Source organism: Paroedura picta, chromosome 3 (assembly GCF_049243985.1).
Source record: "Paroedura picta isolate Pp20150507F chromosome 3, Ppicta_v3.0, whole genome shotgun sequence".
NCBI lineage: Eukaryota > Metazoa > Chordata > Lepidosauria > Squamata > Gekkonidae > Paroedura > Paroedura picta.
In genome coordinates this window covers 32,084,543-32,156,631 of record NC_135371.1, presented here as the reverse complement: position 1 = coordinate 32,156,631, position 72,089 = coordinate 32,084,543, and the positions used below count along the sequence as shown (strand labels likewise).

At 43.4% G+C, this 72,089-nt stretch overlaps 1 protein-coding gene and 1 long non-coding RNA gene across 4 annotated transcripts; one reads left to right on the top strand and one right to left on the bottom strand.

Annotated features, from left to right (window-relative positions):
• Positions 1–15,245: 15,245 nt before the first annotated feature.
• LRRN1 (leucine rich repeat neuronal 1) lies at positions 15,246–50,569 on the bottom strand. 3 transcript variants are annotated; one of them, XM_077325233.1, is made up of 2 exons: positions 50,139–50,569; positions 15,246–18,359 (listed from the first exon to the last, which is right to left on the bottom strand). In XM_077325233.1, exon 2 carries the CDS (start codon positions 18,125–18,127, stop codon positions 15,977–15,979), a length of 2,151 nt encoding a protein of 716 aa, XP_077181348.1. In that variant the 5' UTR covers positions 18,128–18,359; positions 50,139–50,569; the 3' UTR covers positions 15,246–15,976. The 3 variants fall into 3 exon arrangements, with proteins under 3 accessions (XP_077181348.1, XP_077181349.1, XP_077181350.1); XM_077325234.1 differs by lacking the exon at positions 50,139–50,569 and adding an exon at positions 49,437–49,456; XM_077325235.1 differs by lacking the exon at positions 50,139–50,569 and adding an exon at positions 47,724–47,742.
• On the top strand, positions 39,348–49,429 carry LOC143831788 (uncharacterized). The gene is made up of 3 exons (XR_013228968.1): positions 39,348–39,542; positions 46,210–46,247; positions 48,067–49,429. It is a non-coding gene; the product is annotated as an uncharacterized LOC143831788 (long non-coding RNA).
• Positions 50,570–72,089: the final 21,520 nt, after the last annotated feature.

Genomic DNA, 72,089 nt, shown 5'->3' with positions numbered 1-72,089 from the left:
CACCCCTAACTGACAAATGGGCCCTCATTATTTCCTTCTCTCCAACTGGCTCTATTGCCCTTCATCAGGTGAGGGTGTGCTTTAATGGGAGGGGATGTGGCCATTCTCAGGGTTGTTCTGGCTTAACAGCATGCCCTGAGAATCCCCCAGGAGTTATTTCTGTAATCCTAGCAATATATCTTTAACTGCTGCAATTATGAAAATTGCTTTGAAGGTCACATATTATGTTCTCTACAAATGGCTTCCCAGGAACAATCAAGGTGTTTGCCAAGATAAAAGTTTAGATGCCCAAATCCTTTGGGGAATATAAAAAGAATCTTGCATTGAGTACTACAGTGGGAATGTGACACCCACCTGGTAAAATCAGATCATTCCCCAATTTAATTGCCTTTGGTTGTTATACCCCAACTGGCACGCAACTGAGCTGTTTGGTACAGTATTTACAATTCCAAAATGAGGTCTCAACATTAAAGAAATCCTGTTGTCTTTTCTTTAAAGTTGACAACTGGGTTTAGTAACTTCTGAACGGGCACCTCTTCTACTAGAGTCTTCTAGGATTCGGCCATTTTTTGCTACAATATTAATGTTGAACAGCACCAGGCTAAAATTGCTATTAGTGACAACAGCAACAGGACTAGCCCTCTATATGTGCAAATCTGTCCTCTGAAGTACTCAGTGTTTGATCAATTGTGAGCCTTTGTCCTTTGTTGGCTGAGTTTTCGGCAACTGGACAATGTGATATATTACTGTGAAGCACCGTGTGGGTAACTGGGCAATGTGATATATTAATGAAAGCTAAAATAATTTGCAGGATGTTTATTCCCCCCACCCCCGCATCTGTAGCTACTTCTGTAGGGTAGCCAGAGAATTGTAGGCAACTTATGATAAATTGTGCTGTACTGCAGCTTCACTGTGCAGCAATATGAATTTATGTCCTTTAGTGAACAATAAACTTTAATGCTTATTCATTAGATAACAGTTACATCTAAAGACAACAGAAAATTGGACGAACTAAAGCACGGTTTGAGTATCCACATTCTTGGGGGAGGAATCCACTTAGTTGCGCTTTTATAGGGCTTACAGAGCTGATAGAACCTTGTTAATAGGCTGTAAAGTGTCCTGTACTGCTGTATACCAAAAGCAATGTGATCTGTGACTTGCTAGATCTGATGGTTTATTAAGAAGCGACTCCTCACAGTGTTTGTAATTGGGATAGGGACTTAGCATTTTACCTATCTCCACATACTGACTAATGACCCATTACAGATCCCAGTTCTTATAGAAAAACCTAAACAGATTTCCAGAGACCAATCATATAGATGAATTAGTCTGGTATTCTGGTTATTTCTCATATTATTGTGTTTTTTTCCCCTAGTTCTGGCCAGTGTTGTGCTGTCCTCCCCAAGTAGTTGCTTTTTCCATTGCCAGAGTCATAAGAGTAAGGTAAAGATGTACAGATCTGTGACTTGCCCATGAGAACAAAGGTTGAAGGAAGTCACTACATAAGAAAAGGTGAGATCAGACACTGAGGAGTCAGAAGTGGACTACAGGTCACTGGAGCTGAGGTCGCCTAGTAGGCTAACACAGGAGGTGGGCTTGGTCATCCTGATATGTTCCTCCATGCCTGGGGCTCCCAGTGGATTTGAAACATTGTTGGTGGGTATCGCTGTCCCCGAGCCACCAGAGGTGATGCACACCCAGTCTGCTGAGGTCTTTCCAATGGAGGTGTCTCACACAAGAGCTCCAGCTGGGTGGGGAAGCAGCCCCAGAACAGCCTATGCACTGCAAATGGACCACCACCTGGCCCTGACCTGCACCTAACAGCCAAGTGACAGTATCCCAAAAGCAACCAGGAGTGCAGTGGTGTGGATGCCTGGGTCTGCTGACAAATCATGTGCTGGACCACGGATGCAATATTGTGGTGTAATGCAGGGGTAGTCAACCTGTGGTCCTCCAGATGTCCATGGACTACAATTCCCATGAGACCCTGCCAGTCTTTGCTGGCAGGGGCTCATGGAAATTGTAGTCCATGGACATCTGGAGGACCACAGGTTGACTACCCCTGGTGTAATGGATGCTAAATTTTGGTGTAACTGTTACAGTAGAAGAATGGGAACATTCATGGTGTAAGAATGTGAAATTGACAAAATGTCAAACATTACCTGAAAATTGATGTTTTTTAGATGGCACTTGACGCCTAAAGTTATTAGTAAAACGACTAAGCAAACTGATGGAAAAATATTGAAAATGTCAGGATGCTGTTGGATCCTTCTTTCATATGTGGTGGATCTGTAAACTGTTTAAGAAATGTTGGATAAAAGTGCATGATAAATAGCAAAGCATGTTTAAATGCAAATTTGCATCGGATCCCAAAATAAATATTGTTAAGCATTCTACCTGCAGGTATATCAAAATAGGGTACAGAACCTTCCCCTCCACACACACACACACACACACACACACACACACACACACAACAACAACAACAACAACAACAGCAGCAGCAGCAAGACTTATCATCACTTCTGGCTGGAAGCAACAGCTTCGTATGGGCTCATGGTGCATGAAACTCAGCAAAGTAGCAAATGGCTAAACTAACAGACTTGGTCAACCATAGACCGCCAGAAGAATTTCAAATACACTGGGACCAATATCTAAAGTATCTTTGAATCTATCTCTGTAACTTTTTGTAATCTTTTGAAAAATAAAAATAAAACCTTTTTAATAAGCTTGTGCTTGTCCCCATAGAAAGCTATACCAAAAGAAAAGAAAAAAAGGAGCAGTTCTTAGAGCAGTGTCATGCTTTCAGACTTCATAGGACCCAGACTTTATAGTAATAAAGTTTTTGGTTTTTGAAAAGGGCCTGGAAGCTATAGATGAAGTTTAAAAAAATAATATTTTGGCTTGATGTTTGTATCATGTGAAGATTTTATTTAAATGTAATCAATGAATTCATTAATCAGTTAAAAGGCCTGATTCTTTAATGACTTGATAGCCCTAATAATCCACATTCATACCGGAAACAAATTTCCTATGTTTTAATCCACATTATCTTGATTACAGAGTGCCTCTTGAAAAGAACATGTACCAACAAGTAGTTCCGAGCGAATGTGCTCATGTGACAATGTTGTAAGCTAAATCAAATATCCTTCTGCATTTCTCCTCTGGAACCTTGAAACCTTAAAAGTAGTTTGGTGTAGTGGTTAGGAGTGCAGACTTCTAATCTGGCATGCTGGGTTCAATTCTGCACTCCCTCACGTGCAGCCAGCTGGGTGACCTTGGGCTTGCCATGGCGCTGATAAAACTGTTCTGATTGAGCAGTGATATCAGGGCTCTCTCAGCCTCACCCACCTCGCAGAGTGTCTGTTGTGGGGAGAGGAAAGGGAAGGCAACTGTAAGCCGCTTTGAGCCTCCTTCAGGTAGAGAAAAGTGGCATATAAGAACCAACTCTTCTTCTAGTGCTATTGAAAACAATTTATACTCTTTAAGCAGATTGTGAGAAAGCTATACAAGTTAACTTTTAATTGTGGAATTTTAAAATAAAGCATTGCATCCTAAATTGATTTTAACTATTTATTCTGTTCCTTTCAGCCATGGCTTTCCAGGGGACTTGCAACATATATATATATATATATTAATGTATCAAAATAAAAACAAAAAAAAGACAAAAGTGTGCCCCAGACTTTAAGTTCAAACCATTAAAGTCCCTTGAAAATTTGAAAAAACACAATTTTCACTTGAAAGGTATTAGTGTAGGCACGAAATAGCCATGGGGAGAGTTGTATAATTGGGGAACTACCATGGAAAAAATCTGGGGTACCAGGGAGGCACCCAAAGACAGACCTGGAGAGAAGATCTTAACAATCAGATAGGTTCATGTGGGATCTGTGTCTGTCTGAATTTTTACTCTATTGCATATCATAAAGTAACTTATTCATTTTAAAACTAATCCTCAGTATCACAAAATGGATATGATTATCTGTAACAATTAGCATAATAAAGACAGTAAGGGGTCCTAGGAGGAGTTGGGCCTCACCATTTACTGGCCAATCAGGTTGCTTGTACGGCTCCTGCAGGCTGATTGGCTGTCCGCCCAGCAGCCAACCAATCAACGTTCATGTCCTGCCCCTGACCGTATCCTCACAGTTTTTTTTAGTTAGTCAGACTTCATCGCCCAGTGCCCCCCCTTCAGGCCTGCTGGGAAGGAGCCTCTAACCGACTGAGGCAAGGGAGGCGTTTCCAGGAGCAATGCAGAGGAGTCTGTGGGTATGGACATGCATCCCTTTGGGGGGGGGGGGACTTTCCCCTTCTGCCTAACAGTTGGCTGACAGGGAGGCCACAGAAAAGTCCCTTCTCACTTAAAATACTGCTTTGTCCGGCCTCACTGCTGGAGGGAAGAAATAGCCAAGCCATGTGTATTTCTTCTCTGTGACTCTCTGTACATTTGAGGCCTACCTTGCAGGGTTGTTGTGCAGATTAAACTGGATGCTGTTGCACAGATTCTTTTGCTGCCTGTTTCATCTGCACAACAACCCTATGCTGTAGGCCTCAAGTGTTTCAACTCCACAAAAACCTGCGTGGGAGGTTACTTCTGCACAGCAACCCTGTTCAACCTCCAAAGCAGACCCTTCTGCCTGGAGAGCTGATCTTTATAGTCTGGAGGTGAGCTGTAATTCCGGGAAATCTCCAGTACCCACTTGGAGTTTGCCTACCGTTGGTTTGGAAATATTCCTGGAGGTTTGGAGAAGGGTTTTAAAATGGCACAGTGCCTCAGAGTCCACCCTCCAAAGTAGTTAGTTTTGCCTGCAGAGCTAATAATTATAATCTAGAGATCAGCAGTATTACTGGAGATGATGGTAGAAGCTTGCAGGCTGAGGTTGGGGTGGAGTGGTGCGGGTGTATCCCTCCTGGGCTATGGACTTCGGCCAACCCTTACCAGCAACTGCTTGTATTTCGGGGTGCAAACCTACAGGCAGACAGACCAGCATGGACCCTGTAAGTCTGGAAAGTGCAGGAAGATCTAAATAAAGAATATTTACAGCCTGAAACTGTGTATGATGAACAAGTAAATGGCTGGAGAGACAGAAACTGAAGTGACTTTTCTCAAACTTGGCCTGGTATTTGCCAGGAGGGTCCTACGAAATCAGTGGCATAAGTGGCCCAGAATTTCAAGTGGAGTTAGCTTTACAGGAAAGTAGACAGTGAAAATTTGGGGGGAAAGTAGGTGATCCGCTTCTATTAGGCAATTACATGGCCTTGTGGACAACAACAGGGACGTTGCCAGCTGAAGGCCTCAGGCATCACCAGCCAAGCAACAGACTGTGCTAGCTAAGGGGTGTCTGTGGCCACATGCATTCAATTTGAAGGGTTACATTGTGAGGGGGGAGAGATTTCCCTTCAGCCTAACTGCCTGGAGATGAGCTTTACTTCCAGGGGATTCTCAGACCCCACCTGGAGGCTGGCATCCTTAAACCTCAGTGGGATACAATGCTATAAGCAGCCATTTTTGCCTGGGTAACTGTTCTATATAGTCTGGAGATGAGCAGCAATTTTAGGAGATCTCCAGTGCCCACCTGAAGGTTGGCTGTTCCTAGTCTCAACATATTCCTTGAGGTTTGGAAGTGGGGCCTCATGTGTTTAATGCCCCCGCAGCCACCTAGCACCCCTGACCTATTTTAGGGCAAGAAAACATTGCAGAGAGGAGGTAACATTGCCAGATTGGTGTAGTTCATGTTCTGGAATTCCACACTACCTAGGTGTGCATAAACCTGACTAGGGTCAAGACTGCTGTGCACAGAGAGATCTCCTCTTAGGGTTGCCAGCTTCCAAGTGAGGCACTAAACCCACACCATACCATGAGCTAGTGCCTGCTGCATTCCAGAATGCAATGGGCTTTACTACTAGTTTTTATATAAATACCCTAAAATTTGTAAAACATCTTAATAAAACAATGCTCCCACCAATAAAATTGCCCCGAACTATTCTCAATAAATTGTTTCTTTCACAGTCTCATAACTCTGTTTTTTAAAAAAATAATGAAATCCTGGTCGTCAACTGTTTAGAACTTTATAAGTCCAAATGAACATTTTGAATGGTGCCCAGAACTGACTTTGCAGCCCATTAAGTTCTTTAAGTACTGACACAATTTATTCGATCCTGTCTCTTCCAGTTAACAGCCTCGTGTAAGTGCTCTGGACAAAGATAAGATTTCCAAGATATTTCACGGACTGCCCCACATGGACTGCAAGGCAGCATTTTAGGCTGATTTCTTTTCCAGAGCATGGATAACTGCAGCCGGATGGCATTTTTAGGAAGGACTACAGATGACAACCCAACTGAACTTGGTTAATGGCACTTCATTAAAAGTGAACATTAGCTTGTTGGCTCATGAAACCTTCGGTGTTTTAAAAGGCCACCTTCAGGCAAAAACATGCTTCCATTTATTCTGTTAGAGAACTGTCCTGTCCCAAATCTTGTAGAAAGGTCTCTTATTGCATTTCCTTTCAATACTGTCTTTGGAATCGCCATTCCCTTAACATCACCACTGAAGTCAGCTGGAAATGTTACATGTGTAAGAGAGTCAAATGCAAGTGGCTGTTTGGAGTGCTTTTAAAAATTTAATATGCTGTCATTATGACTCCCATGGTAAGCCCTAATGTTAGACTGTCTGGTGCTGTCACCAGAACATTTTCTCCAGTTCACAGGTGTCTCGATAGAGTTTCTGTTCAGCTGCCAGCTAGAAAAAGAAATGTCACGATGAACAGGAGCTGTAGTAAAAGTATGTCTCCTGAAATCAGTTCAGTGGCTAGTGCACTCCGCCATAGTCAATGGGAAGTGAGGGCCGCTCAATTTCAGAAGGCTTTAGCATCTCTTCTGAAACTCAGATGTTTCCTATGCTTACTTGCTCATTAAGGGTGAGGTTCCACATTAATTTCTGGTAGAAAAGTGCCACCATCTAGGGAATTTTTTTGTTGTCATCCTCTCTCACTGAGACTTATTTTTAATCGAGTTGGTAATGCAAAGCTTCTTAAAAATGAGCCCACAAGAAGTATTAGGACAAGAACAGGACAAGAGTAGGAATGCCATCTGAAGGATTGAGATATGCTGTTGCAATGGGGTGGAAGTATGTATGAGTTCCCTAAGGGGATGTCCTGATCCAACGCTGAAGCCACATGTGTGGTGCGCTGCAGACTGGATTTGGCATAGCAAGTAAACAACAAGCACAAGTTTGGTGAGAACTGGATTGATGTGGTCTGAGTCATGGCCTCATCAAAGATGCTCCCCCCAGTGCTTTCTGGGGGAAATAACAGGCTCAGGTTCAGGAGTGTATAGAATGAATCCTGTGAAAGCTAGGGACACCAAGTTCTCAGGGAATCTTTGGCCCATATTCTTCTACCTGCCTTCTATGTTTGGCGAACTTTGGCTTTCCAGTGTTCAAGTTACAGTCCCCCAGAAAAGGTGCTCCAGGAAAGTGTTTTCTAGGGAAATGACAGGTGCAGATTCAGGAGTGTGTAGAATGAATCCTGTGCAACTAAAAAAAAATCAACCAACAAGGATTCTTGTCCCTTATGTGGAACAGCTACAAAAGGGGTGAGAATCCTTGTCCCCTCCCCACTCCCTTTCCCTACCTGCATGAGTGGATCCTGGGTGTGGCAGCAGGTGCAGCCTCAGCAGCTGAGGCCTGCACTGAGGGGTGCTTGCAGCTGTGGCCCCCACTTCTCCCGGTCTCCAGAGTGCGGGAGCAGCCTTGGAAGTCTAGTGAGGGTGGTGCCAGCCCAATGAGCCAGGGCACTGAGGCGTGCTTGCTGCACCAGCCCTGCAAGTCTTCTGAGGCAGCAGTGGTGGCACCAGAGAAACAAGCGGACCTCAGTGCTAGGCCTCACTGCTCTGGCATCACCACCGATGCTGCAGGCCATCTACTGATGTGCTCCCTAAGATGGGATAATAGATGTCACGTCCATCTATTTTTTCATTTGAGGGAGCGCAGCAGTAGACGTTCCACATTAATAATAATAACATTATATAGTCCATCCTTCCTGGTTGGCTCAGGGCGGGTACTAGTGACATTAAAGAGCCAGTTTGGTGTAGTGGTTAGGAGTGCGGACTTCTAATCTGGCATGCCGGGTTCGATTCTGCGCTCCCCCACATGCAACCAGCTGGGTGACCTTGGGCTCGCCACGGCACTGATAAAGCTGTTCTGACCGAGCAGTGATATCAGGGCTCTCTCAGCCTCACCCACCCCACAGGGTGTCTGTTGTGGGGAGAGGAATGGGAAGGCGACTGTAAGCCGCTTTGAGCCTCCTTCGGGTAGGGAAAAGCGGCATATAAGAACCAACTCTTCTTCTTCTTCTTCTTAAAGTCACAAAAGCTACCCCTGGATCCTCCTTTCCATGCCCTCCAAGGGAAGGAGGGAGAGGGAGAACTCCTCCTGCAGGTGCCTTTGCTCGGCCGCCAGCCGGTCCAGCAGTGCCTCCAGCACAGCACAGTCTCCCGGCAGGTGCTCCGGGTGGCAGCGCAACTTGGCAGGTTAAGAGGCAGAGCTGAACTGAGAAACCCTGGGAAAAAAAACAATTTATATACAATCATGGACAATGGATCTTCATGCCATTGGTCAGTTTTGGTTTAATTTCTGTGAAAGAACACTTGCATAATTTTATGGTTGGGGGTCACCACAACATGAGGAACTGTATCAAAGGGTCGTGGCATTAGGAAGGTTGAGAACCACTGGTCTAGAGCTTTAAAAAAATGCATTCTATAGTTATCGCATTTGGCTGGATTTCTCAGATAGAAGTCATAGTCATGGTTGATATTTGGCAACTCCAATGGGACACACAGGCTTGACTGTACTGACATACAGTGTGCCTGTTCTTATTTCCAAAGATAGCCTCTCTTTTCTGATACCTATTCGCAGGGAGATGGTTATCTAATGATAGTTTTTGGAGAGATGTTGTGGATGCCTTTTATTCTTAATATTCATGTTTGAAGTACACGGGCACACTTCTTCAAGACATTTTTACCCTGCACTCAGCTGCCTGAGCTTTCAGGCCCAGCTCTTCACCAGACACATCATAAAATGAAGCTTTGCTGCTTTTTTAAAAAGTTAACTTTAGTAAACTAACACACTATAATCAGAGTCTAGAAGCAAGGCTACTGCAAGATACATGACTGTGAGATAAGAAATGGCCCAGAAAAGCTGACAGTATTGTGCAATAGCTGAGTAATATACTTAGGCACTGAGCCAGGGTGAGAGAATGGGGATGTCAAAATACACAAGATTGCCCCTATTTTTATCACTGAAGTGCTGGAGTGTATATAACAGGTGAATATATACAAAAATATATACAAAAAATAAATACACAAGATAACTAGAGTGCAGGCCTTCTTTCTCTTTTGCGACATTGTTCCTGTTTTCTGTGCAGATTGACCATCTGAAGAATGTGTCATGTGAACCTGCAGATAAGATCCATACCCTATTTCCTCTCAGCTCCACAGTCTTAAGTCTGTTTTACCTTTCCCTCAGTTGTTAACGGAAATTAAATGCTGCTCTTCAATAAAGTTACAGCTTCCCTCAGGAGTGCTTCAAATTGCTTCCAAGGCTGTTAAAAACAGAGTTGTGCCTCAGCACTGTGGAGGTCGCTTTGGTTCAGAAAAAGGGTGTAAAATGGAAGGCTTGGGCAGAAAATGAGACTTTGATGTGGCAAATTATAGTCTGGAGCAGGGGTAGTCAAACTGCGGCCCTCCAGATGTCCGTGGACTACAATTCCCAGGAGCCCCTGCCAGCATTCGCTGGCAGGGGCTCCTGGGAATTGTAGTCCACGGACATCTGGAGGGCCGCAATTTGACTACCCCTGGTCTGGAGCAAGAAGGAAAGGCATCAGAAATTGCAATTTAGACAAGTTAATTAACAGCCAGAATATAGTTTTAAAAGAATTTCAGTTTTTTGGAACTTTTCTTTAAGACCATAATATTTATGGAACAGAGCCTACATTCTGAGCAGTGACCTATCTTTATAATTAATACCTGTGCTTTGAGGGTTCTATTTCCAGCATATCTGCAACTCAGCGGCTGCTGTTTTGAACACTTGGAAAGTGGTTCAATAGTATCTATAGATGTGGTGATTAATATTTACTGGAACAGTCATAGGGCATGGTGTTTGTACACAAGAAACTTTAAGTAAGCAACTTTTCAACAGAGGCATTCCATGTCTAAAAAAAGGGTGAGTCCTAAAGCAAGGAACACACCCATCTAAATATGGCTTTTGACTCAGCCTATCCCATCCCACAGAGGCTGTTGGGATGGATGAAAGAATGATGTACGCTGCTTTGGGCCCCCACTGGGGAGAAAGATGGGAAATGAATGAATTAAATATGTACCCCTGAGTTGGGCCCATGTCAGTCCATCCAGACAGATATTTTTTTCTTCTCAGATTACACAACAAGGAATGTGCAGGCCTACGAGGTAGAACATGTGGGAACACCGGAAGCAAGGAGTGAACAGGCATGGGTTTACATCTGGGTCTGTTATTGTTTCCTGCCCCACTTTACTGAAATAGTAGCTTAAAGTTGCAACCTGCTGCAAGTCATTCCATGGAGTCAGAAGTTTTGAAATCACTCCCCTTCTGTGGATAGTTACAACTCATGCGAAGTGGTGCTAGATAATGGGCTATACACACTGCAACCACCAGATTAGACTGTTATAAAATTCTTGATATTATCATTTACGAAGCTGTATTATACTCAGAACAACAGTCATCTGTCTACTGCAATACTGTCTATTCTCCTTGGCAGTGGTCCTCCTGAGTCTCAGGCAGGGGTAGTCAAATTGCGGCCCTCCAGATGTCCAATTCCCATGAGCCCCTGTCAACGTTTGCTGGCATGGGGCTCATGGGAACTGTAGTCCATGGACATCTGGTGAGCTACAGTTTGACTACCCCTGATGGCAAGTTCTTTCCCAACTCCAGCTGAGATCCTTTTGTTTTGGAGATTTGTGGGAACTTCTGCATACCAAACATGTGGTCTGCCTTCAAAGTTCCTCCCAAAGGCTAGACCAGTGCTTCTCTCCTCCCCCCCCCCCCAATTTCATGGTCAAGTGGGCATTTTATCCCAGGATGCTCCAGTCCCAGTTTGACATTCAAGCCAATCCACCTGCATCAGTTCTGCATACGGAACTCTTCCTATAGCATGGTGACTTGCCTGACTCACACAATGAGCTCCTGCAATAACTATTAGTCATGCGGATAGATTCAGGTAGGTAGGTGTGTTGATCTGAAGCAGCAGAACAAAGTTTGAGTCCAGCGACCAACTTTAAGACCAACAAAGTTTTATTCAAGGTATAGGCTTTCCTATGCAGGCACACTTCAACATGTGCAAAGCTTAAACTTCAAATAACAGTGGTGCTGAACTCAAATCATGTGGTTATGGTGAATTTCCTAAAGGGACTCTGCGACTGGTTTCTGGGTTCCGGATGCAATCACCTCAATGGTATTACTCCCCTAGGCTGTTCTCATGGTGACAGGAGTGAAAGTAAGCTTGTACTGGTAAGAATGTGGTCGAACTGGTACCTTTCATGGAGATAGATGAAGATGGGAAGCAGTGTTTGTCTGTCTATAGCAGTACAAAGAGCAAGAGTCCAGTAGCACCTTAAATACTTATTTGTGTCAGGGTGTAGGTTTTCTACGGTCGATGTTCCATTCATCAGGTATCTTTTCTACTGCTACTCTCCATTCTGCTTCATGTCTCCCCCGCTGCCACCACCACCAATGAAGTCAGAGTGCATACTGGTAAGAAGTGTATACTTTCATGGAATGACTCATAAGAGAATTAATTTTATTTGCAATTAAACTAGGCTCACTGGGTAACACAGGAAGGCATAATGAGATTTAGGATAGTCATGGGAGCTAGCCTGTATTATCTGTTTTGAAGCTATATATACACACCCAAGCACACATTGTCGGTTTACTGTGTAAACTGGTCCCGTGCTTCAAAAACGACTTACACAGCTGTGTTGTTTTTCTGTTCGGCATTCAAATGCCACTTTCAAATGTAAGACTAATTCAACAATATTCATTTGTTTTGCAGGGAGAGGGGGAAAAACAGAATTTTAATTGGCTTCATACCAAAACAACAAAATAGCGTTGGGGCCGCAGCTCATTCAGTTTGTCAAATGACATTGTGCAGGGAAAGCTAGAGTGGCACAGGGGGAAATACCTTTCTTTTACCCATAGCTGGAAAAGGGAACGATTATGATGAGGGCGGAAGGTTAGGATTAGAATTCCACTTGCTTGCACTTGATCTGAATCATACTGACATAATCCGCATTGGTCACGGCCTTCAAGGGGGAGAGATCTTGCAAAAAGGAAGTTACTGAGGGATTAGCAAAAGGAACGCAATCTAAAACTAAACATAAATAAGTCATTAACTGTGGTCCTTCTATACCTCCTGCTGTCCTGCTGACATTTAGAAGAAAATTGTATAGTTCTTTTCAAGGTGCATGAGTCCAGAAGACCGAAAGCCCGCCTGTACAAAATGATTGCTGGGGTGGGAGGGAGGAACAAACAACATGACAATAGGAATTTACATTTTTTAATTTTTTTCTTTCAAGAACTTGGTTATTATATTCATTATCGCAACTATTAATTTTGTGATTATATTCATTTTGGTTTCTCAGAAACCAAATCTGCCTTCTTTCTTCTCCCACCTGGCAGGCAGCAGGCAGCAAACAGTACCAGTTCTCTGGATTAGCAGAAACCGAGACCAGTGACTTCAGATCTCCTGTTTTGAATTAGGTAATAACTCCCCTTGAAAAGCAAGGTTGGCAGCCTTGGGAGTGCTGCTTGACACAATGGTCACATTTTAAACCCAAGTGGCTGCTATAGCTCAGGGTGAGTTTGCATGTCTCCAGCTGATATGTCAACTGCATCCATTCCTGGGTCAGTCAGATCAGGCCAGAGTGATCTATACCTTAGTTACATCTGGACTAGACTACTGAAATAGAGCTTCCCTTGAGGAATGTTTGGAAGTTGCAGCTAATGCAGCTGGTCAAAGCCACCTACTGGGATAATATGCCCCCAATACTACAGCAATTGCCCCCAGACTTAATTTATGTTGTTGCTTTTGATCTTGAAGTCCTACATGGTTTCAGATGGGGTATCTGAAGAACCATCTTCTTCTACATGTTCTTGCTCATGAATGAAGATTATGGGGACGTGCCTTTCCAACTGTTCTACCAATTAAAATATTTGATTGGTGAGTACATGAGAGAGGGTCTTTTCTGTGCCAGCCCCACAATCATGGAACTCCCCCAGAGAGAAGCACCTGACCTGCTCATTGTCAGTTTCCAGGAGGCTGTTGAAGAGAGTTCCATTTAGAAGAAGAAGAAGAAGAGTTGGTTCTTATATGCCGCTTTTCCCTACCCGAAGGAGGCTCAAAGCGGCTTACAGTCGCCTTCCCATTCCTCTCCCCACAACAGACACCCTGTGGGATGGGTGAGGCTGAGAGAGCCCTGATATCACTGCCCGGTCAGAACAGTTTTACCAGTGCTGTGGCGAGCCCAAGGTCACCCAGCTGGTTGCATGTGGGGGAGCGCAGAATCGAACCAGGCATGCCAGATTAGAAGTCCGCACTCCTAACCACTACACCAAACTGGCTTAGGACCACATTTTGTTTGATTTAGCTTTTCTTATTGGTAGTCCTAATTGGAATTATTTACTGTGAATTGTATGGGTTTTATCTGTATTGCAAACTGCCTGGAGTTCTGCAAGAGGGAAAGGCAGCTAATAAATGTTATTAAACCATAAATGTTAATAAACCATAAGCTGCTTTGGTACATCATAGGACATCCTCATTCTCCCACCATCTTAATAGCAGGCCCCACACACTGTGCATATCATACTCTTGATCTGTTTTGTTCTTAAGTTGGGATTATCAAAGACAGTTCACTACTTGCTGAAGTTTAACCTCCGCAGGGATGGAGGAATAATTATAATGATCTGCCCCCATAACTTGCTGGATCAAATTTCTTCTAGGTCTCCTCTCTCTGCTCTAAGAGAGTGGTTGCTGAAAACCTGCGATTCAGTCTCAAATGTACAACTCTTGAGAAATGAAGTACTTGGGCAACATCAGGAATTCCTGAATGAAGCAGGTTGATTATTAGATGCATTGCAATCTGGTTTCAGGACTGTTTACAGGACTGAAAAAAGCCTTGGCCACCCTGGTGGATGACATACACAAAGAGATGGAGAGGCAGAGTCCAAACTCATTAATTCCTCTGAACTTCCCAGGTGCTTTTGATACCATCAATCATGGCAGTCTTCTGAACCACCTTTCGGGGTTGGAAATGGGAGGCATTGTTTTATGGTAGCTTTAAGTGGGGCGCTGGAGGACTGCTGCTCCATCTCTTGGCCTCTGGGGTTCCACAAGGTTCTATTTTGTTCCCCATGCTCTTCAAGATCTATGTACAACTGCTAAAAAAAGAAACTGAACAAGTGGCTGGAGGCAGTTTTGGAATGGATGGGGGTTAACAAACTGAGGCTTAATCCCAATGAAAGAGAGGTCTTAGTGCTAGGAAAAGGATATGTTTGGGGTATAAAATTCTCTTTGTTTTTTGTTCACATTTCAGACAACTCTGCCTTACTAAGAAGAAAGCCTTCATTAGGTTTCTTACAAGAGAATCTTCAGCCCCCGTTCATTATTCATTGAGGTTTCTTGGACAAAAGGACACCTTTATCACCCATGAGTCAGCATTCTAGTTCACTACTTTAGAAAAATAATTACACTCTGCCTAATGAAATGACAACCGAAGAGCTTATTTCCTTTGCCCTCTTCAACAAGCAAGCTAACACTTTGCAGAATCTCAGACATATGGCTCAAGCTCCTTGTTGTACATGTTCAATCTTGTATGCATTCTGGGCAATTTATGATTTGCTCTAAATGCAATCTTGGTCATAGCATGACACATTTTGGGGTCTGACAAAGTGACATTTTTTTATCCAACATACATCCTTCTAATGAAATTCTCATTACTATTTTGTTGGCTTTTAATATATATATAAACTAAATATGGATAAAATTCGCAATTGCTAAAATAGATCTATTTAGGAAAAAATGAAATCTAATTTAACCCAGAGACTCACAATCTTATATGAGCTTGGATATATTTTATGCTGAAACATAACTAAAGCTAATTAAAGCTAATGATGCAGCTAAAGAGAGACAGTATCACAACTCTTCTAAAAAAAACCAAACAGAACAAAAAACTATAATTTATTATATTCTGTTTTCATTCTATGCAAGGTGTTGGTGGATTACACAGAACAAAATTCTAAGTTTCTTCAAAAGTTTCTACTAAATATAATAAAAGAGCAATTAACATTTAGTTTGTTACATTGGAAAAAAGTGTACATACTTCAATTGCCTTAGTAGCTTTTACCTAAGCCTCTTCAACTATTAAAAAAGGAAAGAAAAATCAATTGTTCATAGACAAAAAACAAACATTCAAATCAGTTGATACAACATTACAGTACAGCCAACTAATATTGTTCAAAATCTTGTCATCTCATCTCAGTTTAAGAGTCCTTAGACCAGATTATGACAAAGCTGGTTTAATGTATTTTCAAGTTGTCATCAGATTTTGCAGGACACTGTACTCTCTGTTGATGGCTTCAGAAGGGGTCGTTCTTGTCGATCACAGGGCAATCCCAACTTTTCATCCCGCCCCCCCCTCCCATAGTTAGAACAGCATTGTTAAATTAAGCACAACTAAAAAGAAACTGGAAGCTAGGTGAAGCTGCCATTTTGTGTGTCAAAACCGTTGCGATACGCTATACTAAAAAAATTCTGAAATATCCACCTGTCCTCACCACTCTGCCACAAAACTAGCAAAGTCAAAAAATACAAAAGTCTTGAAACTCGTCACTTTTGCAGAATAAAGCAAAAAAGTCTTTGTGCTCCTTACTACCAGAAGCAAAATATCATCTGAGTTACCACATATAATAGCTTCTGGATGTGTCCACTTGAGTCGGCTTGGTTTCTGCAGACCCCTCCTTGTCCTTTTCACTGTCACTTTCCCAAAGGTTAATAAGCGGAGGATACAGCTCGTTCAGTGGGATTGAAGACGTCTTTTGCATATACTTTTTCAATGAGTGATGATAGTTTTTCCTCTTAAACCGTTTAGCAACATAAACGGAAACAGAGGCTAGACTGATAACAGCAAACATTGACCCCATAACTGCAGCTAGAGCCGTACTTGTTTCCTGGTCAGAGATGTCCAGGGCAAAAGCTGCATTTTTTGTTGTAACATTAACACAAGACTTCTGAGTTTGCTGATGGATGTTGGATACAGTGAGACAAACCTCATAATCTGTGGAGGGTTGCAAATGTGTAAGGTTATATTCATGCACATCAACAGGAACCCTCGCGGTATAAGTAATGTGAGGGTTGTCTATCTTCATTGTAGCAGATGACCATTTTAAGTTAGAGGTCATGACGTTAGAATTTACCTTCCAAGAAACTAGGATAGAATGAGATTCTGCTTGCTTGACATATATTTTCAACACCTGAGTACCATCCAGCAATGTTCCATTCACTCTTATTGTAGCTACTCTGGTGTCTGCACCTTCTAGGTTTTGGGCTACGCAAGTGTACCTGCCAGAATCTTCAGTTTGAATATTAGATATTTCCAGAGTTCCTTCACTGCTAAGCTTGTACTTGTCTGAAAGAGTGTCAGCAGTTATTTTATTCCCAAGTGGAGTTACCCAATAAATCTCAGGTTCCGGTTCAGCCATGGCCCGACAGTCTAAGAAGACAGTCATGCCAATGTCCAAATTCAAATGATTTGGGAAAGTGTCATGAGAAATCATTGGAAGACACTGTTCATTGGAATCTTGTATTAACACCTCCTTTACTTGCTGCCCTCTATATTCTGGTGGCATCGCACAGAACATGGATAAGGGTTCCATGAAACGGATGTTGGTCTTGTTTGAGTTTATCCAATGGATGACACAGTCACACCTGAGGGGATTACTGTGGATACTGATCTCACGCAAATTTGGAAGGGATTCCACTGTTTTTTGGTAGACTGCATTCAAGGCATTGTTATTAAGCATCAGACTCTCCAGGGCAGGGACATTCCGAAAAGCTAAACGGTGTATGTAAGATAACTTTGGATTGTTTGTTGCTTCAAGCTTGGTAAGTTCAGGAAGATTGTCTAGTGCATATCTATCAACAGAAACCAGCTCTCCCATATTGTTGATTCCAAGTTCCTTCAGACGAAGCATGTTTTTAAAGTCCCCTTCCTGGATTTTGTGGATTGGGTTTTTGTTAAGATCCAAAAATTTTAGGTTTGGAACTTTCTCAAGTGCAAGTTGAGGAACTTTAACCAACCTGTTGTCATAGAAAGACAGACTTTCAAGACTATCCAGACCTACTAGTGCATTTCCAGGAATGTCAGTCAAGTACATGCCAGCCAGAACCAGACTTCTTAAATTTGACAATGGTTTGAAGTTCATGTCTAGTATTCCAATCACAGGATTTTCTCCGATCATCAAAATTTCCAGGTTGGGTGTTGAATCAAACCAACGACTGTCAATAACTTTTAATCTGTTGGAGTTAAGATGAAGTCTTAAAAGATTCTTCAGGCCTGAGAATGCATTTGCAGAAATGGTACTGATTTGGTTATGGTTTATATAAAGTTCCTGAAGATTGCACAGATCCTGTAAACAGTAATCCGTCATTTCCGTGACCTGATTTTCCTCCAGATGTAAAGTAGTGAGCTGGGTGAGATTTGACAGCCCCACATCTTTTATACTAGTGAAATTATTCTGTGAAAAATCCAGCTCTGTTAAATTGAAAAGCTGCTGGAGTTCATCTGTAGTCTTAGCAATGTTGTTGCTTTGTAACAACAGGACCTGGGTATCACTGGACAAATTGCTGGGGATTTTTGTCAAACGAAGATCATTGCAATCAACTGTTGTGGCTTCTCTGTAGGTTGACTGCGGCGTAAACCACGGCCTGATCTCACACACACACAACTGTGGACATTCATTATTCTGCATGGAAGATGCGCTGAATGGATTTATGAGTAATCCCAGTACCAAATGGCATACTCTTAAAATATATCTAATCCCAGCCATGTTGGTTCTATCAGTTAATCCCTTGCAAAGAACAAAAATATCAAATTTATATTTGGACAAAAATAAGCGTAGTGAAGGTTGCTGACTGAAAGGCTGGTACCCTCAGAAGATCGAAATTACTGCTAGGCCTTTTCTTTGGGGGGAAGCAGGGGAGCCAAAGTATCTTCACCAACACCAGTATCTTCACTCAGCCTTCTCTGTGAGCTATTTTAGTCAGCAGATAGCAATATACCTGGAACAAAAAGAGATATAAAACTTATTTTGTAAAAAAAATAACACCATTTCTAAAGTCTTATAATATACATAGTTTCCAGTGTCATGGTAAAAGTACTTTGGATCCTTTCTATATGAGATGAATGATTAAGTAGGGAGCAAACCCTCCTGTTATTTCAAAACTGAAAATAAATCCTTTCTTCCCCCAAATAAAGAGACAGACGACACTTGGCTTGAACCCTTTCTATGTTCTAACCTTCCCACTGAGGTGTCTTCTTCTGATTGGTGGCCAAAGGGCAAGACCTTTTTGTGATAAAATTGCCAGCTCTGGGTTAGGAAATGCATGGCTTTTTTAGGGATGGAACCTGTGGAATCTAATTTCCACAGTGATAATTTTCTCTTAAAGGAACTGAGGTCTGTTGCCTGGAGATCAATTGTAATAGCAGAGGATCCCCTGCTACAACCAGGAAGTTGAAGAATGAAGAACTGCAGTTCCAAGATGAAGCAACTGAAGAAAAGGAACGGCCAGTGGCTGTATATTAAATTTCTTCAAAAACAAAGTCTCAAAAGTAATATTCTCAAATGCTTCATTTGACAGGGAACACTGTTGTGCATATGAGCCTCTTGTGGCGCAGAGTGGTAAGGCAGCCGTCTGAAAGCTTTGCCCATAAGGCTGGGAGTTCGATCCCAGCAGCCGGCTCAAGGTTGACTCAGCCTTCCATCCTTCTGAGGTCGGTAAAATGAGTACCCAGCTTGCTGCTGGGGGGTAAATGGTAATGACTGGGGAAGGCACTGGCAAACCACCCCGTATTGAGTCTGCCATGAAAACGCTAGAGGGCGTCACCCCAAGGGTCAGACATGACTCGGTGCTTGCACAGGGGATACCTTTTACCTTACTGTTGTGCATAGACTTCACACTGCCCTTTTCTAAAGGTAAGGATTTCTCAGCTGTATTTCCTGCACAAGCCCTGGTTCATATTTATAGTGCATTACATTTTAATATCCTGTTATAGCCCAAGCCAGTTTAGAACTGTCCTGAGCTTCCCTAAAGGAATTCAGAACATTTTAGTTGAATTCAGCCACCCAAAACATGCTAGCAGATTTCCTGAAGAAACAATTCCAAACAACTCAGATTTACTTGAACTGTACAATTAAATGATAGGAACATTTCCGACTGCAAAAATCTGTTTTAATCCTTTCATCTCTTGTTATAGTAATAATCTTGGGATGACTAATGCAATTCCACATGAAGATCATAGTTCTTGCATATTGCAAGGTTCTTTCCAGTGAGGTGTATTTGGCATCCACGAATAATAGAGTTACTTGCGTTCGTGTGTGTGAACCAGAATTCAGCCACAACAGGTTCCTGTTATTAATATAAACATTAATAATTCAAGTCTGAAGTCAAGCATGACATCCAGAACAGAATAGATTTTTTTTTTAAGTAGCAAAAATAAAATGTATTCTGTTGGTTACCAATTCCTCCTAAACTATTTCTAAGAACAAGAACTGTCAAAGTTTAGGGAAAAAAGGTTGAAACAGAAATATATACACACATACTTTTTCATTATTTCAAAGCTCTTCTTTAGTGCTAGTGCTTGGGAGTCAATGATTCGTTTCATTCCCTCAAATTGCATAAAATATGCACTGTTCAGAGGAAAGGCAATTAAGTAATGTATTTGGAAAAATTATTGATGCAATGGTCCAATATGCCTTTTTGTTTTTTAGAGCATTTAACTTCTTTTGTTTTGCGACTTGACTTGGCTTCTCCATTTACAGAAATAGACACCCTCTAACCATACAAGCTGCCAGTCTTGGGCAGCCTCCAGTGATATGGTAATGCTGAGCTTACTGTGTGGCCAGATGCTACTTATGCTGTAGTCTCCACATGGCTAGAACCACCATCTGGTAAATTTCTAAGAAGCTACAATACAAGTCAGTGGTTTTCTGTTTTTGGCCCATGAAAAAAGAAAGGCATATTGGTGGGAAAATGTTTGCAGAAGATTTAAATAGGCTATTTTGTTCCTCATTAGGTTTGCCAGTCTCCAGGTGGGGATCAGAACTCTCTTGGGATTACAATTGATCTCCGGATGACAAGAGATCAGTCCCCCCTGGAGAAAATAGCTTTGGAAGGTGGGATATATGACATTATTCCAGAAAACCTTCCCTTCCTGGGTTCTCCCCCGAAAATCTCCAGGTATTTCCCAAGTGAGAGCCGGCAACTCTATTCCTGATCCAACAATGAGGAAACAGGCATCATTTTATGAATGTATACTATTCAGCTATATTCTGGGAGTATAAAGGCTCATTCAGAGGTTGCCATCTATAGACATTCTCCATCACACACCTTGAACACTTCCTAGATGTAAGAATGTAAACCATCACCATTTGGATTTGGCTCCAGCTCGCTCTCAGTAACTTCTAAGCCATGAAACGTTTTTCTTTTTTAGAAGTAAGGCATTACTGTAATTGATAGCAAATTAATAATCTGCTTATGAAAAAGTGCTGTGGCTCAGAGCTAGGGCATCTGCTTTGCACACACTAGGTTCCACGTTCGATTCCAAGCCCCTTCAAGTACAAGAATCAGGAAGGAGGCAATATGAAAGATCTCCACCTAAGACCCTGAAGCTCTGCTGCTGCTCAGAGTAGACAATACTGAACTTGGTAGACTGATGATCAGACTTAGTACTGGCAGTGTCATGTATTCATTAGATGTGAACAAGGTAGTTTGTTTCTTTTGCTTGTATTATTCCAAAGGTTTTGCTACTAGCGTTTTTCATAGGGTTAGTATTGTTCATGTTTCTTTTGTTGCTGTTCCATTTTCATAGTTCAATTCCACTATTATTTCCCACTGTTTTCAATGGAAGACACACACCCTTTCCTACGTCCTTGAGTTTGTACCTTCATGGTTTTCCATCCAATCTGGACAAACATCATGGGGATTGCAGCATTACCTGAGAGCATCTGCACTTCCAGATTTCAGACAAATAGAATAAAGGACTACCCACCCCTTACCCCCATCTGGGGCAATAAAAGTTACCAGTTTGTAACTTTAAAGTATATGGGAGAATTACTAAGAAAGATTCCAAACATACAGTGTTCGGTGGCACACAGAGGGTAAGGCATCTATCCAGACAGTCCTCATCTGGAGGACCTTGCAGTACCTTTGCTTTTACAAGAGATGAGGCTTGGAGGGCAACCAGGAGAGCACAGACTGCAAGGTGAAATAAGACACAGTAGGGCAGGCATTAGGAAGAGAGGAAGAGGCTAAGTCCTACCCTACGTATGTAATTCTAGTGGCTACAGATTGCAGTCTATCACAAAAGCCCAGATCTGTTCTTCCCCTGATTCCCCTCAAGGAACAGAGCTTCTGCCCTCATTAGGAAAATGCCAGCTGTCCTGTAAAAGTGAAAACAAGGGTCATAGAAAGGCAAGACTGGATAACACAAGAGGGAGGATGAAATGAAAGAATTTTTTTGTTATAAGCTTCTTAGGTGAGGGATTTTTTCATCTTCACATTAATTATGAAACATCCTATTTTTGTAAAAATAATGAAAGCAATTTACTAGTCTAGTGTTCAACTCAGGCAGAAATGTTTGTATCATTCCATATTATGTAGTTACACAGATTTGCTTTCATCAAATAAAACTATGTTCCACTTGCAGGAAATTTTAATTTCCAATTGGGAAAAAATAATCTAGTATTCAGTAAAAGGGGCTGTACTGGTAGGCCTTTCAACATTTAAAGAAAAATGCCTTTATTTCGAAGGCCACATTGCGTATCAGTGAATTCTCATTTAGCTGACTAGACATCTCTAAAATATGCCCAGGATGTTGTAATTCTATGGGGAGAGATAACAGAATAGAGGCATGAGAGAAGAACAACAGTCAGAGAAACAAGTTTCCTGCAATTCATTGTATTACATAGCTGATACTACACAGAAACAACAACAACTATCAGGTGTTTGTTACATACCAGTGTATGATCTTTTAGTTAGATTTGGAGTCCCTTAGTGCCAACAATTTATGAGACACAAGACAAAGATCCTCTCAGAAAATCAGTGGTTTATCTAAACCAATGGCTCTCAACCTGGGGGTCGGGGCCCCTTTGGGGGTCAAACAACCCTTTCACAAGGGACGTTGCAGGACAAGCAGCTTGGCTGGGGAGAGGGGCACTGCCACTGTTGATGCTCCTTCTGCAGGTGCCCACACTCGGCCACCAGTCGCTCTGGCAGTGCCTCCAGCACAGTGCAGTCTCCCGCAAGGCGCTCCAGATGGTGGCACAGCTCGGCAGGACAAGAGGCAGAACTGAACTGAGAAACTCCAGAGAAAAAACAATTTATATACAATCATGAACAATGGATCTTTAAGCCATTGGTCACTTTTTGTTTAATTTCTGTGAAAGAACACTTACATAATTTTATGGTTGGGGGTCACCAAAAAATGAGGAACTGTATTAAAGGGTTGCAGCATTAGGAAGGTTGAGAACCACTGCTCTAAACCAGTGGTCCCCAATCTTTTTATCACTGGGGACTGGTCAATGCTTGACAATTTTACGCGAAGCGGCTCCTGATTGGCCCCTCCGAGTGTCCATCCCGCCCCAAGCTTCGCGCGGCTCCCCATTGGCTGCTTCACCCGCCCAGGGAATATGGCGGAGTGGCCTCACCGCGTCAGAGACGCAGCGAGGCCCCTCCGCTGGCCGGGAGAAGGCTGCAGAGAGCATCGGGTGGGGGGAGGCCCGGGTAGCCTTCTCCCGGCCGGCGGAGTGGCCTCGCAGCGTCGTACACCCAGCCCTCGCCACCCGTCCACTGCGCCATGGCTGCAGATGCCTTCCTCGCCTCCTTCTGGCTGCTGCTGCTGTGCCCCAGGTTAGTTACGCCGCGTTACACTCCCCGACGCCTACTATGCCACCAGCACCCCCCGTGCCTCTCTTCTGCCTGACTCCCCACCCACACAGACCCCTTTCGCCATCGCCGCGCCCTTGCCTGAGCCCTCCTAGCGCCCATTTTATTACTCTTTAAAATGGGCTTAGAATCTAGTATAATATATATTATTGATAGTCAGCTCTGATTACTCCTGCAGTGATGGTGAGATGGGACCGTACCTCTTTCTGTGCTGGGAATCCACAAGTTGCTCAGTTGTACTTCCTAATGGAAGTCTTTGGTCTAAAACATGGTGTGGAGGAACAGGCCTGCAAGCCCTATTCTGCCCTTCCCTCCAAGGTTTTCCCTACACTTAGAGGGGTTTCTCTTTCAGCTAACCCACTATAACCACCTGACCTATGTATGGAATTGCCCATATGGAGGGTCAGGACTATCAGCTTCCCTTTCAAGTTCTGCCTCTGTGTCTCCCACTGTCCAATGTCTGGTCACAACAGGGAGAAGGAACAGTCACTTGCCAACCACCAGCCTACCTATCACTTCTTTTAAAATAACATATCAAAGATGGTGGAGGTCTATGTGGTACAGAGAAACAATACTAGCATCAAAAGTTATCAAGTATTTATTAAAAATAATAAATAAAAGCATACCTTTAGCACAGCACGAGACTGAAGAAGGTATCCAAACAAAATGGGTAAAACGCAATTCCTCTGTCGCTCTTTCTTAAACATGCCTGATCAGATCTAAGATTATAAACTGGGCTCCTTGGTTTATGAAATTATAGATCACTACAGAGTTTTCACTACCTTGAAAGCTTTCTTCAGCTGTCCCAGCCACAAAATGGCTTATGGCTGCCTTCTCCAGATTGTCATTAAAAGTTCTGCCCGCTTGACGGACTTCTCACTCAAGTTCTAATCTCTCTTTTCTCTACCCACTGACCAGGTCAGGCTGGTGGTTGCCAGGTCAGGCTAGTCAGAGGGGCTTTTCCTGAAGTCTCCAGAAATTTCCTTCTTGAAGTATCTAATATTTAACACCTCCTAATCTTTGTTTCCAGCTGGAAAGGTGAGAGCTTGGCCATCCCATCATTTAAAGCTATTAGCATTTGTATGAAGGTGGGCTGAGGTAAGTCTGGAAAGCAATTGAGCTGACTTTCCCTGCCTCATCTCTGCCCAGAGAGAGAGAAAAAAACTTTTAAAAAGTGATGGTTTTGCTCAATTCCAACCTCCAAAAGAAAACAAAAATGCATTTATTCACGCATTATATGATAATGCTTTTGAACTTGCCTCCTAAGATGCCAGCTGCTCTATCCTGCTCAAAAACTACTCTGGTGGGCATGGAAAAACTTGCCCTTAGATCAATGATCCCCAACCTTTTTAACACTTGGGACCGGTCAATGCTTGACAATTTTACTGAGGCCGGGGGGGGGGAGGTAGTCCTTCGCCGAGGGACGTCGCCGCCGTTGCCTGAGCCCCTGCTCCACTTGCATTCCCATTGGCGCCCCTGACTTTCTGCCACCTGCTGGGGGATGCTGCTAGCAGCAGCTGCGCAGTGCCATGCCTCGGGGGAGACCCAGCCATAGTGGCTGCTGAAGACCACCAAAGGTGAGCCAGCAGCAGAATGGCAGGGCAGCCCCCGAGGCAGCAGGCGGGGAAGAGAATGAGGAGGAGCTGCGGCCCGGTACTGACTGATCCATAGACCGGTCCTGGTCTCCAGACTGGGGGTTGGGGACCACTGCCTTAGATGACCATGGAAAGACCAGACATTTTTGATAGGAACTTATGTTAAGTGCACTTCTGTCATACATAGTGTATGTTTTCATTCTGTGGGCACATGGTAATTTGTATCATTCTATTACAAGGCAGCTGGCCGGAAAAGAAAAATAAAATAGGAAATTACAACACTACTTCTTTAATGTCACTGTAGTTAAATATGTTTTAGTCACGTAAGCATTAAAAGTCATATCAGAAATACCGAGAATAATAACAGCTTGTAAACAGTGACCTGTCAAATTAGCTATTCCACCAAACAGCTTTTTTTTTAGTGGGAATAAGAATACCCTTTAAAGCATTTAAAGGCCATGGGGGAGGGGGGGAACCCTGCAAGGCAAACCTAATTGTGCAATAGCTGATTTGGCACTGAAAAATACCTTCAAATCAATTCCATTTCTCCCTCTCCACATCCCTGTACAGATTCTGCAGTTTGAAAGCTGCATCAGATGAAGCCAAAAATGTCTTAAGCTTTTCTATATACCGGTAGACAAACTTATTGCTTAGGTGATAATTTGAAAAAGCTGCAACAGCATTCCATACAAACTTGTCTTGCTCCATAATCACTAAGGTTGTGCACGGTGGTGTCCGAATCGGCCATTCCAGGCTGACGCAGCCTGCGCTGCGCTGCGGGGTGAGGAGGCGCGGGTGCCAGTGTGTAACTCTGCGCCTGCGTGTGTGCGCTGAGTTATGCACCAGTGCCTGTGCCTCCCCCCACCCCACCCCGGGTGGCACTGGCTGTGTCGGCCTGAAATGGCCAATTCGGACATCGCCACGCACAACCCTAATCAAGATGGCTGCTAGGATGCTACATATTTTAGTTGTGGTTTACAGCATGCAGCCTTAGCTACTTGGCATTTTTAAAAAGTTGTATTACAAAATACAAGCCAACATGAAATGTCCACAATTACTTCAGAATACTCATAAGTCTTGTGCAATATCAGATTCAAGTTCCTCTGGTTATGATGTTCTTAGAAATAGTATCCTCCACAATTCTGGCTACCTATTGCCATCAAGACAACAAGCAGGAAACATTTCAGCTTCCGTCGTTTTGTTCCAGTTTTTTCAACTTGAATTAGAGTGTATGAAGCACAAGTACACAGGAAGATGCATGTCTTATTATAGACAGTGTATGGAGGGCAAATATGGCCAATTATTAGTTACTTGAACTTAAATGGTAAATACAATCCTACATGAAACTACAGATGCAGTTAAGATATGATGAGGAAGAAATATTGGGGACTGATGCCGCTGGAGACTGGGCTTCTGTATGGCTCCTCAGCTCAGGGATAAATGTATCTTGTAGATCTAGACTCCATCGCTCCCCCTCAGTCAACCAGAATCTGCTGTCTGCACTTGGAGGGCTGCTCTGAAAGTGATGGGGAAAGGCTGCAATTTCCTATGGCTTATTTATTTAGAAAGGTCTTAAAATGAGTAGTTTACTACAGCCTATCACCCCTCTCCCTGTCCCCAGCTCTGAGGTAAATTAGAGCCAAAGAATTCAATTGTTTCAGGTTGCTCAACAAGTTTCATGTTCAAGGTGGATTGGAATCCAAGCCCAGTCTTAATCTACAGCAGCCTTTCTCAACCTTTTTACCATTGAGAAACCTCTGAAACATTCTTTAGCATTCAAGAAACCCCAGAAGTGGTGTGATCATGCAGAATATGGTTGGGAAACACGGTTGTGTACATGTGCAGGCCGGGGCCCTTCCCTTCCCTGGACAGTTTAGGATGGGTCAACATGATCATATATGGTCATGCCATCCAATAAATGTTTAACAAACTTTAAAAAATATATTACAATTAATTAACTCCCACCCACTCAGGAAACCCTTCCAGGGCCATCAAAAAAACCCAGGGTTTCATGAAACCCTGGGTGAGAAAGCCTGATTTAGAGTCTCTAAGCTCTACACCATAGAACTGCACAAAAAATGGTGAGAAGCAATTCTTCCATCGTGAAGTAGCTGAGGTTTCCCTGTGGAAAAGAATGGAGCTTTCCTTAAAAAGAGTTGGAAGGTATATGCAAAAAACAAAGGATAGAAACTTTTAATGCTTCTGTACATGATCCACTACAAACTACATTAGGAGTTGGTACAGACATAGTTTTTGAAAAATTATCCTGGACACAATTGCTTGGCAAATTAGAATATGAGCTCTGTCGCATTTTAAGGCAGCATATTTTGATCCAAGTGAAATGGATTGAGATTCCCATTTCCTACTGTTTGGTAACATGGTAAGTATTTCTTTCCTTTCTTCACTATTTCAAATGGCATAGTTGTGCTCTCTGATTCAGAAGTATGGTCTGCTTTGCTTTACACACAGTCACTTGTGGCAACAGATTCTAAAACAGGCAGTTTTCTGACCTCCAGTAAGCATTGCTTGTCAGCCTATCAATACAGCTGGCAGACTGACACAAGAAACATAGCTGGGCTACATGGTTCAATTGTTATTATTAAAAACTGAAATATTTTCCAACACAATGGTACTCACTGTTGCACAACAATCTAAAAGAGGTCACATTAATAAAAGCATATAAAACGCACCAATCTACAATAGAGAACCAATCTACAATACAGTTAACACAACAACTCGTCTCATATCCAGATGTATCACTGTTCCATTAACAGCTAGTCATCTTTTGGCATGCCTACTGATCTGACTGGCAAGATCTCAGACAAAGAAAGGTCTTTCCCAACATCTGCTATTCAAGATGGGACTGAATCTGGGACACAGCTTGGAAAAAATACCATCCATCAACAAGTCATGATCTGTACTTAGTTGAGCTGAATATTTTGTCTTAATCCTATATAAAAACAAGACCGACTCTCGCTGGCAAAAAAATAAAATAAAAATAAAATAGGGGTAAGCCCAAAACATTGTCCAGGACATGATTCCTAAACATTAGTCTAGCCACTAAGAAGGCTGTTGCCTAAGTCTTTATAGATCCTATGTATTCATTTGGTCAAAAGTGCTACTTCCTCAGAGGACAGCAGTGGACAGAGAACTTAGTGTAATAATTCAAAGGAGATATACCAAAGCATGGGGGAATAATGCAGTTCGTATGCTTGGTTTCATTGGGATTCTCTCACTTGCATTTATTGGGTGTTCCCCCAATATCTTTCAAAGGATTTCCCAGCCAGGAAATCCTAGCTCCTTGAACTGTGACAAACAGTACCAGGGAAATCCCTTAGCTTGAATGCAAGGTTGTAAAATAAAAATTAATGATGCACTTTCCAAGTGTGCATTTATTAAATTAGCATATTAATGACAAAGGCTATTGGAAGAACATAAACCTTGTGATAAATACACATATAAACACTTCATTGGCTTTTATAGCCTTGACTCTTCAACAGTAATATTATAGATGTTGAAGGACATGGACATTTTTATTTGGACAAATCTGATGTCTTTCTTAAAGTATTCACTGCTGCCTTACAATGATCAGTTCATTCACTATGATGATTGTATATTAAATACATGGCAAATAAATACATGGCAAATAACCCATTCCTTTATCATTGTATTAATTAACATTGCTTATGCTATTCGCATCAATCTACTGAACAAGCACCTCACAGGGCAAACTACAAACTTGCAATTGATTTTTTAATTTATTTTATGTATCAAATTGATGTATCTTTTCCCAATATATAAGCCACATGCAACTTTAATGAGCTATGTTCCTTTAATCACTAACACCCCCCCCCAAAGTAAACAAACCAAAAGGGAGTTCCAAAATCAGCAAACAGCAGCCTCCTTTAAAAGAGCCAGCACAGTGTTTCTCAACCAGTGTTTCACAGCTTTTTCAACCAGGGTTCTGTGAAATTTTGGGAGTTTCTTGACAGCCCTGGAAGGGCTTCCTGAATGGGTGGGGTTTAATTTTTTTTATATGTTTTTAAATTTATTAAACATTTATTGGGTGACATGACCATATATGGTCATGTTGTCCTGCTCCCCCCCCCCCTCTCCAAATGGCTAGTAATGGACCTGGAGGGAGTGGGAAAGGAAGGGGCCCTGGGTAGACATGTACACAGCTATGCTTCCCAACTATATTCTGCAAGATCGCGTTACTTCTGGGGTTTCTTGAAACCTGGCAAATGTTTCAGGGGGTTCTCAATGGTAAAAAGTTGAGAAAGGCAAGAACACTTTACTAGGATCTGAGAGACTCAGATTCAAATCCTCACTCTGCCATGGAAGTACGCTGAGCAACTTCGGGCCAATTACTCTCTCTCAGCCTAACAGACCTCACAGGGTTGTTGTGAGGATGAGATGAAGAGAACACCTTCCTCATTTCCTTTTTTATGCAATCACTGAAAAGAGGCCTTTGGTACAATTTGGAGTTACTCACGTTACTTTGTTCACTGCACTGATCCGTTTCCTACATTTTGGCTTCCTTGTATAAGAGTAAATATCTCAAGAATGTATTCCCCTAATGACAGCATTTTATGATATCCCTCATCCATTCTATTATTCCATCCTATTATCCCGCTGCTTATTGGGTCAAAACATAGATGAATATTTATAAGAACAATTTTGGTAAACAAAAAAAAATGCCTTTGATTTATTGATCAGAAAATGTAACACCAGTTCCTGAAGTAACCTTGCAACAGTGTGGCTGGATCCTGTCTAGATGCCAGTTCCCTCCAGAGTCTCAACCTACCAATTTTCATTAATCTGAAAGTAACTATGAACTATAGTCAAGTTGGCAAAAGATCAACTTTAATTTTAGTTTGATTGGCTGATATGAAATGCAAATATGTATACACCTGCCTACCCATCTCCTTCCTTTACAAAAGGTCCACATATTTGCCACAGATAATTTGCTAATAATTAAATATTTTCCTATAAGGAAGACACAGCTACTTTTGACCTTATACAACTGTAGCTTCTTTACAATAGCACAGAAATCTTTTGGCAAATCTCAACAACGTTGCCAGCATTGAAGTTTGAACATCATTTAAAAACTGCAATTGGGCAGTGCAGAACTATGCGCACTTGAGAGGGGTACAAGTCCATAACAAGGAGAGAAGGGAAATAGACAGAACTGCAGTAAGAAGCATTGGTGACTTAACAATGTCTCTGCATACTGAACTCTGCATCTTGATTGACTAATCTAGTTACTAAAACACTCACGTTTCAGAAAATGTGCATTTCTATTTTCCATCACATTGGCATGCAGGAAAACACATTTGTCCTTTATGACATGGAGGACTATACCCCTAGTACATGCATAAAAGAAATGTGACAAGGCAATATCCATGTCATACTAATGTGAGGTGCAGCTTGTACAGCAGGGATGGAAAGATCAGGGATGTTTAACAGATGCTGTTGTGTAGAAATGTATAAACATTTTTCTAATCCTGTTCCAGAATTGTGCTAATGCTATTAAACCGCCCCGAGCCTTCAGGGGAGGGTGGTATATAAATATAAATATAAATAAATAAAATATAAATCTGTAACTACATGTTAACTACAGTTTTAAAGGTGGGTCTCTAAGAACACAGGGATCAGGGGATGATTTGCCTTTTATTATAGCCTACCTTTCCCTTCAAAAAATGGCTCCACGACAGCTTACATATGTGGTTACACTTAGGCATGACAACAGAACAACAGTCCAAAAGGGGGTCATCGCAACAAAATAACCACATTCCCAAACCTAGCAAAACTATGTAAATTACACCCGCACATTCCAAAAGACTCTGAAACAGAGAAGCCAACAGAAGCCTTCTTAACTTCTTCTGGTAACCTATTTCAATAGATGACTGAAAATCTCACAACCAGGCTGATGATTGCCCAAGCCTATGAAGTGGTGGAGGGCAACCAGCACCCCCTGCCCAAGGAGGAGAATTTCACACTCCAAGTTTTTATTTTCTACAGCTGCTCCAAACAGTAACGTCATCATGCCCAATTTGTCAATTGGGTTTGTCAATAAACAATGTATGTTCTCCTCAGTTCTGGATGGTTTCAAGAACAAAAACCAGACTGGCAATGATTCCTTCATTCTGGCCAAAAATGATGTGAAATGCACACCAAGAATACAAGGGAAAGATGGTACACAATATTTTACCATATACTGATTAAAACTTGGCACAGCTACTATGGGGCACAGAAAAGCTGCTTCTGGGGCTGAATACAACCCGTAGGGTACCAGCTGTCCTTGGAAGGAAGGAATAACATGCTGTCCCTCACTTGGACCGTTTATGCACTGGGAACTTCACTCCGCCAGCTTCCATGCAGGAACACAAATCGGGGGTGGATGAGGTGCACCAGGCCAAATGCTCCCCCATGTGGGTGCAGGAAGAGGTTGGGCAATCTGCCACGACTAATACTCCAGCCTGCAGCCTGGCATGAAACCTCCAGTGCATAAATGGTCTTGCTGCCTTCATGGGATATTTCTTAATTCACCATTTTAACAGAAATACTTTTGGCAACAATGGGAAGAAAGGTATGGATGAAGGATACAAATAACTTTCTCCTGGAATGTATTATAAACTATTCATAAGGGCACCCCCTTTTGTTTGTTGTTGTGGGAGAGACTAACTATAACTGAAGAGACAGAGAGTTCTTTTGTTTGGGCACTATTTTTCCCTAAGTAACAGTAAGGTGAAACACTTCTGATTCATCTTTCTTCCAAGAAAGGTCAAGCTTTGTACATTTAAGGAGCAATCCTGTTTCGTTTTCACAAGGCTTTGAGGTAGACACTGCTGAGAGAAACAGCACAGTTAGCATTTCAGCTCAGGCCTCCATGGCTCACATTATGCTAGGCACTATGCTATACTGGCATGCACTTCAATGCACTTTGTAATGATCAGACTATGAGATGAAGGGCTGTCTTTATTTAAAGTTTAGCAGTAAATGGGAAGAATTCACAGAACAGATATTCCTGCCTTCCTCTTCCCTCTGCAGTCCCTCATGCCTCCTAAAAGATACTCCAGATGAATCCCCTAGGAACAAAGAAGTCCGCTGCATTAGAGGCTACTCTGAGGAGAAATCTAGTCATCCCCTCCCCTCTTGTACAAATAAGCAGGAGTTCACACAAAATTGGGGTACTGATTTGATTGATCTTTCCTGTATAATTTAAGGGCTCCTGCAACAGGGAGCAAATGCTCTGTAAAGCACCATCAGAGCAACCATGTAATGCCACTTCCTTGGCAAACTCAGAAATAATTGCAGTGGCATGATAATCTAGTAAGATTCATCTGAAACTGTCTGGTAAAAACAAAGTTTCAGGTTAATCCTACCACATCCTGTCAATGCAGTGCTGTTACTTTGGGTTCTCCCCACAAGTGACTTCACATGGTCACTTTGACAGCACACCCGTTTCTCTACCCCTCCTCTCCTCCAAGGTGGATTTAAATATCTGCAGATGAGCCTGTCCTGAAAATTAGATCTATTGATTTACAGAAGTATTAAGATCTATTGAAGTATAGTAGCATTTGTTTCAGAGAAAAATTTCTTCAGGCTGATTTTATTTATTATTATTAATATATTATTATTATTAAATTTATTTCCTGCCACTACCGAGACTGGCTCATGGCAGGTTACAAAGTCCAATAAAAACTCATTAAGACCCCCATTAAAAGACATAAAAATCACAAAACATGGCGGAATCCCCACCATCACCCATCCCCACTACTGGAGGGGTGAGGAAGGAGGTCAAAAAAGTCGGTCTACTGCTCACACCCGGGGGGGGGGGGTGTCGATCTTCCTTGACGACCCCAGCCTCAACCATAGACCTGGTGGAAGACCTTCATTTTGCAGGCCCTGCGGAATGCCGGAAGCTCCTGCAGGGCCTGCAGCTCACCCGGGAGCTCATTCCAGGTCGGGGCCAGGGAGGCTAGGCACGCTTCCCTGGGGCCGGGAATGACCAATAGGTTTTCACCCGCAGAGCGAAAGGCCCTGCAGGGGGGGCATCGGGCAGTAGGCAGTCCCCTCAGGTATGTGGGTCCCAACCCACGTAAGGCCTTAAAAGGTTAACCTTAACCTTAAAAGGTTAAAACCAAAACCTTGAGCCAGTCCCGGACAGGAACTGGCAACCAACGCAGCTGCCTCAGCAAAGGCTGGATTATAAACTGAGAAATACTAAAAGGAAGAAGTATGAACATCTCTTGTCAATTACTGCTTCTCCATATCCAGTCACCCTGCTTTATGACTTTCTCCCCAAAACCATCAACACATTTGACAGTTTCTGCACTCTGCCCCGGCTCTCATGCAGGTGCACAAATCCAGGGTGAAAGAGGTACACCAGGCAAAATGCTTCCCCAAGCAGGAGCAGAAAGAGGTGGGGCAACCGGCTCAAACTCCAGCCTGCAGCCTAGTGCGAAGCCTCCGGTGTGGAAACAGTCCTTGAAATGGTTGCATCTTAAGCTCCACAGGAAAGGAACTGCTTTAGTGTAGGTTCATGTCTTACAAAGCACAGGTATTCAGCTGAATGCAGCTATGCTTACAAACTCTCATGGTTTATTCAAGTGAGGCAAAAACCCTAGAGAGGAAGAGTTTTGGGTAATGAGACATTCATTATTACACCCTCTTGGAAGACTCCATTTTTATCCTGAATATCACATCCCTGAGCCAGTGTGATACAGTGATCAAATTAGAATCTGCGAAACTGAGGTTCAAATCTTCAGCACTATCATGGAAGCTTGCTAGAAGACTTCGGACCAGACTCACACACACACTCTGCCTAACTTACCTCAAAAGGTTTGTGTGAAGATAAAATTTGTTCTTTTACAGAAGTAGCTGACAACACCAGGCTGCTCAGAATAGAATGCATACTATTAACCAGTCAGAGCAGTCTGTATATCTACACTCAAAGGGATAATGATGATCATGATGATGATGATAAAGGGAATAATGAATATATATGAAGAAGCAAGATTGTAGCAATAAATTCCTTGAATCTGAAATACCTTATATATTTATGGCTCTCTGTGAATTTGGGAGCCCTGATATCAAATTATAAGCTCTTTCCACCAATACTGTTTTGATATGTGATATCCTGTGTTCCCTACAGTCTCTAAAAGGGAGATATCTGTAGATATAGGGTGCAGTGGAAAAACTTTAATTATAGGACAGCAGTTCCCATTCTTTTGGTATAATAACCCACAAACCCAAATTTACTTGGTATGGTGAGTTCCAGGGTTAGCCCAATGCTCTTTGGCTCCCTGAGTAAACTAACTCTTTGGCCCTATCCAGTATAGCAGGGGTCCCCAACCCCCGGTCTGCGGCCCGGTACCGGGCTGCAAAGGCCATTGTACCGGGCCGCCAGCGGCCGCGCCTGCCTCCCCCCCTGCAGCGAGAGGGGGGGAAAGAGGCCGGCATGACAGCCGGCGCGGCAGCAGGCACGCCAGCGACGCTAATGCGCACACGCGGAACTGCCACGCATGCGCGTTTGCGCCCCCTGGTGGCCAAAATGCGCATGCGCGGCAACTCTGCACATGCGTGTTAGTGCCACCTGGTGGCCAAAACGTGCATGCGCGGCAGTTCCGTGCATGCACGTTTTTGAGCAACTGCGGCAGCCGGGCCGCTGGCTCTCCCCCACCACCGGAGGTGGTCCCCGACCAGATGAAGGTTGGGGACCGCTGCAGTATAGTATTCAGTTTTCTACAGTGGCTAACCAGATGTGTTTTGAGAAACCAACCAACAGCTGCGCCCACTTTGAACCCCAAGTCACTAATGTTCTGACATACACAGTCTTTGCATATGGAGGTTGCATTCCAGTCTCTGACCACCCTTTTTCCACTACTCCCTCTATCTCCCCAGTGGCACATTTTACTTGGTCAACATATTAATTAAAAAAAATACTAACTACTGTATGACATGGAAGACAATATTTCCAGGGTCAGATTTTTGGTTCCCAAACTACAAGAGAGAGCAATTAAAAGGATAAGGACGGCCTACAACCCACTTTGAGGCTTCATGATAGACTTTTTGGGTCTGACTGCTCTAGAACATCAGAGCTCCAAATGGGCCAAGTTTAAAACCTTCTGGCTTCATGACCATATTATAGTGCATTCTGATAGTTTTAGAGGGTTGCTACAACAGTCTGCAGTAGAACGGCTATATTCAACTCCAGAAGCACCTGAGAGACCAACAAGATTTTGGGATTATGCATTTTTGAGAGCCAAAGCTCCCTTTGGCAGACACAAAAGCCCCCTTTGTCAGAATAGAGCTTTCTGTTCACAAGCCCCAGAGAAGGGAAAGAGGAAAATTATCTGCCCCATTAACTCCTTCTTTGCTTGAGTTCTTCCACAGGACCCAACTCATGCCGTATAAAGAACAGATTCCTTAGGAAACTTTCAAAACCAATTTAAAAATTATAGTCTGTGACCATTTTTATTTCAGCAAAGCATACATTTGCCACAGAAGTTCAAAGGTTCATGTGACACTGGGACTACTTCAGCTACAGAAACAAATACATTCCTTGGCACAGGATTTACTCCGCTTCCCTCAAAAAAAAAAATCCACCCTAATTTTTGATCCAGAAGTATCTGTCAGTTTTTATGAATGATTCTTTTTTTACACCACTGTGCATAAACAAGAAGTTATAATTTTATACTAGTAACACAGTGGCAAAAGACACACTTTCAAACTGAACAGAGTTCCTGTCCAGTACTGCCGGTTTAAAGGATCGCAGGAAGACAAGGGGGCAGTGAGGATGGAAGAAATCCTTTCGCCTCAGATCAGAGACCTGGAGTGATCCAAAAGGGCTGCTGCCACTCAGCTAATAGTAGTGGCGTAGACATACAGTTTGCTTTACACAGTATGGCAGGACCGTATGTCCTTACTCTAAGCATGCCCCTCGATTTGCTGTTTCCTCAGTTCTCAGTAGCTGAGAAGCACTCAAGTTGAATCAGAGGCCTTTGTATAAAAAGAGGACAGTAACCTGCATTCCCCTACTTACAAGTTTTGTCAGTCGGGTGGCCATTCCAGCTGTCTAATTTGAGAAGCGGGGTTTTTTTTTAAAAAGACCCCAAATCATTATCTGTATGTTATTAAAGAGAACTGCTTAAATTTGTGCTAGTAGCAAACAGGAAAATATAATACTGTACTGCCATAAAATCTTGACTGCTGGCAATCTAGTGAACGGGCTTATACAACAAAGGAATAAGCCAAACAAACAAGAAGGAAATAAAACAGACTGCTTCCCTAGAGCAACTTTATGTTACCATCTTCTGAGGCACCCAAGTTCTAGGAGATTTTTGCAAGTCCTGTAACAAGTGTTTGGTCCACAATGCTTTCCCACTTCAGGTGCAAAATGGAAGCCATTAATAACACAACTGTAATTTATTTTAGTGGCTTCAGGATAGGGTTGCAAACCTCAAGGGGGAAGTTGCCAGTTGCCTCCTGGCCACTGCTGGTGGATGGGGAGTATGGCTGCCAGATGCAGGTTGGGAAACAACTGGAGATTTGGGGATGGAGCCTGGAAAGGATAGGGACCTCAGTGGGTACAATGCCACAGAGCAGGGGTGAGCAAATTGTGGCCCTCCAGTTGTCCACGGATTACAACTCCCATGACCTTTCAGGAGCTCATGCGAATTCTAGCCTATGGACAGCTGGAGGACCACAATTTGCCCACCCCTGCCATAAAGTCCACTCTCCAAAGCAACCATTTTCTCTAGGGGAAACTGACCTCTGGAGGCTGGCATCCCTGTGGGGTTCTAAAGAGCTCCCAAAATTACAACTGATCTCCAGAATGTATCCACACCCCAAATGAAAATACCTACTTTGGAAGATGGACTCTATGGTATTATACCCCACCAAGATCCCTCTTCAATCTTTCCCTTCCCATGCTCTACCTCCTAATCTCTAGGGATCTCACAACCTGGAGCCTGCAATTCTACTTTTACATTTAATTCTGATACTATTTCACATTCTCCCCCCACCCCATACTACCTATAGTACTGGGATTGTAATGAGTAATGATAAACTACTAGAAATTGGACTGCTTCAGGCTTTAGGTCTGAACTTTGAAGGCTCATTCTCAAACTCACTGAGAGGTTCACATCCAGGGCCTGAAGGCAGTAGGTTGAAATCTCGGGGCTGTCAGTCATCTAACACAGCCATCCATACACAAACCATAGTTTCCTTTGAAGAAATTCATACACGCTTGCTTGGGTGTGTACATAAACTGGAGATGGTAGGCAACAATCTTCCATTAACAGCTCTATCACATTAATGCACAGTTAATCTTTACTGAGTGATAAATAATCTTGCCCTTCAAAGGGCATCCTTTGCCCATTCATGACTGGATGTTTGTAATCACAAATAACACATGTTACAATTCCTAGTATATTGTAAGTCCTGCTATTCAACACAACATCAAAAAGTCATATACCAATAACCTCACTATGGAACTGTCAATTCTACATGAGAAAGAAGTTAGAATCATAATCTTCTAATACATTCCAGACCAATCACTAAACATTATAAATTTGAACTTGCGTGCAGCCAACTCACTCCCTACCTGATTGGCCCTCCCTTGTGGTATGCCACCAATAGGGAGAAAGCACTCTGCCAATGAGGGCCAATCAAGTCAAATTGTATGCAGACAGCCAGGAAAAGCCTCTACCCCAGGAATGTTTACTCACAAGTGAAAGCCAATCAGTTGAAATTGCCAATGAGGGCCAATCAGATCCCACTTCTGTGGTTTCTCAAAGCCTGAAGAATATTTCAGGTGGTTCTCAGTGGTAAAAGAAAGTTGAGAAAAGCTGACATAGAGGCATTAATTGAGAACCCAGCTGTAAATTCTTTGCCAACCAATGTTTTCATGTTTTATTATAACATGCAACTGTTTTTGATTTACTCTCATACTGAACTGAGATGAAGAACGTACTGACAAAGGTTTTCAGTTCTTTTGCTATCAATTAAATATTTTCATTAAAGGAAGAAACTGACAAGTTTATGAATTATTTAATTTTTATTGTTATTAGGATTATTGCCACCCAGCATTTTCTTTGTTTTCCTCTTGAAGGTTAGAATCCCTGCATCTCCATGGGATCCAGAGCTAGGGCTTTTCTCCAGAAGGAATGATCTCTGTTGTCTCGAAAGGACCTGCAACTCCAGCAAATCCCCAGGTCCCAACCTCTTCCACACTGCAACCACTATGCCACAGAGTTCCCCTCCTCCCAAGCAAGCCCTTTCATCTCCAGAAGCCTGGAGATGAGGTGTCATTGTAGAGTCCCCCCCTCCAAAACAGACATTTTCCCCTGGGGAGCTGGTCTCTATAGTCCAATTCCAGCATATTTCCAGGCCGCAGCTGGAGGCTGGTGACCCCTGGGTCAGGAATGTTCCTTGAGGTTTGGAGGTGGGGCCTCAAGAGTCCAAGGGTAGGCTTTTGCCATGTAGCCAGCCCCCAGGAAGGCCACAGTGCAGATGTGCATCCTAGCACCCATTGTATTCCTGGGTACCATGGGCTTTGCCTCTAGTCTTTAAACCGCCCGTGGCGCCACGGGCGCCACGGACTAAATAATTCGTTAAGGGGCCTTAAGGTGGGCTTTGTCCGTGATGAGGAAGGGTCCAGATTGGACCCTTCCTCACGACAGACAATCGGAGGGACCAATCGGCAGGCGCGAAGCGCCTGCCGATTGGTCCCTCCGATTCCCAGCCCCAGCAACTGCGAGCCGCGCGCAGCGCGGCTCGCAGTTGCTCCCGGCCTGACGTGGCGAGAGGCGCGAAGCGCCTCTCGCCGCGTCAGGCCGCAGCCCCAGGGAGCCCCCGGTAGTCGCGCAAAGCGCGGCTGCCGGGGGTTCCCTGCCTGGCGGCCTGACGCGGTGAGAGGCACTTCGCGCCTCTCGCCGCGTCAGGCCGCCGCTCAAGGGAGCCCCCGGCAGTCGCGCGAAGCTTTGTCCGTGGGCTTTGTCCGTGATGAGGAAGGGTCCAGATTGGACCCTTCCTCACGACAGACAATCGGAGGGACCAATCGGCAGGCGCGAAGCGCCTGCCGATTGGTCCCTCCGATTCCCAGCCCCAGCAACTGCGAGCCGCGCGCAGCGCGGCTCGCAGTTGCTCCCGGCCTGACGTGGCGAGAGGCGCAAAGCGCCTCTCGCCGCGTCAGGCCGCAGCCCCAGGGAGCCCCCGGTAGTCGCGCAAAGCGCGGCTGCCGGGGGTTCCCTGCCTGGCGGCCTGACGCGGTGAGAGGCACTTCGCGCCTCTCGCCGCGTCAGGCCGCCGCCCAAGGGAGCCCCCGGCAGTCGCGCGAAGCGCGGCTGCCGGGGGCTCCCTGCCTGGCGGCCTGGCGCGGCGAGAGGCGCGAAGTGCCTCTCGCCGCGCCAGGCCGCCGCCGCCGCGAGAACGCCGCAGCCGCAACTCCCAGCGCGACTGAAGGATCAAGGCCTGCCCACTATCACAGAACGCCGCAGCCGCGACGCCGCAGCCGCGACGCCCAGCGCGACTCCGCTTTCTCCCCGCTGCTGGCCGAGGAGCCGGACCTGCGCTGGCTGGCCTGGGTGCTTCGCCAGAGGCGAGAGAGCGCCGCACACGCCAAGAGAACGCCGCCGCCACCGCTAAACAAGCCGCCGACGATCAAGCCAGCCACCGCTGAACCACCTACGCCACAGTAAGTACCTAGCGCCCGCTGCATTTAGCTGCAGCGGGCTTGATTACTAGTAGTAAATATTTTAGCTTATCTCATTTGCACTTTATGCTGCACTATGTGCTGCAATGCAATCCTATAGAGAATTATTCCTATCTGAAACATTATTAACATGACGTTTATTTTTAAAGACTTTTTTTTGTAACAGAGTACAAGATTGTACTGGGTGAATAAGCTATCCTGAATGTCAGTACAAGGAAACCCATGCTTAGTTCTAATATATCTATACATGAAACTCAAGGCAAGTATACACTGAATTCACTGGAGGTCTCCTATTCAAGTACTGATGACTAGACACCTGCTTAGCTTCAGCAAAGATCCTTTGTTATATGTCTTCCAACCACTCCTGGAACTCACTCTTCAAAGGACTATCTCTATACTTTCCTTGGCAGGTTACTAATCCAGTCACTCTCGATAATTTTCAGACATATAAAGCAGTAAAGACTTTCCATACATAAATTGGAACTACATTAGAACTGCAAAATATTTAAACACCATGGCAATCCATTGTAGGTGTGATGCAGTACAATCCTAAACACATGTAACACTCAAACAGGTTTCCTATTTCTAGGATTCAGAAACCAGACATCCATGACAGAAAGGCCTATGCAAATAAACCTAACATACTATGCATTAGCTTACAATGTCTAAAAAGAGAAAATCTGGATTAGAGGAAGTCTAAAGTTGGGGGGGGGGGTTGGCTCATGCTTTTTACCACACTGCAAAATCTTTAAAAACTGTTCATGCTGGAAGGGACCTGAAGTATACCTAACCTCTGACAAGACTGATTCCTCTACAAAGGTAATGAAAACAGATATTGTCATTCTGGATAAGGCAAGGACCCCTGGTCCTCCATTGTTGGGAAGCTTCCAGACAAGGTGTGAGGAAGGAGAGAAGCCTTCCTCAGTGTTTGGTATTCAAAAGAGCTTACACTGCCTTTTGAACAGCGAATGAACAAATGAAGCTTCCTTATTCTGGCCCATTAAACTCAATGTTGTCTAATTCAGTAGAGCAGACAGTAACTAACACCTCAGCTAAGGATCCTTCTTATACCCCAGTGCTACTGAGATCCAGTTCTCTGGAAATGGTGTGGGTTGTTAATCGGACCTTATTAGTGAATTGAGCTATCATGGCTAATAGTTACTGGCAGACCTGTCACATCAATCTGTCCCATTCCTTTCAAATATTATCTAATCTGGATTTCCACTGCCTTATCTTGTAACAGTTCACTCAATCTAGAAAGCGTCAGAGAAAAGAAGATGGACCAGGCAGTCTGAACATGCTGACAAGCCCATGTTTTACAACACCATCAATTTCAGAGTTACCTCCTTCCATGCTCTATGACTTAAATGAACAGATCTGTTCATGAAGTACTTCAGAGGACAAAACTCTACTTAAGCAGGCACTGTTAATGTTCCACCCCCCACCCATGCTAGGGTCTGATGGAAGTTTAGGTCAACCAGTTATGCATTTTCAACATGCCATATCAGTTTCATGTTCAGAATCTCTGTTAACATCATTAGTCCATCTTCCACCCCTATTAATTCACCTGAAATTATTATAAAGTTCATTCAGCTGTGACAAAGAGAATACAAGACTTAATAGCATGAAGAACAGACGTCCGCTGGATGATTTCACATTTTTAAAGAAGTCAAAGTTAATTCTTTTGATTCTCTTAATAGCTTTTCACAATCTCAAACAACTAATTCTTCCTGAAACACAGGAATACTTATTAACATTGTGATACAATGACAGCATTTCATAGCGTGGCTGAGTGACTTTTCAACCAAATCACTCAATTTCTATTTTTTAGTAAGTTTAATTGCAGGAAGAGAAGCAATTAAATGTGTTTTCCCCCATCAGTTACATAGAATTCTTGCATTTACTTTTCCTTACTGGCACATTTGTTAATTATTTGATAAACATATACCTCACAGCCCTGAACCTAAACAGGGCGGTGGCATTTTAATCAATTTATAAAATACAATAAAACTCATTAAGAATACAAGAGCATCTTATCATAAAAATCAGATAAAAATAAATGAAGCTAACCAGCCAGATCTAGCAGTCACAATATAGCCGTCATTATTTAATAACATAACAGAGGGAAAACACACACATTATCTCCCACTCTCTCCATCTCTCTCCATCCCTCTCTCCTGGAAAAAAGGAACATTTTCACATGGCACCCAAGAAATTCTTAACTATTGGCCACTGCAACTTCTACAGGAAGAAAGTTTCATAGATGGGATGGCACTAGGGCTGCCAGCTCTACATCAGAAAATTCCAAGAGATTTTGGGGGTGCAGCCTGGAGAGAGTGGGGTTTGAGGTAATACGAGGGACTTCAGCAGGGTACAATAGATATAGAAGTTGTTGAGAGGCACCTGGCTGCACCCCAGGCTGGATGGTGTGCACCTGAGAGCGCTCAAAGAACTTTCTGAAGAGCTTGTGCAACCTTTCTCCATAATTTTTATGAACTCTTGGAGGACTGGAGATGCGCCAGAATAATGGAGGACAGTGAATGTTATCCCAATCTTCAAAAAAGTAAGAAGAGATGACTCAAGAAACTACAGATCAGGAAGTCTGACCTCAGTTGCAGGGGAGATAATGGAGCAAATTTTAAAGGGGGTGATCTGCAAACATTTAAAGGACAATTTGTTGATCCAGAGAAGTCAGCATGGCTTTGTGTCCAACTGATCAATCAGGTTTCCTTCTTTGATCGAGTGACAGGCTTACTTGATCATGACAACTCAGTTGATATCATATGCCTATAGTTCAGTAAGGCTTTTGACAAGGCTCCCCATGTTGTTCCAATGAGTAAACTGGAATACTGCAAACTGTATTTTCAGATGGTTAGGTGGATAGGGAGTTGGTTAGAAAACTGCACCCAAAGAGTAGTTATCTATCGTGTTTTATCATGTTGGAGTGAAGTGAATAGTCAGGTGCCACAGGCTCAGTAGAGGGCCTGGTATTTTTCAGTGTTTTTATCCATTATCTGGATGAGGGGATGGAGGGATTACTGATTAAATGCGCAGATGACACCAAACTGGGAAGAGTAGCGATGATAGAGCTCAATGAGCTTTATTTATAAAGAGGAGACTGAAAAGGCACATGATTGCACTCTTTACCTATTTGAAAAGGTTGTCCCTTGGAGAAGAGCAGGGAACAGTTCCTGTTGGCAACAGAGGATAGCACCTGCATTAATGGCTTTAAACTACAGGGAGAATGATACAGCTAGATAGTTGGGGAGGGGAATTCACTGTCATAGTAGTTCAGCAGTGAAATAGGCTGTCTGAAGAGGTGGTGAGCTCCCCCTCACTGGCAGTTTAAGAAGCAACTGGACAGATACTTATCATGGATGTTTGTTGATCCGGCACTGAACAAGGAGTTGTACAAGATGGCCTGTATGGCCCCTTCCAACTCGATGGTTCTATGAATATGAAAAGGTCCATGCTCCAAAGTAACCATTTTCTCCAGGGGGACTGATCTCTATTCTCTGGAGATCAATCGTAATTGTGGAAGATCTCTAGGCCTCACCTGGAAATTGGCAGCCATATATGACACAACAGAAAGTGCCTTCTCCAATGTGGCCACTCACCTGAAGATGGGAGGACCATAGTGAATGGCCTGCCTTGTTGGGTTGACACACAAGACAGAAAGTGATCCTTTAAGTATCCTGCTGCTGCGTAACCCCATTTACATGTTACAATCTGTTTACAGTGTGCACTGATTTTTCTTGATGTATGCTGAACAATTCTCATGTTCCATCCAGCTGCACACACAGCTGGATTTGTGGTTTAACACCCTACATTTATTCAGGTACTGGTCCCCATTTTCATCTCTGAAGTGAATGTGCACTGGGTCCTTTTTACAGACAGGTATATGCACATGCATGCCAGTTGAATATGCATTCACCGTGAACAAGACTCCTAATCAGGGCTTTAAGGATGATAATCAGCAACCTGAATTGGGCTAGGAAATAAATAAGTAATCATAAAGGCTTTTTAAAAACCCACATGAGGTAGCCTTTGTAATTAGATCCATGATAACACCCAGACTGCTGAGTTTTGTATCAACTGAAGTTTCCCAACGGTTTTCAAGAGATGCCCCTCAAAAGGTGCACCACAGTAAGCTTGGCTGCATGCAACTGTAACATGGATAACTGTAGATTCAAAATGGGTAGCTGTGGGTAGCTGTGGATAACTGTGTCCAACTCATGCTTACTAATGCCCAGGGACAGCATCCCAGACTAAACCCAGCAAAGGTGAGATCTGTGGCACCATCTGTAGATCAGAAGCTAGAAATATTCTCAAAATTGTGATTCTGCTCCTTTCCAAGCAACAGGCTGCCTCCATGAACCTTCATTTATGAGGTGAAGCTTCACAGAACTTCATTCAATTAGTTTCATTTCATACCTTTAGCTCCACTTTAGAACAGAGTGATGACCTACAGTTTTAATTAATATTTATTATTGTTATTTATCTAGCATTTTAAGTGTGCAGAGTACATTACAGTTTGGAGTGAAATTCTCCATACAACCCTATTAAAAGGTAGAAAAATCACAGCTTATAATGTGAAATGAGGGTCATAGTGATTTGCCTACACCCACATGCCAAGGCCTTTAAAAAACTGAGATTTCAATGTAGAGTCAAATTCTAAACTGTATCCATTGAACTAAATCTTCTATCAAAGAGCAGAATAATCTCTAATATTTAGCATACAGTCCATCTTGTCTATGATGTAAACTTTCTGTATAGGATGTCTGTATTGATCACTGACCAGATTTGCAAACCTGTGAAACACCCACAAGCTGCAGAAATGCAGCAGATTGCTAGCTGAAGAGCTTAATTAACTGAAGGTTTCTGATTAGCTTTTGTTGAACATTATGGAATCGGATTAAAAGATGTTTATATGTACCCCGCCCCCCCGATAAAAAAACAAAAAAACCCAGCAGGCCACCCTTCACACACTTCCCCCTCTGGCAGACATTTTCTAAGGACAGAACTGAAAAACCCTTTAAGCTTGGAAGGATGAAGTATCACACGTGTATTGTTCATGTAACTATGGTAACCTACAAATGACACCAGTGTTTCTATTTTATACACAAATGAGAGGACAGATGTGAGGACCACATGTCTGCTAAAAAGGCTATTATTTGTGAACTAGGATTGCTTGGTTTTAAAAAAAATTAAAAATCATTTTCGTGAACTGAGGTTCTTTAAAAAGTAGTATATAAAATATAGTGCACTAAGATGAAGGTAGGAATGGGAAAGTTGCATTTAATCTTAAAAATCTCCTTATTACCTCTGGTGAATGAGAAAAGGTTCTTTTCCTTTACACATATATACATAGTCTCATAGATTTCCCAAGGTCCTTTTGTAAAGGTCATGCAGGTTCCACATCGCAACAATGCTGAGATCCTAACCACATCCTCCTTGATCCATTCAAGAAGAATCAGCTCCCCAACAAAGCATGATATCCAAACAGGGATCCCAGGCCTGCCACCATGGAGGCCTCTATCCAGCAACCACCGCTGCCTGCTGCCACAATAGGCAGCAGGAGAAAAATAAGTGGGAAAGTCAACATCATGTGTGTTGCTACATCACTTTTGGTGAAAACCTGGAAATCCCGTTTGGTGGCTTTAGGAATTGCCAGAATCTTTACAGTTCTGTCATCCCCGAGATTTCGGTAATTCTCGGAGCCAGCCCACAGCACTTCTGGACTTTCTCCAGAAATGACATAGTGGTGCACAAGACATCACTATTCTTCCATACCTCCCACCCATCTCCAGGCACAGCCTTCCAACTCTATAACCAAAGGAGACATTATAAATGTAAACTCAGTTTAAGCATATGGCTAAGAAGTACTTCTCATTTGCCAATGTCCAAAAGAATTTAATACACACTCTTAAACTTCTTAGTATCTAGAGCAGACTCCAGCTCAGTCATAGAAAATTAAGCCCAGATTAAGCTCATCAGGACTGGAACTCATAACCCTTATCTTATGATAAAGTGGGACTCAAAATTCCCTATGTAGCAGAGGTAGTAGAGCTGTTTCTTTAAAAAAAATCTATGATCCAACCTATCTCTAATCATGCTAAAATTAGACTGAATGTAAACTTTTACCACTAATCAATACATTCCAGCAAATGTAAAAGTTTCCCCCAGATTGAGCTGCAGCTACACAAGCTTTATTGTTTTTGAAAACTTATACCTTGTATAAAACTTCGTTGGTCTTAAAAATGCCCCTGGACTCAAACTTTGTTTTTATGCTTCAGACGAACACAGCTACCCACCTGAATCTAATATTGCTCTGGTAATTGTTGATCCAGTCAATTAGTATTAATTCCTCAGAAGTTTGCACAGCTCTAGTTAACACTTTCTAACAATGTAATATAAGAGACCAGGGGAAGAGACAGTTTAGAGTACTTGAAGTAATTAGAATTCAGCCATATATATATTGTTTTAATAAAATGGAATGTCATAATTTGGACCATTACATTTATTCAGCTCAAACACAACTAAAACTCAGCAGCTGAAGTAGCGATTCTGATCCAGCACAAGAACTATCTGAAATTATAACCAGGACAATGAAAATCAGTATGTCTACTTGCCTCTTTTTCTCTCCTAGAGCTGCCTGCTATTGAATCGGGCCATTAATATATCAAGGTCAGTATTGTCTACTGGCAGAAACTCTCCAAGGTTTCAGTCTTTCACATCACCTCCTACCTGATCTTTTTAAAACTGGAACTGCTGAGGATTGAACTTGGGACCTTCTGCATGCCAAGTACCTGATCTAGCACCAAGCTACAGCCCCTCCATGATCTCTGAAGAGCAACTTTCAGCTCTGTACTTATGAAGTAAACCATTATATTGCTGAAATTCCCTGTGTGTAAATATCAGTGTCTCTGCTTTTCACAATGGAAACAAGCATCTTGATGTGATGATTATCTTAATTCTTATATGAACTGCTACTCAGCTGAAGAGCTAACTCTGTATATTAAGGCCAGAAGTTATTTATGGTGTACCAGCTGATGCTATGTGGCATTGGACAACTCCTGGCACCCGTTTGCATAGAAATCTCAGTACAAATCTGGACTGCTGCTCAGGAATCTGAATTTTTTTTTCACCCTTGGAAATATTTGATTTAATGGGGATGAGGCAAACTGTGCAATTAGACTGTGTTAACTGAGGAAGGAATGTAGCTCTTTATTCAGCAGAGTCAGATATCTGTCCATTTGCTCTGATAAAGTTACCCAACTCAACCATTTGCTCTTTCTGCCCTTTTCAACAGAAGTTATAACCTAACATAAAATGTACAGTTGATTCTTGGGGGGGGTGTCAACATGGACTTTAAAAAGTACACTCAATTGAACACCAGTGCGATGATGAGAGAGATTGTACATCCGCTGCATTACAAAAGGGAGATCTATTGGAATGAGCTGATTTAACAAATGCCATTTTAATTATCCTAGGTGAGGACTGGCAAATTAATTCCAAATGCACTGGAGATTCATTCTGCAACAAAGCCTCTCCTTCATAAAAAGAGTAATCTGGCAGACTAGGATCCTAATCTAGATCTCCGTTTACTGGTTCATGGGCAACTGACTCAATCATCATGACATAAAAGGGAATATCTGTATGCACAAGGGACAACCATGTTCCCCACAACCACAGCTAATGTAGCTTTTCAGGTTTTCACAAAATTGAATTGTTATGTGCCAAAACAAGGGACAAAATTTTAAAAAGATTAGCCAATAACCACAGGTGGCCAAAAATGTTAAACGTTTTCTCCAGACAACCAGGCACTCGAAGCTTTACCAAGTAGCTTTGTTTTGTTTAAAACTACAAATGGTATAGTCCTAAGCATAGGTTTAGACATGAGCTGCTGTGTTTTGGATTGTACTGGCAGATATATGTGGACAAGAAGCACAGTACATTTTGTGCTCTGATAACTTTGGTGGAGTTAGTGCCAAGGCTGATACAAAGGACCATCTGGCCAATCAATGTGAGGGACTTCCTTTTCTGCAAAGCTTGCATCTTCCAAATACAGCCCTCTCAAATTTGAACAGTCTGGATATTTTATGTCATTCAACAATTTGAAAACCTTCAAAATCCCAATTGCTAGAGAAATACAAGTGATACCTTGCTTTAAACAGCTTCCAGTTTTAAAAACTGAATAGCTTCGCTTAGCAGCATCTCTCTTCCATAAAGAATAAAAGGATATTCAGCCTTCTACAACTCATCCTGGAGCAACTAGTACACAGATTGGGGGGAGAGATTAATATTACATCGAGATGCTTCTTTCTTCCACCTGTAGATTCTAAATTTTTCATCAATCCTAAATTCTACTCAGCTACCTACCGAGAAGCAAGCAACAAACTAGCACTAAATAACTTGAGAAAACATGTAAAATAGCAGATGAACATCTGTTATATTCCTCCCCTGAACAATGCTGCTACTAACACAATGTCTTCTTTCCCTCTAGCTCTTTCTCTATTATGCCTCCTTCAAGGAATCTTCCCTCCCCTCTTTTTTCTTTTGGTGAATGGGGTCTTTTACTTTTGGCCATGGAACTCAACAAAAGAAGAGGCAACTGGTGCCTGGCATGCAAGGAGGTACATTCAACCATGCTCACGTGCAAGTCCATGCAGCATGCTTTTGTCTGAGGAGGCTTCAAAATGCTGGGAGGCGAAATGCACAGGCTGCTGTCAATCAACCTAAAGCCCCAAAAGAGCAGGAAAAGGGGTTGCTTTGAAGACCTCTGCCTTGTCTTTTTATCTCCCCAGCACTTTGCATGAAACTATATCAGAATGTGCATGTCCAGAGGTGGTGGTACAAGTTAACACATAAGCAACTTCAGACCTTAATACAGCTGGAGAAACTTTAAAAAACGGCACAAATGAAGTTTTAGGCAACTTGAACATGACTGATCATACTGCATCTTCGATTTGGTGTCTGATAGCATGGACTGAAATGGGAGGAATGTAAAGGTGCAGATTTAAATATCAACACTAGAACAATCTATAATGTTGTATCAGAAAAAACTGAAAATTAAACAGTAGTCTTATTTTCATCATTTGGTAAAATATGTCTTTGGGGCATTCTGGAAGCAAATTTGTCATTTTAGGATTTTCACTTGATAACTGGTTGCTGCAAAAAGGTGACAGACAGCAAGCCATATAATTTCCAATCAGAAAGGGGAAACAAAAAAAAAAGCCCCTCACACTGGGCCTTTATGCCACTTTCTTAAGGTCTATTGTTAAACTGAAGACTCCTTGTCTTTTCAAATTCCTTCATGTGAATGGATGAGGCAAGACATCTGCCAGGGTGCGCTCCCATTTGCATGCAAATCAGAGATTTGGGGGGACACACATGCCCCTCGCTGGACAAACGGCACCAGTCTCCTCGCCATCCCCAGGAAGAGGGAAAGCAGAACTTCAGGTCTGTACTTTTCCCCCTCGCATAATTCGATGGCTGTTCAAGGCGAGTCCATCAAACACTCAGAGAAGTACTTAGGCGGCTTTAAAAAAAACTCAAAGTAGCCACCAAGGGGACAAAGAGTCATGGCATCTGAAAACCATTTAACGAGGCTTCTGCGAGCCACGTGTCTTAACCGGACAAAATAATAAAAATTATTTGCAACGCGTGAGATTGTGTAAAATCATCTCCCCGCCCCCTCAACGCCCCCCCCCCCTCTCGGGTCCTATTTTTCAAGAAAAGCAGCTCCTCTGCCTCTCTAGCGGGTCGCCTTAATGCAGCCCGTTAAGTGGGCGCCCCAGCCATCATCGTGTTGGACTGAACTTTCTGTACAGCCCTTCGCAATAGCCCAGCAGGGGATGAACAATGCGGCCGCACCAGCGCTCGTGGCCGCAAGCGGAGCGTTCCCCGGGTTTCGCAGCGAGGCTAAATGGGCTTTCTCGCGAGGCAGCAGGCGGGTTCCAGCTCGGCATCTCCCGGGAGAAAGCGGGACTCGCGGCTGCAGCCGCCGCCCCCTTATCCCCCTCCTGCTCCGAAAGCACGAAGGACTCCGGCTGGCAAACTTTCCCGACTTCGCCTCCTCGGGGTGAACGTCGGCTGGCAGCGGCGGCCGCAATAGCTGCCGTTGGTCTCCCTCGCAGCCGGCCCTTGGAAACCACCACAACTCCGAGGAAGCCCACGGCGGCTCCTCCTCTGGCCCTCAGCGGCGCGCTTAGGCGATGCCGTGACCTTCCTTCCTTCCTCCCTCCCTCCGCGTCGCTTCAGGCAGAGCAAGGGGGCAGCAGCTGCGTCTTTGTTCCCTTCGGCGGGACAAAGGGGGGAAAGGGCGCGCGAGGGCAGGGCTCCCGCCCCCCACGCCAGTCCCGCTCGAAGCTCTCCCAACCGCGACGAAAGAGGGGACGGCCCCGGGGGGAGTCACGGCCGCCTCCGAGCGCGCCTTCCCCGTGTAGCGGCCGCGAAGCTTTCGCAAAAACCACGGCAACCCCGCCGCCGCCTCCCTCCCACCCTCCCTAGCAACTCCCTGGCTTTCTCCAGGTAGCCCGCCTCCCTCCGGCCCGAAGCGAAGGAGAAAGCGCTTACCCAGCGGGGGAGGGCGACGAAGGCACAGCCTCTGCTTGGCCCCATGCAGAAGACCGCCGGAGGGGGGGTGAGACACTCCGTCGACACCCAAGCGCCACAGCAATCCTTGGAGAGGGCGACCGAGGGAGGGGACTTGGAAGAGCAAAAAAAAAACACCCGGGAGTGGGGGGGGGGGAGTGTTAAGATTCAGACTCCGCCAGTTCGACTTTAGCCAGGCTGCCACACTGCGACGGAAGAAACGGTGAGGCTCGCCGAAGCACCCCCTCCCCGCGCCTCCACGGCAAAGCGAGCGCGGCTTTAATTTCCACTTGCGGGTAATGGGTCCCTCCGGGTTGTTTCTTCTTATTATTCTTCTCCCTCCTCCTCCGGCCGCCGCGACATGCCGCCGCCTCCTCCTCCTCGACTCAGCTTTGCACAGCCTGCAGCCGGCGTGCACCTGGTGTAAGCAAAGCGGGTCAGCTGACGGCCTGCCTCGCCATTGGCTGCTCGACGTTGTGTCCCCCCCCCTCCCCGCTTCAATCCACCAGAGACCCAAGCAGGGCACCATCTGTACGGGCTGCTAACAAAGGAAAGCCGGGCTGAGGGGGTTTCGTGGGGCGGCTGGCCTGGCGGGGCTGTGGGAAGAGGGGAGTGTCCCTTTTGGCGCTGGGGCCCGAGCAGCGGGGAAGGGGTCTCTCCTCCTCCTGCTCCTGCTCGTATTTGGTGTTCCAGGCAGACAAAAAGTACCTTCTCGACACAAAGGGAACAAAGCTCTTGTTCGGGAAACAGTGGGACCCAAAAGTCAGCGGGCGGCACAACATGATTTGGTTTCTCATGTGGCAGCTTGTGTGAGGTTTGACATGAGGCACGGTGGAACTGTCCACAAGAGTGTATCTCTCTCCTTTCTCAATGTTGCTCTTTGTTGTTTCTGGGCTCAGGACTGCTTGACCTGCTGAAACAGTTCTTACATGGAAAGCACTTCTGCTCGGTGTTGAAATTAGGAATCGTGCCAGGATGGGGTTACTTGATGACCACCCATGTGTGCTTTGTCAATGTGTGCGCACTAGGAAGTTCCTTTGGGTTTATAAGAACAATCCTGCACTTGGAGTTTTCTATCATGTGGAACCAATTTCCTTCGCCTGTTCTTGATCCTTCGTCAATGAGACGCAAGTTTTGTTTTACGGGTGCATAATGGCTTCTTCCCCAAAGCATGTCTATGCCAAAACAAAGAGCCACTTCTGCCTTTCCTCCTCTCCATGGGATCAGATCCAGGGAGAAGAGCCCTGGAGGCATTGCCTTTATGTCTGCAGGGAGCACTCCCCTGGATACAGCTACCTTCATCATAGGAAGATATTCAGCTTCAAAGCTACTGACATTTAGTGGGATCCCCTAAGGTTTGATGAGCCTGAATTCCCTTCCAAGGCAGCAGTGTCACTGTGGAGCATACTACCTGCTCTCCAAACTCCAAAAGTAGAACTCACAAGTTCAGCAAAGTTGGTGATATTCATCACTGAAAGGGTTGGAGGTGGGGTTGCCTCTCAGTTACTGATGCTAAAAAACCTTGCCAGTCCACAGCTAGCACCATACCTGGTATTATGTTGGCAGGGTGCTTATGCAGCCCCCAGTTACTACACACCCTATTTTTCTACAAGGGTAGAGGACTGCCTGTGGCCCTGTTCTCATTCAGACATCCATTGGCTGGATGTCCAGTATTTGTGTGCAGCTGCTATAATCTCTCACTGCTCTTTCACATATCTGTAAATCCACAAAGACTAACTAGCTGTCTTCTGGACTTCAGATACATATCTTGTGATCTAAACAGATCTAAACAGACAGAAGCAAAATCACCACCGTTGTCAAACTCTCCTGTCTGGGTTGCTGGAAGTAAGTCTTAGTGCCAAGAGGGCAAACGGCTTCTCCATAGGACTCTGCGTGGGCTCAGCATCTCACTTAAATTTTGCTGCAACTCATGCAAAGTACCTGTGCGTGCTTAGTCTGCACATCAGGGATCTGTAGCCCAGCTTGATATCATGCTGGTATGTAGGACTGGTGACTGCACAATCTAAAGGAAAAGCTGAGCCCAGGCAAAGTCTTTGGCTCCTCAGCCAAATTGGGATTTCCTTTTTGTTTGTTTTGCTATCAAGTCACAGCCAACTAATGGCAACCCTGTAGAATTTCCCTACCCCTTGGAGCAACTCTGGACTTTCTTGCTGGTATCCTATCCAAATACAACCAAGGCTGACCCTGCTTAACTTCTAAGATCTGATGAAATTAGGCTAGCCTGCATTATCCTGTTCCGGGGGCCTTACTAGACACAATTGACCAAGTTTAGCTATACCAAGCCTGCTGTGGTTATTTTATTTCTTTAAAACATTTGTATTCTCCCTCTCTGGATAGAACAAATTTATAGTCCAGTGGCACCTTTAAGACCAACAAAGTTTTGTTCAAAGTATGAGCTTTTGTGTGCCTGTACACTTCCTCAGATACAATATAATTGTATGTGCACACAAGTTTGCACATGAAAGCTCATACCCTGAATAAAACTTTGTTGGTCTTAAAGGTGCCACCGGACTCTAAATTTGTTCTGCTGCTTCAGACCAACACGACTACCCAGTTGAATCTACCTCTCTGGGTATTCAAGGTGGTTTATAAGCAATTGTAACAAATTGTAATGCAGTATCAAATAAGACAAAATGACCAAAACTCACATCAACAAAACCTATCTAAAAGTGTTAAACAAAAAATTCAGTAATAATTCATTACTGGTCAGCAATTCAGCTGGTCTAAAATGTCAAAAACTGCACAACAAGTAAACTTTTTTCTAAAGGCTAGGAGATGTATATACAGACATATATGCTGCATGACTTGCTAGAGGTGGTAGAAAAGTTGTAATGGCCCTGCTCTTTGATGTACATTTTTCCAATATAACACAAAACACAAATGTATAAAATAGACTTCACAGATTATTTAAAGACTAGTTTCAAAGCCCATTTATAGAAATGGGCTTTGAAGGGGGAGAAGGGGGAAGAGTCAGAGGACCCCCCCCCCCGCCAGCTTATCTGAAGGTAGGCGGATGGGGAATAGGCTTTGCAGCTCCTGATTGGCCCCTCCAAGTTTTTATCATGGACAGGCCCCGCCCTTTCTCCTCCCACTTAGCCCTTAGGGCTTTATTATTACCGCTCTGCAGGAGCGGTTACAGATGGCAGGAGATTACAGTGAGACATGTACACATATAGGAGGGACTAGCACCCTATCTGAATTGCATTTGCACAGTTCAATCTAAAACATGCTTACCAATTACTTCCTCATAAGCATATTTAGGATTGTGCCTAAGTCAAATATGGCTGTCCCACACCAAATAAAATTATGAAGTCTGGAGGAGTATAAACAATACATCTGTGGGATCTGGGACCACAGGCATTTTGGATGTTCCTATGAACTCAGTGTTGGCAGGAATATAGGGCACACAAGTGAGATAAGCATGCCAGCAGTTGGGACCTAGGGATCCCCTGGAATTATAGCTCATCTCACAGTATACAGAAATCAGTTCCCCTGAAGAAAACGAAGGCTTTGGAGGCAGGACTCTAGGGTATTATACCCCACTGGTCCCTGTCCTTCCCACGCTCCATTCTCAAATCTCCAGAGTTTACCAACCTGTTTCTGGCAACCATCCCCCATCTCCTGTCAGTGGTCAGGGACCTGGCATCTCTAAAATAAGGAGAAGAGAATGATTTCACTCATTGTAATAAATGTACTAATAAGGAAACACACCATTGAAAATTTTGGGCAGCCTTGGGAAGAGAGCTAATGACTGAAAACTAAACATCGTCCTTCATTAAGTGACTCTGATACTTTCCCCCTTACTTTGGAGCTTTTATTGGCTGCTGTACATATTTTATATGTGTTAACTGGTGTGTGTTAAAACCAGACCTTTGAAGAAGTGCCTATAAGGGCCAAAACACGTACTCATAGTACCCTTTTGTCCCTACAACATCAAATAACTATATTGAATCCATTGATTAAATGTACCTACTTATCCAAATATCTATGCTGTATCTAGTAGATACAGAGAAAGGAAAAAGGAATTATTAAATGACTTGGAGATGACAATGACAGAAACTATTTACCTACTGTGATTTTTTTTTAAAAAAACCTTCATTAAATATCAATAAGATGAGGTACGGATTGTTTATACCCCACCAAGAATACCAAAAATGGTATTGACATCGTCTTTCAGTAGCTGGAAATGTTAAAAAGCATGTCGGTATTTTTACCCATATTCGATGGGTTTGGTCAAAATGTTTTGGTAAGAAATACATCAGATTCTAACAGAAATTATTCATTGTGAGATTGCATGTAATCCAGTTACAATTCTGTTAGGCTATCTTAATATGTTAGAAAAAATAAGGACCTTATAAGGAATTTGTTAATAGCAGCTACAATTTGAGTAGCAGAATATTGGAAGCAGAAGGTACTACTAATTATGGAGGAATGGCTCTGTGTAAAATATGTACGTGGAGAAAACAGTTTATAGACAAAGCTGGGATGTTAAACAACTTATTCAGGATATTTTGTTATGATACGCTATCTTTTTATTGTCCTAGATCAATGTTAAAATCCAGAAATTTTTAAGGAAGAGATACATTTTGGGCAATAGGGATATGCTGTACATTGTATGACAATTATACATAGAACAACATTAGTATTATACTATTATGACAGTAAATTTAAAACATTTCAAAAGATGTGTCATCTGGGCATGGAATTGGGGTCACTGTGGGGACCAAGGTAGTTATGTTTCCTGAACTGTGCAGGGGATTGGACTAGGTGACCCTGGAGACCCCTTTCAGGGCCATGATTCTATGATTCTGTATTCTGTAGCCAATACCCAGCTGCTTTCAGTGTCTCAAGCCCATCAGTCCTTGCCTTTCAAGCAAAGCCTTCATTGTTACCATAGGAATGGCTAGGCTATGATGCTGAGTATCCTGCTAAATGATGTCACAATCATCGTCAGACATACATAAAGCTTGCCCATGGTCGTTGCTGGGCAGTCTGCAAAGACCTGATCGGTGGCTGATATGGCTTGCTGATATGGCTTATGCTAACTTCTTCCTTTGGATGTTACTGGTGCTTCTTATGGGGCTAGCGGGAGCTCAAGAGCCTTGCCCTACCTCGTGCCACTGCAGTTTGGAAATCCTCAACTGCAGCAGGATCACTAACTCTCCTGGATTCCGCTAAATTCCTCTTCCCAAGCCAGGAGTTGATCCTCATCCTTTCATGTACTTGGACTTTACCAGAAATGTGATTTCCTCTATTGGAAAAGAAGTATGGAGGGCCTATCCTTGGACTGAATACTTGGTTCTCAAGGACAACAGCTTGATGAGGCTTCAAAACTTGTCTCTGGAAGGCTTGCTCACGCTTACCTACCTGGACTTGTCATGCAATAAAATACAAATTATCCACATGAATGCATTTGAGGCTGTCCCATTCCTGCAGTGGCAACATCATTGAACAGATCACTGAGGGAACATTCCGGGCCTAGCATGGCATGCAGTTTTTGCTCAAGGTGGATCTCAGCCACAATCCCCTGGCGGTCATTCAGGATTCCTTTTTTTACATGCTGCCCGCGCTGAAGGTCCTAAACATTGACACCACTGAAGTGACGACTGGGATACTGGAGAACCTGCTGCAGACCTCCCTGCAGTTGAGGACACTCGTCTTGCCCAGGAAGCTGTCCTGCTGTATTTGCTGGATTAAGGAGGACATTGGTGCTTTGGGTGACATTGTCGAGTTGGAGTACACAGGGTCATGTGATAAAAATTTAACTCTGTGTGAAAAAAAAAGAGCCTCTGATGCAAGAAATCATGAAGGCCTTAGAAATGGTAGAATTGAATAGCAGCAGCCTGCTTAACATTTTGCCTGAGAAGACCATGCACGACAATGCCATGGCAGAGAGAACTGAATGCAACTCTCTGGTTTTGGCCCAGAACTACTCCAGTTTAGTTGCCAATGTTAACCTGTTAAATTTGGTCAAGCAGTTAATGCAGAAGAAGGCAGATGAGCCTTTGGACGTAAACTGGGCAGACAAATGTGAGTTAAAAAAACTTTTCTTTCTCACCAGTCTGCTGCGAGCAGCGCTGAAAGAACAAATTGTTGAACTCAACAAGGTCAGTACAGAGGCAACTGTCCAAAATGAGCAGTCTGACCATGTTTTAGGGAAGCCAGCGAGGCAAGGAAAAGGTCTGCAGATAGCGGGAGGAAACTAGCGGGAGGCCCAGAAGCTCAGCGCACCCTTCGGTTTCTTCAGTCCCGCCAAGCAGCTCTTCCGTCCTCTTGGAAACGCTCCATTCCAGATTCTCAGACTAATGTTCTAGAGCCCAAAAGCTCCATGGTAGTAGACAGTGAAGACAGTGACTTGACCAACCTCCCTAATGGTGAAAATTCTGTGGTAGTACTGAAGAAGGTACTTGGGTCACAGAAATTGACTAAAGAACGGCTGCTGAAATCGCTCCGACAGGGAACTAAACATGTTGCAGGAGAAATCTCGGCAGGTGACTCGGAACCCTCCTTGAATGAGCCCTCACTTCAGAAGACTTCTGTTTCTCCCGCTTCGGGCTTCTTACCACGTCAAGATGACAACATTCAGGGTGAGGGTGAAGTCTCTGAAAATGAGCTGAATGAGAAATTGACTAACCTCATCCCAAACACACCGGTGAGGAGACTCATCTCTCACATGATCCGTATCCTGGAAATAGATTGCACGTCACCCACACTCCAGGTGGTTTGTGCGAAACTCATTGCTGAAACAGACCACCTCATGAAAGTCTTTAGTGAGCACGTTAATGAAACATCCTCCCTATGGAGTATTTGGCCCTCCGTGGATGCAGCTGATACGACCACAGCAAGCACACCAAAACTGGAGAAGCCTTCAGGCAGGCTAGCAAATGAGGGGATTCCAGCATATGGATATGGAAACAAGCTGCTTTTGGCTATTACCATCATTCTGATTATTGTTGCTGTTATCTGCCTAATTGAGGTCTGAGTGTTCTGCAGCCAAGGAGAAGAGCTTTCTGGGCAAAGAAAAGAAACCCGTGCCAGATGAAGAGCTTCCCAGAACACCCTCTCCGTTGAGGGATGAGCCTCTTTGGCTCAAAGATATGTATTATAATCTGGAGGAACTAGAGAATAACAAACTGGACAAACTCCATAATGAAGAATCCTTCAAGGAAGTGGATCTGACCAGTTCGAGCACGGAAACCACACTGTTACGAGAGCCCAGTGTTGAAAAAATATTATCTGAACCAATGCTGGAACAACGGATTCTCCCTGTTACTCCACCTCCATCACCAGCAGAACTTGCTCCTCCTCCTAATCCTCCTGCTCCTCCAGCTCCTGAACCACCACCACCACCAACACCTTCTACTCCTTCTGATAAGTCCATTGAGAAAAAGAGTTCAGAAACAACAGAGTCTATCAGTCCAAAAGCAGCATCTTCAGCAGCAGATGAAGACATAGAGAGCTTTGCTGAGAAATTGGAGAACCCCCCCCCCCTTCAACAGAAATTATGAATGAAGGACCAGAAAATGGAGAAGGGGATGATGGTGAAGGTGAAAGTGAAGAAGGCAAAAAAGAGAGTGACAGAGCTCTCTCAACTTATGAATATTTACATAATATGTAATAAAGTTTTAGTGTTGCTTCTATTAAACATGTGATTAAAAACATGTTTTAATTCCCCTTGTTACTCCACTTACATCACCAGCAGAACTTGCTCCTTCTCCTGCTCCTCCTCCTCCTCCACCACCACCACCACCACCACCTGCTCCTGAACTGCCACCACCACCAACACCTTCTACTCCTGATAAGTCCATTGAGAAAAAGAGTTCAGAAACAACAGAGGCCATCAGTCCAAAAGCAGAATTTTCAGCAGCAGATGAAGACATCTCAGCTCTGCTGAGAAATTGGAGAACCCCCCTTCAACAGAAGTTATGAGTGAAGGACCAGAAAGTGGAGAGGGGGATGATGGTGAAGGTGAAAGTGAAGGTGAAGAAGATGAAGAAGAGAGTGACTGATCTCTCTCAAGTTATGAATATTTACATAATCTGTAATAAAGTTTTAGTGTTGCTTCTATTAAACATGTGATTAAAAACACACCTCTGACATAAAGTGTTTGGATTGGGTTTGACCGAAAATCTGCAGTCATGTCTCCATCTGTAGAAAGAGCAGTCATTAATTATTTGTAGATTTGTTTATTAATATTAAACTGTTTATATTGCCCTTCTCCGTGGACTCTTATCTAATAAGAATGCTCCTGACTTCTGAACCTTTCATTGTGAAAGGAAAAAATATATGAGCTTTCAGGGAGGGCCATATATAAATATAATAAATATAATAAATAAATGGAGTGAAGAGCTTCTTACTGCCTATTCCCTAACTCGATATATTTTTTTTAATCGAGTAAGGTTTAGCTGTTTAGTTAGCTAGAAAAGCCATGAACTTTACTGTGGAACTGAGTGATCAGAACTAGCTATTTATACAGTCCAATCCCTTGCAGTCTACCCTAAACGCATTGGATTGGAATCCAGCCAATTCATCCTCTCCACCTGCCAGAGAAGGCCTGCTGATCATAGGCCCAGTTTTTTGTCCAGGCAGGTCCCATGATCCCCACAACCTGGGCTGATTCTGCACTTACTTTGTTTATTCCATTGTGGACCCTGCTTGCTTTCAGATCCATTTGAACTCTGGTCTTCCTCTAGCCCCCCTCCCCCATTGAAACAGAAAGTGTTCTGCACTCCATTGTAGAAGCTCAGAATGGGGGGGGGGGATAGAGAGAAACGCAGCAGGAGTCTCCTTTTCCTGAATGGAGGAGGATTGGAGACAGCAAAGGAGGGGGGGGGAACCAAAAGGCTAATCTCTACTGAGAGAAGTTAGGGCTTTTGGAGTGCAGTCCCTTTAAGGGGAGCCTTGCAACTGGGAGCCAGGAAGTCTTTGAACTGACACCCTGGCCAATAAGGGAAGACATTCTTACTACAGCATTGGAGGCATGAGGCAGAATTATTTCACAAAGAGCAGAGATCTGCACTCATCCTGATGCCAGTTTTTCAAATATTGAGGCTTATATCCACTCCAGGATACTATGGTGGGAAGGTGGGGTCACCACGAATTAATCATGCTTGTTGCAGAGTGGAAATTTAAAGGGCCCAAAATCAAAATGCAAATCGAATTCAGTGTAGATGGTAGGGATTCATTCTAACTGGGACTGGATAAAAAGCCCTGTGCAGACTACACCCTGGTGTTTTGGGTGAGCAAAGGGATTACTACTCTTATCCAGCATAAAAGCTGGTTGGATCTACTGGGTAACTCTGCTTAAGAATCTACCAATAATAATTCCACTGTAATATTTTAAGAGAGCCTCTTGTGGCGCAGAGTGGTAAGGCAGCCATCTGAAAGCTTTGCCCATGAGGCTGGGAGTTCAATCCCAGCAGCCGGCTCAAGGTTGACTCAGCCTTCCATCCTTCCGAGGTCGGTAAAATGAGTACCCAGCTTGCTGGGGGGTAAACGGTAATGACTGGGGAAGGCACTGGCAAACCACCCCGTATTGAGTCTGCCATGAAAACGCTAGAGGGCATCACCCCAAGGGTCAGACATGACCCGGTGCTTGCACAGGGGATACCTTTACCTTTACCTTTTAATATTTTAAGTGCCCTAACCTCCATAGCCCAGGTTACTTGATTTTGTCAGATTTTGTGAAGCTTACAATTTAAGGATGAGAATATGAAATGATCATGGTCAATGGGTAGGAGGAACAGGAACAAAGGATATGAAAAACACCCAAGTAATACCATCAGTTATCAAGACTTCTTAAAATTCACAGAGTGGTTTGGTGATTCTGAGCAGATGCAGAGATCACCATGGGCAATGAACAGATTTCCTTGAAGCTGAGGATGAAGACTGTGGGCAGAAGTTAAGAATGTTTTTTGTTTGTTTGTTTGTGACATCTGAGGGAAGAGACACAAAAGAATGAGGTGACAATGAGTCAGAACCCTGAGGTGGTGGAATGGACTGTGCCACTTCAAACTGCAAATGGTGGGTTCCAGGTTTGAATGTTTCTTTGCTGTGAGACCTCTGTGTAAATAGAAAATTTGGCCCACAAGGAGAACGGTTCTATGGTTGGGCTGGTTTTCTGAATATGTGAGAAATAATAAGGACCTTAGAAGGAATTTGCTAATAGCAGCTACAATTTGAGTAGCAGAATATTGGAAGCAGAAGGTACTACTAATTATGGAGGAATGGCTCTGTGTAAGATATGTACCTGGAGAAAACAGTTTATAGACAAAGCTGGGATTTTAAATAACTTATTCAGGATATTTTGTTATGATACGTCATCTTTTTATTGTCCTAGATCAATGTTAAAATCCGTAATTTTTAAATGAAGAGATACTTTTTGGGCAATAGGGATATGCTGTATATTGTATGACTATTATATATAGAACAACATAAATATTATACTATTATGACAGTATATTTAAAACATTTCAAAAGATGTGTCATCTGGGCATGGAATTGGGGTCACTGTGGGGACCAAGGTAGTTATGTTTCCTGAACTGTGCAGGGGATTGGACTAGGTGACCCTGGAGACCCCTTTCAGGGCCATGATTCTATGATTCTGTAACCTGTAGCCAATACCCAGCTGCTTTCAGCGTCTCAAGCCCATCAGTCCTTGCCTTTCAAGCAAAGCCTTCATTGTTGCCATAGGGATGGCTAGGCTATGATGCTGAGTATCCTGCTAAATGATGTCACAATCATCGTCAGACATACATAAAGCTTGCCCACGGCGGTTGCTGGGCAGTCTGCAAAGACCTGCTCGGTGGCTGATATGGCTTGCTGATATGGCTTATGCTAACTTCTTCCTTTGGATGTTACTGGTGCTTCTTATGGGGCTAGCGGGAGCTCAAGAGCCTTGCTCTGCCTCCTGCCACTGCAGTTTGGAAATCCTCAACTGCAGCAGGATCACCAACTCTCCTGGATTCTTCCCAAGCCAGGAGTTGATCCTCATCCTTTCATGTACTTGGACTTTACCAGAAATGTGATTTCCTCTATTGGAAAAGAAGTGTGGAGGGCCTATCCTTGGACTGAATACTTGGTTCTCAAGGACAACAGCTTGACGAGGCTTCAAAACTCGTATCTGGAAGGCTTGCTCATGCTTACCTACCTGGACTTGTAAAATACAAATTATCCACATGAATGCATTTGAGGCTGTCCCATTCCTGCAGTGGCAACATCATTGAACAAATCACTGAGGGAACATTCTGGGCCTAGCATGGCATGCAGTTTTTGCTCAAGGTGGATCTCAGCCACAATCCCCTGGCGGTCATTCAGGATTCCTTTTTTTACAGGATGCTTGCACTGAAGGTCCTAAACCTTGATGCCACTGAAGTGATGACTGGGATACTGGAGAACCTGCTGCAGACCTCCCTGCCGATAGTGGGAGGAAACTAGCCGAAGGCTCAGAAGCTCAGTGCACCCTTCGGTTTCTTCAGTCCCACCAAGCAGCTCTTCCGTCCTCTTGGAAACGCTCCATTCCAGACTCTCAGACTAATGTTCTAGAGTCCAAAGGCTCCATGGTAGTAGACAGTGAAGACAGTGACTTGACTAACCTCCCTAATGGTGAAAACTCTGTGGTAGTACTGAAGAAGGTACTTAGGTCACAGATATTGACTAAAGAAGAGCTGCTGAAACCGCTCCTACAGGGAACTAAACATGTTGCAGGAGAAATCTCAGCAGGTGATTCAGAACCCTCCTTGAATGAGCCCTCACCTCAGGGGACTTCTGTTTCTCCCCCTTGGGGCTTCTTGCCACATCAAGATGACAACATTCAGGGTGGGGGTGAAGTCTTTGGAAATGAGCTGAATGAGAAGTTGACTGACCTAATCCCAAACACACTGGTGAGGAAACTCATCTCTCACATGATCCGCATCCTGAAAATAGATTGCACGTCAGCCACAGTCCAGGTGGCCTGTGCAAAACTCATCACTGAAACAGACCACCTCATGAAACTTTTCATTGAACACGTCGATGAAACCTCCTCCCTATGGAATATTTGGCCCTCCTTGGATGCAGCTGATATGACCACAGCAAGCACACCAAAACTGGAGAAGCCTTCAGGCAGGCTAGCAAATGAGGGGATTCCAGCATATGGATATGGAAACAAGCTGTTCTTGGCTATTTAAGTAACCACTGTCATTCTGATTATTGTTTCTGTTATCTGCCTAATTGAGGTCTGGTCTCAGTGTTCTGCAGCCAAGTAGAAGAGCTTGGCAAAGAAAAGAAACCCCCGCCAGATGAAGAACTTCCCAGAACACCCTCTTCTTTGAGGGATAAGCCTCTTTGGCTCAAAGATATGTATTATAACCTGGAGGAACTAGAGAATACCACACTGGACAAACTGCATGATGAAGAATCCTTCGAGGAAGTGGATCTGACCAGTTTGAGCACAGGAACCCCACCGTTATGAGAGCCCAGTGTTGAAAAAATATTATCTGAACCAATGCTGGAACAACGGATTCCCCCTGTTACTCCACTTCCAACACCAGCAGAACTTGCTCCTCTTCCTGCTCCTCCTCCTCCACCACCACCACCTGCTCCTGAACCACCATCACCACCAACACCTTCTACTCCTGATAAGTCCATTGAGAAAAAGAGTTCAGAAACAACAGAGGCCATCAGTCCAAAAGCAGCATATTCAGCAGCAAATGAAGACATAGAGAGGTCTGCTGAAAAATTGGAGAACCTGTCTTCAACAGAAGTTATGAGTGAAGGAACAGAAAGTGGAGAGGGGAATGATGAAGGTGAAGGTGAAGGTGAAGCAGATGAAGAAGAGTGTGACTGATCTCAAGTTATGAATATTTACATAATCTGTACTAAAATTTTAGTGTTGCTTCTATTAAACATGCGATTAAAAACACACCTCTGACATAAATTTTCCCCACAACAGACGCCCTGTGGGCTAGGTGAGGCTGAGAGAGCCCTGATATTACTGAAGAAGAAGAGTTGGTTCTTATATGACACTTTTCTCTCCCTGAAGGAGTCTCAAAGCGGCTTACAATCACCTTCCCTTTCCTCTCCGCACAATAGGCAATCTGTGGGGTAGGTGAGGGTGAGAGAACCCTGATATTACTGTTCGGGGAGTGCAGAATGAAACCCGGCTCACCAGATTAGAAGTCCGCACTCCTAACCACTACATCAAGCTGTTGGACATGGGGCTGGGGGTTCACCCTCAGAGTTCATAGAGACATCCCACTCTTGTTTGGGATAGATATAAACATTAAGCATCAGTCTAAGCCAAAAGAGATACATACTCCAGAAGCCTTGACAGAGGCACGGAATAATGCAAGTCTCAACTGAAAATGAACTAATCAGTATGTATATTAGTCTTACTCATGATGGATATGGTCATTTTTAATTCATTTAAGATTTGGCTGGACAATTAAACAATGTTATACATGAGCTTTCAGTAGGGTTGCCAACTGTGGGTTCGGAGGCACCTGAATACTTTGGTGGTGAAGATGGATGTGGGTGGGATTTAGGGTGGGGAGGGACCTAAGTGGAGGATAATGCTACGGAATTGACCTTCTAAAGCAGCCACCCAGGACCGATCTCTGTCTCCTGGAGATGAGGGGTAAAACCAGGGGATTTCCAGGTCCGACCTGGGGACTGGCATCCCTAGCAGTCTGTCCTATTAACTCTTCCAGAAGTCACAGGTAAAATAGGATGAACACCAGATCTAATGTTTCAATATACCGTATATATTTGTATATAAGCCGAGTTTTTCAGCACAGTATTCACACTGAAAAATTCCTCAACGGCGTATATACGGTAATTGAAATAACAGCCTGCTCCCAGCCAGCCGATCGTTGCTTCTGCAAACCTCCTCCTGCAAGCTGAAGCTTGCTTACCTGGCTGCTTGTAGGACAGCAATGGTTTGAGTGAGGGATTCTGATCTTTTTTTTCCTTTGCATTCACATCTTCAAAACTACTCTTTTGGATTTCTGTGAGTGGGGTGGGGAGGGGTGAGGTGGGTTTTGGGGGTGCTTTGGGATTTACTGTTTCTTCTAATGTTTATTTCTTTTTTTCTGAGGGGCAGCATTGTTTCCTTTTTTTCTTGCAGTTGTGTTTCTTTTAAAAGTTGATTTTTACAGTTCTTTATTTCAATGTTTTGTTCTGGGGGGAGGGCACTGTAGCTGTAGTCAGAGTTGTCCATTCTCCCAGTTTGGTAGCTGTTGTACTTGTTGTAGGAGGTTGCCAACTTCGGGTACTGTTGTTCTGCTCTGGTTTCCTGGCCCTCTTTTGCACTGACAGAGCTAGTTCACTGTTTTTCTTTGAAATAAATATTCAAAAACATTTAACCTACTGGTGCCTCAATTAATGTAAATTTACCAGTAACTGCTGCATTTCTCACCCTCTGCTTATATGCGAGTCAGTAAGTTTGCCCAGATTTTGTGGTAAAATTAGGTGCCTCGGCTTATATGCGGGTCGGCTTATATGCAAGTATATACGGTAGGTCTTTTGGTTCACGTGCATAGCATACTGGTTTGCAGTAGCCTAGGGGTTGGACATATGTTTTTAATTCCTATGGTTTTTTTAATTGTGCACAATAAAAGTAATATAATTTTAACAACAATACAGACATTCAACCTTTGTAGGTACTAACTGTTACCAGTTGGAGTTTTTGGGTTCTAGTACCCCCCCCCCCTTTTTTAAACCTTAAAATAAAGTCATGCCTGCTTTGGAGAGGTTTTTTTTTAAATTCAGTTTGAATTAAAGAAGCTGTTTGGTTTTGAACTGAGTACATCATGTATGAAAGCAACTAAACTCAGGAGTTAAAAAAATTGTAAACACACTGAGATTACTCCAAGGTTCTCAATCTCTTCTATTTATACCATATGTTACAAATGTATGAGGAATAGCTAAAATGGGTGTGCCTATTTTTGTTTTGTTTTGTAGGTCAGCACTTATGTTAATGACTTGCTTATGTTGGATGAAGAAGCAAATTGTGTTAAGTATTAGCTGACAATTCAAGGAACAGTGTTTGATCAAATTCCGGAATGCTTTTGGTGTCTTCGTTTTAGTATCCAAATGGTATATTCGCTTAAGTTAATTCCCTCTGGTTGCAGTCCTATACAAATGTAAAATGAAGGGCCAAAACGGACACAACAAATGTTAGTGATCATCTGTTTTGAAAAGCTGCCTTTCTGTGCATGTACAGGCATAATGTGGATTGGATAGAAGTTCTAATCAAAATCAGACTTCCCATATGTTACAATTTTAATGGGAAAAGGGGTTTTTAAAGGGCATATTTCCGCACCCGTCCCCATAAACCATTAACAGCATCGTGGAGAGCCTTGTTTCTGTTAATGGGCCTCAGGGATTAAATCTCCAGATGATCTGCATGTTTGTGTGGATGTGGATGATGATCCTTGATCATCATGTCTGTTTTAGCCTCAAATGTAAAGCCAGCTTGGTGTAATGGTTAAGAGTGGTGGCTTCTAATTTGGCAAACTAAGTTTGATTCCCTGCTCCTCTACATGCAGCCAGCTGGGTGACTTTGAGCTAGTCACAGTCCTGATAGGGCTATTCTCACACAGCAATCTGGTCAGAGCTCTCTCAGCCCCACCTACCTCATAGGGTATCGGTTGTGGGGTGAGGAAGGGAAGGAAATTGTAAACTGCTTTGAGACTCCTTCAAGTAAGGAACTTCTTCAACTGGATCCCATTGTCTTCCCTGAAAGCAAATATACCTGAATACATCAAAATTACTCATGCCATATTTTAGATTCTGGGCTGTGTTCAGTAGGTCCTAGTGAAATGAGTGAGAGTATGAAAAGAGTTTTAGTATGAAAAGAGAGTACACAGCATTCCTTCCCTTACCATTTATATTTGGCAGAAGCTATTCTGAAATTTCAGTTTACTGCTGAGGATTATTGTCCATTTTAGTAAATTGTCAAAACAATAGTGTTGAGAAGTTCTTAAAAAGAGTTGTATCTTAGTGGAAAGTTCCTAAAAATTGTTTAGCTTAAGCCCCCTTTTCTTAAAGCAGAGTTAAGATTACAGTTTGCCATCATCAAGGTTTTAGTCAGCCTGAAGTATGGAACCAGTGAGAATTACACCAGAAGCAAAAATTGTTTGAAACATCAGTTTTCTGCTGCTAGGTTGCAGCCTGCAACTTTATAGCATGCCAACAGAAAGAAGAGCTATGCTTTTATTTTAGTAAAAATAAATAAATAACATGGGTCCCGTTCTGAAAGCTAAGGTTAACTAGACACTTTGGATCTGAAGAGGTTCCAGGCTGTGGCTTTATTACACTTTTTACACTTTTATCATGGCTTTCTTCCATCGTGGAATTCTCAAGCATTTTCTCATCAGACTCCCAATCAATTAGTTTTAGTAAAGGTGCTGCTTCACATGCCTTGATTTAGCACAACATTTGAGAAGTATTACACTAATGAGCCAAACTTCATTTATTTATTGAGTTTATTCATAGGCCACCTTTCTCATTGAGACTCAAGGCAAGTTACAGAGCAGAGAAAGCAGAAAAAAGGTACCCATATCGTACAAGACATCCACTGCCCAGTACGATAGGAGTAGTAATATAAAATTTAATGACAATGAGTGCAAGAGTAGGAACTGCAAACATCTAAGGCAGATATCATGTAAGCAATACAGAATGTAGGGATACAAGATAGAAGAATAAGAGGGTTTTTTTGTATCCTGTATTTTAATTACCTGATTGTAGAGCAACAATGGGATATCTCCATCACAATCACCATTAACTCATGCAAAACAAAAAAAACAAAAAAAACATGACAATTCAAAGCCTTGGTGTCGGTATCATGATGATCTTGCCAAAATATCAATAGCAGAATTCAGATTTGGCAAGATTTGGGATTTCCAGATTGATTCAGCTCCATTATACCCTATGGAATGATTAATGTCAATGGGAAATCTAGCCTGCATATTCAGTGGCCAGGTTGAGGTAAAGGCATCAAAAGAACTCCAAAGTTTCTCCTGAAAAGAACCTCCAAGTTTCAAAAATATTGGACCAGAGAGTCCAATTCCATGGGAGTCCAATTCCACAAGAAGCCTCCATCCTGCCTTCTTTCCTATGGGGGAGGGGGGGGGAGAGATAGCAAGGCAATACAAGCTCAGCAAAATGTCCCGGAGAATGTCTTCAGTGAAAGTAAAAGAGGAGCATTTTTTCAACACCAGCCCATCAGCAGGACCAGTGCAACTCTGCCGAACAGAACCAGTACCACTGTGGCAGATCCAACCCAGCAGGACCAAGTGCACCTAACAGAATCTCTGAAGCAGAAACTGAAGGGAGAGAGGCATTTGTAACCCACCACAATTGTAACCCACCATGAGCAGGTCTCAGGAGTAGAGGGAAATAAATTTAATAAATAATAATGATAATTCCTTCTCTGCAGTCAATGAATGTACTAGTGCCACCCAACTAGTGCTCCGCAGCAGAACCCAATGCCCCATTGTGGCAAATGCCAGCTCAACAGGGGTGCAGCACAGAATCCCAGGGGGAAGGAGGAGGGGGCTTGCAAGGACAGCTCAAAGACCAGTGACAATAAAACAATAAAAGAGGGAACCTTTTTTTTAAATGATCAAACCAGTCCATGCCTTCTCTTGTGTTGATCTGAAGAACCAGAAGTCCACACAGTAGGGTCTCTTATGCCAACTCAGAGCAGCAGCAAGCAAATGGAATAGGCACACAATCTCTGAGACCAGTCTCAAACTGCACAGCAATGAAGGACCAGCCAGACCCTTGCTTTTATGCTCTCTGGCCATACACTGAAGAATTTCAAAAAAGAGGCAACCTGTAATTGGCTAAAGAACAGTTTCCTCTCCCCCCCTCCCAAACCTAAATTCCTATTTGACCAATCCTCCCCCACCTTCCCTCCTATTACCTGGGAAATATCTAGGGAAAGAAAGGTTTTCGGAATCCCCAGCTGAAGTCTACTTGAAGGAGTCTCAAAGTGGCTTACAGTTGCCTTCCCTTTCCTCTCCCCAAAACAGAAACCCTGTCAGGTAGGTGAGGCTGAGAGAGCCCTAATATTACTGCTCAGTCAGAGCAACTTAACCAGTGCTATGGTGAGCCCAAGGTCACCCAGCTGGCTGCATATGGGGGAGTGCAGAATGAAACCCAGCTCACCAGATTAGAAGTCCGCACTGCTAATGACTACACTTGATTTGTCTTTAGCGATTCAGCACCCAAATAAACCAGGAGATTCTTAGTTTGGCTTAAAAGCACCGAATAAAACCCAAGTTGGCATTTACACATTAAATTTGTTTGGATTAATAGCATCATTTCACAGAATCTGATGCACGTGAAAGCTTATACCTTGAATAAAACTTTGTTGGTCTTAAAGGTGCCATTGGACGCAAGCTTAGATCTGCTACTTCAGACCAACAAGGCTACCCACCTGAATCTAGATTCAAAGTGTGTCAAGTTCAGTAAAAGCTGAGGAAATAAAATGAAATTGCTGTGTACGAGCAGACAGGTGCAATTTGAATCAGGCAGAGTTTTTAGGAACATTTTAAAGACAGCACATCAGTTAAGAGCATCTTTCTGTGCCTCTTCATACAGAGGTGAAGGAAGTAATGATGGAAGATCGTGAGATGGCAGAGAATTCTTTGCATCTGTGGTCTGTGGGGAGATGTCTGCCTAGGCCTCAGCCACTATTTTCAGGAAGAGAGTCACCAGAACTGAGCCAAATTGAGGTGAAGGTACATGAATTTTAAAACCTATGGCTCCAGGTCCTGGTGCCATGTGCCCAAGAACTCCAATGTGAGACCGATGATCTACTAATTGGCATATGTAACTTTATCACTAAAATCAGTCACTGTATCAGAAGTGTTACACCAGTTTTTTTTTAAAGGGTTCCTTGGGGGAACCAAGAGATTACAGTTCAGTTAGCATAATGTCCGTCCCAGGCAAAATAATAGAACTGTTATACTTGTAGAGGAACAAAGCCTGCTGAGGAAATATCAGCTGGCTGATAGAATCATAGAGTTGAAAGGGACTCCAGGGTCATCTAGTCCAACATCCTGAACAATGCAGGAACTCATAACTGTCTGCCCACACACAGTGACCCCAATTTCATGTCCAAGTGATCCCTGTACCAAAAATCCAGAATCCAGCCTGGCCTGAAGGAAATTCACCTACCATCCCCCAGTGGTGATTAGCTATTACCTGAGTATGCAAGGAAGGGCCACAAGAGATAAAAACTGGCACATCCCTTCCTGCTTACCCACTCACAATCTGCCTAAGTTCATAAAATCAGAATTTCTGTCAGATGATTATCTAGCCTCTGCTTACAGACTTCCAAGGAAGAACTCACCATCTTCCAAGGAAGCCTGTTCCACTGAGGAACTACTCTGTCAGGAACTTCTTCCAGATGTTAATCTGAAAATTCTTTTGAATTAATTTCAACCCATTGATTTTGGTCTGGCCCTCTGGGGCAACAAAACACAACTCTGCTCCATCATATGACAGCCCTTCAAGTATTTGAAGAAGGTTATCATATCACCTCTTAGTCGTCTTCTCTCCAGGCTAAACAGACCAAGCTACCTCAACCTTTCCTCATACAACGGTCTCCAAACCCCTCACCATCTTTGTAGCCCCCTCCTCTGAATATGCTCATTTATCTACATCTTTCTTCAGTTGTGGTGCCCAAAACCGAACACAGTACTCCAAGTGAGGTCTTACCAGAGCAGAGTAAAGTAGTAACATCACCTCGCGTGATCTGGACACTATTAGATGATTTGTTATAAAATTTTTGCCAGCTATAGAGGTCAGGCGGATGAGCTGATGGTTACCCGGATCCTCCTTTTCCCCCTTCTTGAAGTTAGGGACATTTGCCTGCCTCCAATCTTCTGGCATTTGTGTGTTCCCCAGGAATTGTCAAAAATAATAGGCAGAGGATCAGAAATTACATCTGCAAGTATCCCTGCATGCAATTCATTTGGCCCAGAGGATTTGGTTTCATTTAAAGAAACTACTAGGTGTGTATACACTATTCCTACAGTGACCCTAAGCCACAACTTCCATCCCTTATGATGTGAAATGATTTTGCCACTTTGAGCATGATTCCCCTTACAAGAGAAGACTGAGGAGAAATGGGAAGGAATTGAGCAGTTCAACCCTCTGTTCACCAAGCAGTGGAGTCCCACAAAGACTGGTATTAGGGCTTGTGCTATTTAAATTGTTCATAAATGATCAGGAACTATGGTTGAGAAGTATAGTGGCCATGTTTGCAGATGACATAAAATTATTTGGGATGGTGAAAGCCAAAGATCACTGTAAAGAACTCCAGGAGGATGACTACAGATTGGGAGAGTGGGTAACCATTTGGCAAATTTTAAGGTTTGGTTGCTCAGATGGCTAGAACAGAACTGGCAATGAGGACTAAGCAGTGAGAACACACTATAGAGCCCAATTTAAGTCTTATGAGGTGGCAGTGAAAGCAGCAAAGAGATATTATTTTGCTAGCTCACAACCAGCTCAGTTATTCAGATTGGTTCAACAATTAGTCATCCCTTTGGTATGTCCAATAGTGATACTAATTTGGCTTTATTTGCAAAAGAGTATGCAGATCCCCTAAATTCTATCTGGAGTTGGCTGCTGAATATGATAATGTTGATGGGATGGGGGATCTGTTTGCACCATGTGGTTCTTTGGGCTACTCTTTTGGCCTGCTGATCTGTGCAAATGTTAAAGGATTCTGCAAGCTGTGAAGCCAACTACCTGTTCTTGGATCCTTGTTCCTTGTGGCTCGTTATATCATGTCATGAAATGATAAATGGCCCTTTGAGACAGATTATTAATTTGTCTTTTTCACAGGGCGATTTCCCCAGCTTCCTTAAGGAGATGTCTGTTCTATATCTTTACTAAAGAGATAAAAGGGAGCTGGCCAATTACCACCCAGCATCTAATCTACATTTTCTGGGGAAGGTAACTGAGCAGTCAGTGGCCAAGCAGCTCCAGGTTGTATTGGATGAAACATTTGTTTGGGAGCCAATGAGACCTGAACTATGGGGTCTCACAGGGTTTGAATCTCTCTCCTATGTTATTTTGCACATATATGTGCCCTCTTGCAGAGATGGTCAAGAGGTTTGGAATTAAGTCCCCTCAGTATACTGATGACACTCATCTCTTCCTCTTGTTGGATAGGTAGTCAGTGATAGGGCTCTCTGAACTATCCCAGTTTCTAGATGCGGCAGCCCAATGGTTAAAGGGGAACTGGCTAAAGTTGAATCCATCCATGATGGAGGTTATTGGCTGTGCAAGACTGATATTCTAGCTGGAGACTCAGTGGTGTCCAACTGACAGCTATAGACTCTGTAAAGAGCCTTAGGATGTGGTTGGATTCTGTCTTATTGGTGGAGAAATAAGTATCTATGGTAGTATGCCAGCCAGCTCCTTATTTGTTTGGGTCAGACCTTGCCATATTGATTGATGCAATGGTCACCTCCTTATTGGCCTACTGCAATTCACTTTATGTAGGTTTATCCTTGAAAATGCTTTTGAGACTGCAAGTGATCCAGAACGTAGTTGCCAGGTTGTTGATTAGAACATTGTGACCTGTTCATTTTACTACAATTTTTCAGTAGCTGCACTATCTACCAATTCATCACTGTATCTAATTCAAGATTTTGCTGCTCACCTTTAAAATTCTCAGTAGTCTGGTTCCCTCATATGTATGTTCCCTTCAGTTATCTTCTAAGGGCCTCTTGCAGGTGCCTGACCCCAGGATAGGTCAGTTAGCTGCCACTGGGGAAGGACCTTTTCAGTTTTGGCCCTTACCCTGTGGAAGGCACTCTTTGTTAGGATCTGTGCCTTGTCAGACTTGCTTAGTTTTTACAGGGTGTGGAAGACTGAATTGTTTAGATTAGCCATTGGAGGGCAACT

What these genes read in the sequence shown, in the direction of transcription:
- LRRN1 (XM_077325233.1), bottom strand. Translation starts at nt 18,127, where the DNA reads ATGGCTGGGATTAGATATATTTTAAGAGTATGCCATTTGGTACTGGGA.